This window comes from Elaeis guineensis, chromosome 5, assembly GCF_000442705.2.
Source record: "Elaeis guineensis isolate ETL-2024a chromosome 5, EG11, whole genome shotgun sequence".
Classification (NCBI taxonomy): Eukaryota; Viridiplantae; Streptophyta; class Magnoliopsida; order Arecales; family Arecaceae; genus Elaeis; species Elaeis guineensis.
Window position 1 is genome coordinate 22,198,073 of NC_025997.2, and position 72,089 is coordinate 22,270,161.

Below are 72,089 nucleotides of genomic sequence, written 5' to 3' on the forward strand. Positions count from 1 at the left end.
ATGATGTTTAATAATATCGTCAAAAGTTCTCCAAAACGTCGCTGAAGGTTTTTTCACGACGTTTAGCATAACGTTATCAAAGATCGTTGCGCTAGCCGCATCGCTAATGGTCAGTCGTGACATTCGTCCATAAAACGTCATAGAAAAGACATCAAAAGTGCGATGTTTATGCCTAAAATCGCGAAACGTAGTTTGATTGAGCGACATTTCACCAACATCGTGGAACAAAAATCTTTCACGATATTTCTCAAATGCCAAAACGTAGGTTGCTGAACGATATTTTACTAACATGTGTAACAAATATCTTTCATGACGTCTGACAAAACATCGCAGAACGTGACTGATTGTGCGCCAACATCTACCGGAATGAACGAGGATCTTTGACGATGTTTTCCAAATGTTGCAGAATGATTTTGCTAACGTTGCAAAAACAAGGATATTTTACGATGGCAAGTTTTACTTCATTGATAGTTCAATCATAATCTATATAAAATATTTATTTTATGGTATATATTATTAAATACCAAGTAAATCATTCATTTTCAGTCAACAAATCATTCAACAACTAAAGTATGAACTCACATGCAATTCATAATCAAGATGAATCCATACACAAAGTTTATAATCCAAAAATTAAATTGTCTAGGCATCCAAAGAGATGGTATTTCCCAACTAAAAGTATCAAGAGGCCATGTCTCTATCAAAAGTAAACAATTCACCTCCAACCAAAAGCAAACAACTCATTATCCAATTATTTAATAACAAATAAATGAGTTCATAAGTCGACAATCCAAAGCGCAAAAAGGCCCTCTATCATGCATGTTCTTTAAAACCACATCTTCACAAGTTCTTGAGTCATGGGATCCCTATCAAAAAAAATATATAATCAATTAATTGCCATTATATTACAGTAACATAACATATATATTGTTCTATTATACTTATAAAAAAGATTTAGGGACATATTAAAAATAACTTAAGTAATTTACGTCAAAAATCTGATAAAGAGATATTCTGTGATGCATATAAAGCTTTCAAAATTTTTTGTTTGACGCTCCATCCGTGCCTTAATGTCTACAATCTCATTCTTCATCTCTTGATTATGCTTTTACGACTGCTCCAATTCCTTTTTGAAGTCTCTTCTTCGGCATAAAAGAGAAACTCTTCTCTTCTGATAAGGTCCAACTCTCAAACCATAGATATAATCTGGTCTGTCTTCAAAATTTTATTGCATATCTGATCTGCTATCATAGGATGACCATCGGATATGGACTGCCTCTAGCACTTGCATTATTTCATTCTAATAAATTTGACGATGATTAATTCAAAATAAAAATTAAGCTCACTTAAAACAGTAATCATAATTTTATTTTTGTATAGTATCCTCATCCATTTTGCCTCGTACTTGGGAGTTGTCCATCTACCTAGAGTAACCATGACCTGGGGTGTAATGAGTACGATACCACAACATAATTCGATCACACTTTTCTCTATTCAATTCATTCTCACTCTGTTTAAAAGATGAGTTACTATTGCAAAAACTTAAATGTCAAATGATATTAGTCATAGTCAAAGTACAATATCTCACAATTTATGCCGTATAGGTACAAAAACTTTTGACCCAGTGTTTGCTTGGCACTTGACAAAATTTTTGAATTTTTTGTTATGTTCACATGTTAGCTGAAAGATAAAAAACTTTATGCCTGTCAACCAAAAGTAGATTCTTTTAAAGGAGATATTTACATGCAACATAATGCAAGTTATACTGACACGTGTCTTTTTCTTTGCTCCATAAGTACAAAGATCTATCCACTCTCGTGTCAAGTACTTAGCTTTAGTCTTTCCATGCTTATGGTAATGCATATATAGTCGATATCTTTGATCTTTTGACTTCATGAAAGAAGCTTCGTGACGCTAGCACAAACTTCTTCATCCGTCCTTAAACCCTTGACATCTAGTTTTTGTGCAACAAGTATTAAATACTAGTTAACAATATACATAGATACAAATGAACTATAATGATTTTTACTTACCTTTAGTTTGTCAAATGCATCTGCATCTCCACCTTTGTTAATTTGGTCCATTTAGGCTTGACAGGTAAGATATTTCAAGCTATCATACCAGCTCATTTGATAGCTTGGCGATTAATAGCATTAGTGGGTCGTCCTTCTTTCATTGAGATATTGATCTCCATTTTCTTATAAGGGCTTTGTTTATTTACTTAACCAACTCCTCTAGTACAATCTCTTTTCTTTCATCCACCATGCTTGTGGATCCTACAAGATAAGCAAGCAACAATAAGAATGTTAATTTAAAAATATTTAGGTGATATTGAGTACAATAGATTATATAATGATTCATACCTATAGAGCTAATATCAGGAGTCAAGTCCATGGTAGGATGTGTGTGCTCAGTGGGCTCTGGCTCGGTAGGTGGTGTATAGACTCACGATGATTGAGAGGAAGGTGGTGGAGCAGGAGGTGTGACTTCTGCAAGTGTGGATCTAGAGAAGCTGATAAAACATGGGCTGATGGTGACTGAGAGAGGTGGTGGAGTCACGATACCATAACTTTGAAGAAGCTACTGGTATCTAGATAGAGGGGGGTGCAACATCAGCCAGAGATGGAGCTGAAGGTGTGACTTTTGATGGTATCGGATCAAGAGAAGCTGGTGGAATATGAGCTGGTGGCGATTGAGAGGAAGGTGGTGTAGTCATGGTATCACAGTTCTGAAGAAGCTGTTGATATCTTGACCATAATTATGACGGCAAGATCATTCTCTGGATCGATGACTGTTGAGTGGAATGCGGTAGATCTGAATCGATGGCTACTGGTACTTTTTTTTTCTTAGATAATCCCGATGTCATGAGAATACCTGTAATATATAGTTAAATGAAATCAATGTCAAGATTTTAAACTAACTCAACTAAGGTCAACTTTAAGATATTCATGTAGGCAGTTTATCATTAAATTAAAGCTAGTTTATCATTGTATAATCTATATACATGTATAGGCAGTTTATCATTATACATGTGTATATGTAATTTTTTATGCATGTTTACACTATAGAGTCTCCAAAAAAAGATCATCGCAACCTCATAATTGTATCACAGAAAACAATAGTTAGAGAAAGAGAAAAAATGTCAATGCTAAAGTCAGAATTATACCAGCAAGATGCACCTACCAACTCCAAATCAGCCACACCAATGAAATAATAATTTGCTGCATGATATTGGACAGTTGGGAATCAAAATAAATCATTGTCACGGTCATTGTCATCATCATTCTATTGATCATCATCTTTGGTGCAATATTCTGCCAAGGTATCATCTTCAACTTCATTATCTCTTGTTGCTAACTCTTCTACTTCATCATGTAAATCTTGCATTGTATTCAACAAAGTATTTTCTACTACATCAGGTTCGACATCATCTCTATCTAATGACTCTATGTGACATTCTTCAATATCTGAAGGAGTCATTTCAAGACCCTCTTCATCATCAGAATCTTCTTCTGTTGTTGCACCAATAAGGATGTCATACACATGTTTATGCTGATATTCTTGCACAACACGCTAGTTTTATCCCAGTTTCATATCTTATAAATAATAAACTTGCTTCGCTTGGTTTGCAAGAATAAATGGATCATTCTTATACCATAATCTGGTTACATTTATGCTTTACACATTTCCATCGATCCTGACATTAGCATTTCTAGACTCAAAATCATGCCACTTGCACTTAAAAGAACAACACTTTTACCCTTGACATAATCCAATTGAATAATATGTGTTAATATCCTAAAGAAATCGATGATATCATCTCCATAGTTTTCTTTTACCATAATACCACTATTTTATGACTTTTTACGGAAATCACGAACTTCAGTGTGAAATCGCATGTCATTTGCAATACATCTCGAGTACTTTTGTACCAAAATATGAGGTCCATATATCAATGCATATAAAGACTCGATTCTATTTTTTTTACCTGATCTGTATAATATTACCATATACCATTATGTAAAATAATTTATATTAATTAAATATATAAAAATATAATACGTATGCACACAAATCGTAGAGTTTGTATTCTCACCCGATGCTTTATCCATAAAGAAAATTATTCTCTATGTCTGTTTTCAACATTTAACGAATTTTGCTCCATCAGCTCAACCTTATGCTCTCTAACAAAAAGGTATCGTTTAGTACCATGTTTCTATATCGAATATTTAATAATAAAATTTAGATAGTAAGAATTTACTCAAAATAAGGCTCCATCTCTTCATAATTGGTAAGCACATACCAATGAGCCATATTTTGCTCTTCTTTGGGTAGGAAAACAAACTGAGTTGCTCCAAAAATCCTAACTTGTTGGAAAAACACTGTTATGTCACCATCATTGGCTTTATCATTATTTCACTCATCCACATTAAAGTGGATCTCGACACCTTGAAGGTACATAGAATAAAATGTCAAGCATTCCTTGACTACATATGCCTCAGCAATAGATCCTTTTGGACGAGATTTATTTCGAACAAATCTTTTTAGAGAGTCAAGAAACTTATATTCAAAATTTAGAATAATTATATAACATAAATAATTATCTAAATTTAGAATTCAGAATCTAAAAGAAGTTATTATGATATCTCTCGATTGGATACATCTATCGATATGCCACTGGTCCACTTAGCAAGGCTTTATTTTTGCAAATGAATAGCCAAATGTACCATCATATCAAAAAAAATTGATGAAAAAATCATTTTAAGTTTGCATAGTATCAAGGATATGTTTGTACACATCTTCTCGATGTCATCCACAATCAAAGTTCGATGACATATTCGATGGAAGAAGTTGCCTAACTCCATCAATGCAGCTGTCACATCCTTCTTCAAGATTTCACACGTGCCTATAGGAAGAATACTTTATAGGAGAACATAACAATAATGGATTTTAGTCCCATAATCTTCTTTTCCTCAACATTGACACATCGATATATGTTAGATGCATATCCATCCAAAAACTTTATCCCTTTAAGAAACTCACAGAAACTCTTCTTTTCAGTGTTTGACATTGTGTAGTATGCAGGAGGAATTATGTAGGATCCGTCATTTTTCTTTACCAAGTACAATTTCTTTCGAATTTTCATGTCTTCCAAGCTGAGTCTAGCCTTGATAGTGTCCTTCATTTTACCTTCAAGATTTAACAAGGTACCAAGGATATTGTCACAAATATTCTTTTTAATATGCATGATATCAAGGTTATGCCTCAATCTTAACTTACACTAATATGGCAACTCAAAAAGAATATTCTTTTTTGTCTAATTCAACTCTTCTGTTGATCTCGATCTCTTTTTATTATTAGGATGCTTTCCATAGTCTATGTTCTTCAAATGAGATAGTTGTTGCATCACATCATCTCCATTTGATAAGACAGGTGAGGGTCGATATTCCACCTTGCCATCAAACCTCTTGCTCTTTCTCCATGCATGGTCATGAAGAAGAAAACACCAATGGCTCAGGTAACCAATCTTGCTTCTCAATTTATGAGAGGGATATGTTTATTACAAATAGGATATGCCATATACCCTTTAGTAACCCATCCAGAAATATTACCATAGGCTAAAAAATCATTATTAGTCCATAATAGAACCGCATGCATTCAAAAATTTTGACCGTATGAAGCATCGAAAACATCAATATTTTTATCCCATAACTCATTCAACTTATCTACTAATGGTTTTAAGTAGACATCAATATCTTTATCCGATGCTTTCGGATCCAAAATAAGCAGTGACAGCATAAAGAATGACTCATCTATGCACATCCAAAGGGGTAAATTATATGCCAAAAGACCAACAGACTACATACTATAGGTATTAGACATATTGTCAAATGGATTGAATCCATCCATTACTGGGCCAAGCCTCACATTATGGGGTTCTCTAGCAAACTCTGGATATTGTTCATTAAAGCTCTTCCTAGCTTCACCATCAGATGGATGAATCATGGTGTTACTCTCACTTCTAAGTCTATCTTTGTGCCATCTTATTTCTTTAGCTATTTTTCTCGACATAAATAATCGTTGCAGTTTAAACTTCAACAAAAAATACCGTAACACTTTATAAGGGATCTTCTTAGCCTTACCATCATTAATCATCCATCTCGATGTTTCACACTTTAGACAACGGTCACAATTTTTGTGCTCTTTCCAAAAGAGAGGATAGTCATATTTACATATATGTACTGGTACATAACCCAAGCCCAAGTTTCGGAGAAAACGATTTGCTGCTTAGTAAGACTTTGGTAAGGATTGACCATTAGGCAAGACATCTCTTAGCAATGACAATAGCATATCAAAAGATTTATTACTCCATTTATTGTATACTTCCAAATGGAGTAACTTTACAATAAATGATAATTTTAAAAAATTTATACATTCCGGATACAACTCTTCTGTAGCTTCTATCAATAAATCATTAAAGGTATCGGTACAATAATGGCTAGCACCTGTAGAAGCTCCCAAAATTTTCTCAATAGGACAATTATTAAAGAAACTACCGATATCACGTAGCAAGTCTCTTATCCCATCATCATCATTATCATCATCCTCATTTGAGTCATTGCCTAACTCGTCACTTTCTGTATCTACAAATAAAAATTTATTTCAATTATTGGAGAATTGAAATTCTGTCTGTTCGCCATGATATATCCATCAGGTGTATAATTGATCTATGCTAAATCTCAATAGATGATCGAAGACATTCTCTTGAGGCTCCATATAAATATTCAAGCAATGTAAACAAAGATACCGAATTTCACAATCTTTGCCCTTGTTTTGAGCCACAAAAGTCATCAACGATTTGATTCCCTCTATATATTTGCGTGAGAACTTAACACAATTCATCCAATGCTTATACATGTTATATACAAACATCTATCATTAAAATCTAAATAAACTTCAGCAAATGTACCATTTAAACCACGTCTTTACAAAAGAAATGGCAAGGAAAAAATGACAAAACAAGAAGAGCAACAAAGCAGGCATTAACACAGGATATGAAAAAACAAATTTTTGAGCCTAAAGGTCATACAACAGGTCATATAATATTATGATAATGATAATCCATTTTAATTTATCTCCGATATGTATATATAACAATTGCATGATGACACTATAATTAATGTGCAAATAGCAATTAGATATCTAATTTTAAGGTTTAATTGATACCCAAACAACCTATAGTCACGAAGATTCTACGTGTTGCATAGATCACAATGATAATTGTGGCACATCAATTCTTGCATAAACCTTAAAAAAAAACACTTGCTTGATCATTCGAGTAGTAGGTGGACCATTATTTTTTTTTTCTTTTGGTATTACTGATCAGATGATTGGATCGAAAAAACTAGCTGTGAGGAGATTTTCTTGAAGCCAACCAATCAGTAGGGATGTAACCTTCACTATACACATTATTTTTCTAAAAATTTTATTTAAAAAAAAATCTCTATATGCATGAACAGCTTTGAAGGACTGTCGAGATAAGGCAACCATGGCTATGAAAAAGGAGGAGATGGTTCTTTATTACTGGATTTGATCCATGTAATAACAGTTGCAAAAGTCCTGTTCTATAGCAATCTTATGAGATTGTAGAAGTACAGCTATCGTAATTAGTCCCTGCTAATCTCTGACAGGGATGCCAAATCATTCAAACACACCTGAGGGAAATTATCAAGGATCGGACGACCAATACCTGAGGAAAATGATCAGGGACGAGCAATACCGAAATAAGCAATACCTGAATAAGCAATGGGGATGGCGACGACGACGAGGACAACGAGCGAAGACAGGAAGACCAGCAATGGCGACGGCAATGAACGAAGATAGGAAGACCGACGACGGCGATGGTGATAGAGGAAGAAGATGAATGCTCTATCTTTTCTAAGAAAAGACGGAAGTGCCGATGGGGAGAAGACAAGACCTCGAAAAAACGGTGATGGCCGGTAGATAGAAAGTCCGAATAGTCCACAGAGGTCGGTGACGAATGGAGATGAATGGAGGTCGGTGACTTTGAACGGCGGTGGTGTGGGTGAGAGGAGACAAATGGAGGTCGGTGAGAGGAGGCAAACGACAGTCTGTGAGAGGCGGCGAACGGCAGTGGTGGCGAACGGCGGTTCGTGAGAGGAGGCGAACGGCCGCAACATGCGTCGTAAGGGTGAGAGGTGGTGGCGTTGGGAGAACGGCGGTGCTGTGGTGGCGAACGGCGGTGGTGGCGAAAGGCGGTCTGTAAGAGGAGGGGGCAGCGTGCGTCGCTAGGGTAAGAGGCGGTGGCATCGGGAGAATAGGGATCGCCGCGGGTTTATTTTGGGGCATGGGGAAGAGAGGTGCACGAGATTATTTTGGGGCAAGGGTAAATAACAGGCAAAAAAAAAAAAAAAACCTAGATGCACTTAAAAAAATAAGAGAAATTAACAAATTAAAGATGAGGAAAATTAAGTCAAAATGCGATGTTTTAATCTCAAACATCGTACAAAGATGTTATAATCTACGATGTTTATCCAAACATCGTACATGATCCATCTCATTAGCGATGTTTCATAACATTGCTAAATAATTTATATTTTCATGATGTTTCAATTTTTAAACATCATGAAAGACTCAAATTCTTGTAGTGATGTTTGGCAAGGTGTTAGTTGGCGATCTCGGTAGGAGACTCATATAGCCTTCGCAAAGAGTTGGCAAAATTTCTGCATGCTTCACCTCGGCTGAGAGAACATCCTAGCGAAGAGACTCATCAAGATTGTGAAGTTGTCCCACTCTAATTTTAGTTGCATCCTGATCATTATCTGGGCCAATCTGGTTACCTACTACTGGAGCCTTGTCATGGTCACCGCGTGCATCAAGAAATCGATGTTCGCTCCGATTTTGGTCACCTAGTGATATCATCAACAAATCTATCTGGAGAAGAACGGAGCGGATGGAAGAATGGGAATAGAGATTGATACGTTTCCTCTCTTCAAATTTTTTAAATAATTATTTTATAAATACTTATTATTTTTTAATAATTTTTATTAGATATGCTTGATGATTCAAGATATTAGGTAATTAGAAAATACAACATATGTAAGATGAGTATGATTAGAATGAAAATATTGAGATGGATGCGTTGGAATAATATAATAAGTCATTTATAGAAAGATGGGAGTAGCACCAGTTGAAGATAAGAACAACTCAAATAGTTTAGACATATACAAAATAGATCAAGAGATGCATCAATATAAAAGAATAGTTTGATGCATGTAGAAGGAAAGATGGATTGCGGTGGACTAAAAATTACATTGGATGAAGCAATAGTGAACGACTTGATATCGCTATATTTTTCAGAAAAAGTAGTCCTTATTGATAGAGTTGAATGGAGGAAAAGAATTATGTAGCAGATCCTAACTAATTTGGGATTAAAAATTAGTTAAGTTGAGTTGAATTGAGTATTATTATTTTAATTATTTTTACATAGTGCTGGAATATTGTTTACTTCTAACTTATTCTTCAAATTGATTGGAGAAGATTCTTCTTAAACTGGGGATAGGGTAATTTCATTCCTAAATTTATAATAGTCCCTTCAAATATTGGGAAACACAATCATGAACTCATCTGTTAAAATCAACGAAGGATGAAAGTAGTATGGATATTATCTGTCTGAATCTATTTTTGTATCTAAATCAATTCGGATATAGATAGAAATTTAAGGATTCTACTAAATATTCATATCCATATCCATATCCGTCAAAGAAAAATAGATATGGATATGGATATGGATAGACAATTATCCAATCCATATTCAAAAATCCGAATCGACATATAATTTCATATAATTTTATATAGTATTTACTAATTTTTTTTAAAAAATACAACTATATAAATATGTTATTGATTTGATTTATCATCTATTTAGTAATATCGTTGATTCTATAATTATGGAGTTTAGTTATCTAAGTTATATCTGTAATTATATCCATACTTTCAGTATCCGAATTGTATCCGTATCCGTTTAAAATAAATATGGATATGAATTTTTACATCTGAATAATATCCGTATCCGATTTATATTCGTCAGAAAAAATAAATATGGATATGGATATACTGATATCTGATCCATATCCGATTCATATTCGATTCGATTTTATCCCTAAAATCAATCTAACTCGAGATCCTTTTGCAAAATAAATTGATTTATCTGGTTCAATGTGCAAATAGGCTAAGAAAAGATTTTATACATAATATTTAGAAAACATGAAGTAGGAATTGCCCAGAAAAAAAAAATAAAGAAAAAGAAAAAGAAAAGCATCATTGTACTCTAATACACATCACAAGCATGCTTGAAATTTCATGCCTACCAAAAGATACTAACATTTTATATCTATCATTTATCACCAGCTGGTTTTTTATTTCTCTTTTTTTTTTTTTGTTTTTTTTAAAGCATGCATACCATCTTTATCAAGTGCATCACATACTGTACCAAAAAAAAAAAAGTCACATAGGCTTACGTCATTATTTATTTATTTCACTTTTTTATTATTTATCAAATATTTTTAAGCTGGGGGTCTACCAGTTGGCTGACCAACTCATTGAGTACAAACTATTTCAGACACATGCTTCATGTCCTTATCATGCGTCCTTCTGAAAGAGCCATCCCATTTAACAGAAGTAGTAGACGCACCTCCCAAACCAAAAACCAACCATGCATGGCTAGAAAAGAAAGGCCGGTTTCCAACTCCAAAGTCTGAACACCCACTGGAATTATTCCATGGCATGTGGTAGATGAGAGCACGCGCCAGACAAAGTGACTCAGAAAGTCAGAAACTCCAAAATCTTTCAGACCCGTCGCCAAAAGCTGCTTATAATTACTTGAGCTGAATGCGCGGGCCAATAAGAACTCCACATCATGAATTGGCAATCATAAAAGTTAGCCAAGTGGGCTTGCACCAGATCCCACCATATCCATCTGCACTCACAGTATTCTAACATTGCTTTGAGGAGTCAGATCCACATACCAACATATGGGTTGGGGACCAGGTTGACAAATAAACCACCATAGATTCACATGACCGATCTGCCAAAGAGAAAGAGACATCACACGAGCCACCACCGACGAAGGATGATGCATGTCTGACCCCAATGACAGGGAAAAAAAGCAAGGAGGGATGTCATTCTGTTCCGATTCCTTTAGGAGGAATGCTTGGAGAAGCATTTCATAGCTTTTGTCGGCATGCTGCGATCCAATGTTGTTGATGAAGAACTACCAATGCCAGTGCCTTATGAAGAATGACAACATGCATGGCTATTCAATGGGTGGTTTTGATCATTTAGCATGCCTATTAGCTTCATCAATAAGTTGTCAGCCATTAAGTACGAAAGAGAAACATGTAGACCAAAAAAGGATATGTTTCGTTTGCGACCCGAGTCAAAATTGAAATGAAAATCAGAATAGTCATATCTCCTGATGTGTTTGATTCGCGAACAAAAAATCAAAGTGGAATTTAAATACTAGAGAGTAGGGATTGAGTTTTGGAGAATTGGAAGATTTCCATTCCTCTTGAAATCAGAATAGGAATGGGACTCTCCTCCCTCAACTAAATAGCTAGAATGGGAGTCACTCATGTTCTATTCTTATTCTAAAGTCAACTTCCCCTAACCAAACAAGCCCTAAAGGTTTGGGTAGAACCAGTGAAGGAACAAATGTAGCTGTCAATTATGCCAATAAACAGTGAAGACTTCAACAAGAAAAACTCATATCCATGTCAGCTGTTCCAGAAACACAGCTTAAAATGAAGCTCACTCTATAACTTCCAATTTCAAGCATCATGTCATGAGCCATCCTTATGACCTAACCTTGATCCTTATCTTCTTGTAGGAGTTCGAGTTAATTTCCCCTTGAGTTCATGAGTTTGAATTCAAATTGCCTAGGGAACTGCAGAGATTGGAGGTATAGAATGAGGTCAATGCCATCCACATTCCTTCCAACACATGCCTGCAGGATTGCTGGAGAATTGAAAACAAAAGGAGTCTGATAATGAAGTTTGAAAAGGGTAAAAGCTTGCAGAAAGCATAGAGAAAATCTAGGTTACGTAGTAAAGTTCATGGAAAATTTGTAACCATGCATCATCTGGATAAATGCAGAGTTCGCTAATTAACTGGTAGATAGAGCCAATGTGGAAACTGGTATCTCTCAAGTGCTGCTATCAATCTTGAGGCTGACACCCCCATCAGTAATTACTGCAATAGCTGTTTCCACACTATATGCTTGTAGCCTAAAGGATCAGTTAAATGATTAGGTTTCTAATCTACCACTTTCAAGAGTCTCATTTCCATGTATATGAGAAATTAGCAATTAAGAATTAATTCACAGAGCTGAAAGAAGAGCAGCTTTCAGCTGGTAAAGGTAGTAAGAAAGCCTAAATTGTAGCCTAAAGGTCAATATGGAGACATGATTTTGCATGAAACGAGAACAAATATGTGACCGCGATTTGTTTAATGATTATGAATACTTTAGGGTCAATCATGGCCACTAGATTGAAAGACAAAATATAGGAATTGCTTTGAGAAACAAATTCGGGGGGAACATCTAAAAAATCTGAGAGTGCAACCAATGAGTGAACAGGAGATAAAGTTCGACAGAGCATATTAATATATTAGGAGGAAAGTAACGATGTAAAAATGGATCAATAACTATGTGCTTTTATTGTTCAAGATCACACTGGATATCATCTTATAGAGAAATAAGATATATTTGAATTTAAAAAAAACTGTCTAGCATGTATCCAACAATAATGCATTAGTATGTCCATGCTTCTTTATAAACGGCGTTAACTATACATGAATAACACTGTAGAACATTACAACTTTCTGTTCTAAAAGACAAAAGGTCAAGGTTATAGATTCACAGAGTTACATTTGAATCTAAACTAAAATTCTTTAATCGAGGGAAATGGATCCAATTTCAAGACCTAGATTCTGATACATCCTTGTCAACCAACATAAAGAAATCCCCAGGACCCCACCACCCACCATCATTTTTCTTCTTCTTCTTTCTTTTTCTTTTCCCTTTTTTTTTTTGTGAAAGGAGGAGATGCCATACAAGATTTGTCAAGATAATGAAAACCCCTGACCTTATAAGTCACTCAATAGAACTGAATAGAAATGTTTACTTAAAAGGTCCAGATATCCTTTGTGACTGAATAGATTTCTGTCTTTTCTGAGGTAATATCCTAAGAATTTTAGAATTACAGTAAGAACGGTGACTTTTTTTTTGGTAAGACAGTAAGTATGGTGATTGGGCAGATGCAAGGTATATACTTAATGAAAAACCTGACTGCGACTTGCTTTCCAGTAACTCAAAGAGATGCACCTTGCTTATGTGGTGATGAAGAGGGCTCTAGCTCCTTAGAACACCGGGTGTGCCAGGCTTTATTTTTGCAGATGATGCCATTAATCGACCAAGCTCACAACCATAATCAGCAGCAAATGGAAAACCTGATTAAAGATGTCAGATAAGGTTATAGAACATATATTTAAACTGAAAATTAATGAACTACCTCATAACGTGAAAATAAAATAGTCAAAGAAGCCATACAAAATTTCAGTGCTAAAATAAAAGATAATTGTCCAAAGATTATAGAGTTGATCTCATTAATTCAATTTAAATGGCTGGTTAACCATTCTGAATGTTATAAGTTTTTTTTTTACTAGATACCGGTAGACATTTTTAAATAGTTTTCCCTTATAAATGAAAACGAGAGGCAAGGTACAGAGCCTTATAATTGGACAATATGAACTTTCCCATAGTTTTCCCATCTTGTTTGATCATTACCACTCGGTTCGGTCTCTGCTCTCGATTGGTCCGACTGCTAAGCTCCCTTTGATTCACTCACCTCAATTTCTATCATTTTAAATTTTGAAGCATGTAATTTCACAAAGCCAATAATCAAAAAAAGATTCTCCCCAGACTGCCACTAGGCAAGATGCAGCATAAAAGTTGCGGAGAAGTCTTTCTCCCAAAAAAAAATAAATAAATAAAAGAAAATGGTAGCAAGGAATAGTGATAGCAACTGAGGCAAGCAATTTAGGTAGCAAGTTACGTGGCTGGCAAGTATTTGCAGTTCACATTTTCCAACAATTGCCTTTAATGACATGACTACATTGGAACAGATGTAGGAGTTGCATCACTTCAGGATATAATATCATAATAGTGGAGAAACGACAACAATGATACATGCAACTGCAATGTATATGTTAGAAGATCCAAGAATGACAAATGGGTTGAAGATTTACAGAAGAATCCAGAACAGTGCATCTTGACAACAGTTGTAGCCACCACTAAAATTGGCAGAGAACATGAAAGGATAAATCCATCCAAAGTAAAATATTTAGATCTGGTTATGATTCTAGAATTCTGAATCACTCAGCATTAACATGAACCTTATTGCTTGAAAATAAAAAATGCAAGTCAACTTCTTATCAACATTCGCAATATATCAATAACTTGAAAAATTTTGTCATTGCTACTTGCAGGCAGAACTGAAAGAACCAGACTGTAAGTCCACTTTTAAAGATAATGTGTTGGGCTAAACAAGATCATTGTACGGCTGTCACATAGACAAAAGCACAAATAATCATTTCTTAAATCACAGTAACATTTACCAGTAAAAGAACTTTTGTATGTCTATTGTAACAGATTGAGACATTTCAACTAGGTTTAAGTTGTTTTGGCACTTTCCAATGTTGGGCATTCGTAATTGCCACTAGCGATCAACATAAGATTCACAATATGTAATCTCAGAAAAATCAAAGACTAAGCTACCACCTGTACCAGCTTCATACCACTAGGTACATATCCTATATCCCATATACCAAGCCTTATGATAGTTCCACAGATAAACTGTCCTTGTACAGTCCTGAAGCTATCAATATTAATCTCACACCAACCCTTTATTGTTCCATACTGCCTTTTTATGTTCTCATTTGGACCACTCTAGTATTGGCCCGTTTCAACTACATACCACCCTGTTCTATAATATATACTGTATTGTTTGATCACTGGTAGAGATTTGTGCCTCACTTTTGATACAAATAATGAGATTTTATTGCAACAGGAACTTTATAAGCTTTCTTATCCATTCAGTTCAGGATACTTGATTGGTCAATAAAACATGAGAAGAATGTTGAAACATCAATATCAAATGCTATCATACTCCTTAACATGGATAACCTCATCATTTAGGTACCAAGTGAATCAGATAGTTTATTCATGGAACAATGCTTTTCAGCAAAATATTTAAATACGACCTAAGAAACCATAAAATAAATCATAAACATCAGCTGTCCATCTAGTGTCCTTTTCTCACCATAAATAACTGATCAGATATCTGTCACGCCCCCGACCCGAGATTATGAATCGAGGGTCATGGCAACCGCCGCATACTCATAGAAAACTCTTCTTATAAGCATGCAAGGCATCTTATCATGTTATCTTAAAACAACAGCAGAATAATTAGTCAATAATTTAAATCCAAAATATAACGACTTAAATTTTTTTCTTTAATGTCTCAATAAATTCAACAATGATTCATAGGCCTTACATCAAATTTAATAAGACTTTCAACCTAAAATAAAAGTATAGAGATTCTGCTTCTGATCACTCTTCCATTCATATCTTGTATCATCTTAATTCCTCAACATCTGTAAAAACAGTAAAATAGGAGGTAATGAGCTAAACAGCCCAGTAAGCAATGATCACTTCTCAACAAATTTCATCAGGCATATAAATAAATAATCATTTATAGAAAATAAGCATATATAGTTCATTAATTCGAAATCAATTTCAATTATGCAATATAATTCATGCCAAATTCATTTCTTTTTCGAAAATTCAAATTTCTTTCTAGATTTCAATTTCTTTTGTTCTTCAATTCTTTTCGTCAACTATGAGCTATGACCATATTTTTCTTGTGGCAGGGTCATAATACCGCGTATCTGCTTGCGGTAGGCTGCGAATCATTTGGCAGCCATGTCCTTTGGAACCGCTGGTCTCGCTGGCGGTTTGTCGCTGGTCTCTCTGGCGATATGTCGCTGGTCTCGCTGGTGACATAAATTCTCAAGACAATCAATTGCCAATGTATATGCCCCCATTGGCGGGGTCCTCTACATAGTCAGGTTGTCAATTCATAATGTTTCTTATATCATAATTCTTCATAAATCATATTTCATATTCTAATTTCGATAATAAAATATATAATCATGTAGTATCGAAATCAATCAATGTAATGCATCATGAAATCAATATGTTCAATCATGCTTTATCATAACATTTTAAATAAGATATTTTCATAACAAAATATCATTCATTCAATTCATGCATCGTTTCACAAATCATGTCAGAAAAATACATTATAATTTATCGATAAATCTAGAAAAAGTGAAACATTACTTACCTCGAATGCTTTCCAATAAATCTACATAATTCTATAAATTTTCTTCCAAAAATTCTATTCATAGATCATATCGCGATATCCCATGATCAAATATCCACAATCTTATACAGAATCAATTTCAATAATTAGAAAGAATACGAATACCATATTTCAACGGTTTAGATTGGGTCCGATCATCTAATTTCATCTAATCAAAATCTAATTAGGACCTAAACAATCCAAAGTTTGACTATCAGATCAAATCAGATTCGAAGTGATAGGACCGAGGTTTCTTCATCGATTTCATAAAATCAAGTAGAGAGAGAAAATCAGAGGAGAGAGAATTCATGAGGTACAATTCGAATTGATCAGGTGACACAATCCAACATTACAATTGGTCAAATATCTCGAGTGGTGAAATCAACATGATCAAATCAAGTCATGGCTAGATCGGAATCATGGATGATCAAATCTAAAGATTCATGGTCTGATTAAGGTGGGTGCCAGTACGCTGTCTGACAATCATGGATCAGGATTCTTCATTAGAATCAGATCAAGACTATTAAAAAAAATTTCTTCATTCACTAACTTTTTTAGAGAGAGAATCAGTCAAGAGAGAGAATATTTTAGAGAGAGAAAATTTTAGAGAGAGAAAATTCATCTTGAATTCTTCAAACAATATGATTCAACAAATCCGATCGATCAGATCAAATCATGCTAAAATTATCATGTGGATAATTCAATAAAATCACAAAAAATAGAATCTTAAAATATCTGATCTGATTAAAGTGGATGTCAGTGTACCGTTCGACGATCACAGATAAAAAATCTATCACTGGGATCATTTAAATTCATCATCATTCTTCTCAAAATTTTAAAAATCTTAGGAGAGAAAAATAATCTAGAGGAAGGATTCTAGAGAGAGAAAGTAGAGAGAGAAAGTCCAATTCAAGAGAGAGAAAATACTAGTTCAGGCTGAAGAGAGAGAAGGAAGAGAGAGAAACTCTCTTTCTCATATTTTATTATTTATATCATTATTTATTAATTAATTTAAAATTTTTTCTTTTCTTTTCTCTTCTTTTCTTTCTTTCTTTTTTTTTCTTTTTTTCACAGAAGAGAGAGGAGAGAAAATCCTATTTATTATTATTATATTATTATATTATTTTTTTTGCTTCTTTTTTCTTTTTTTTTTCTTTTTCCTTTTTCTTTTCTTTTTCTTTTTCTTTTCCTTCTTTTTCTTTTCTTTTTCTTTTTCTTTTCCTTCTTCTTCTTCTTTTTCTTTTCTTCTTCCCGTGGGCTTGTTTTTGACCGAAACAGGGGATCTTTGATCCCCTCATTGGTTGGCCGACCGGCGGCGCAGCCGACGCGGGGATGGTCGGCGGTCGAAGGAGAGGTGATCCAACGGCAAGAGGAGATCAAACCGGTGGTCGGCGGTGACCACCGGCGACGAAAAAATGGCAAAAAGGAAGGTTCTTCCGCAACAAAATCCGGCGACTTAGGTCGCCGGCGAGCGTGCACATCGGCACGGGAAGGAAGGGGGAGAAGAGAGGAAGGGGAGGAAGCTTACCTTCGACGCCGACGAGACTTTTTCGGCAAGAAATTGGACGGCACAGGGACGGTCTTCCGCGGTAGATTTTCCGACGATTGCCACCGTTTTGCCCCGGGATTCTCGATGAGAGGAGAGAGGAGGGTTCTCCTCCTTAAATAGAGCTGAAGGGAGCTCGTCTCCGACTCTGATTGGGAGCCGGCGAGAGGAGGAAGAAGACTCCCTTCGGGAGTCTTCTCCTCTACTTTCCTTTCTTTTTTTTTTTTTTTTGTTTGGGCTCTGGCTGGGATTCTGACATGGGTTGGGCCGTCACAATATCCATACACATCATAAATTTAGACTTAATATAACCTTAAGATCAAATGAAATACAAGTAAAAATAGTTTTTTCCCCTCTAAGCTTAATCACACAAATCCTATCTGCACCTCATTATCCTCTACAATTGAGTGTAAGCAGATATTTCTATAACCTAAATGCTTTAATATTCTTTGGATTTACGAGAATTGACAATCTGATCCATCACTTTTTCATACTATAGCTACAAACAAGAGTTTATTTATGGATTAAGTTGTTAAAATGCTGAATATTTGGTATGTTGAATATAGAAATATTGGTTACTCTTTCTGCCCATTCTTAATTTTTTTTAAAAAAAATTAGAAACTAAGTCATCGTCTTCAATTTCCTTGAGTTGAAGACCTTTTAACAAGCCAGATCCTCTTTTCATCATTAGTTGGAAATTTCTTCCTTTACTTGTTTCTTCCTTGAGGGGCGAGACTTTTGGGACATTGTCATGACATCTGGTTAAGTTTTTTCATTGATCTTTCTCTTTATTTACTCGAATATGATAAAATGAAGGGATGGAGGAAGTAATTTAAATTCCCCATTGCTTTAACAATCATGAATTAAATCCAATTAATTACCTTGATTTAGCCAGGCTTGATGTATTGTATTTTACTTATTCCTCTTACATATCATGCGTATGACTTCTAATTAGTCCTTGTTGCAGTGGCTGCATGATACCAAATGTCATTCAATTGTGAAATGCCCCATATCTTCTGATGCAGGAGAAGCAAATAGAAAATGTCTCAATACTTCGATAAGCAGTCAACTTACATGGAATATTAAGAGGAGAGTTTTCAATATATATTCAACACTTCCTAAATGCTCTCCTAGTGAAGCTATGTATAGATCACTTATTATACCCTGTAGAGCTAAGAAATCAACAGATCTTAAAGAATGCCTTCTCCAATCATAAGTTCCAAAGACAATTAACCATGAGCCTCAGAAAGTACATTTATAGTAAAATCAAGAAAAAGAGGATGCTGATGACTCCTCAGGTTGGTACGCAGAGAAATGGAATTATAATCGTCAAAAGACTACGATAGATGTTCAACATTGTTTGCTTTATTTGCCAAGAAGCTCGTCTAGAATTGAGGCCTTTGGTGATGCAAGTGTCTGCACTAGGCTCCCTTGTCTCCTTCACCCTCTGCTTTCTTCTCATTCCGATCTTTTTAAACTTTGTGACAAAATTCAACATATAGCAGGTCTTACTCTCTGTCGAAAGGACCATAATATGCTTGGGCCAAATGATAAGAAACTTGTTGGAGTACTTGAATGAATAACAGGATTGGAGTCACAATGTCCTTATCATGCAAGTGCAATATCCTTTGTTACTGACACTTTTACCCCTGACAGCTTCCCAATGTGGTTCAAAAACTTTTCAATGTGGTTGGCTCCCTTTCTCTCCAAAACAACTTGCCTTTGAATGACAGCAACATCTTAAACACAGATTTTTCTGACTTACTCATCTTAGCTTGGTGACTACAATATGGGTCACCGCATTGTTCTTGATCTCTACCTAACCTCAAAAGTCTTAATTTAGTTATTCAATGCCTGGTACATCAGAAAACAGGAAAAAGGTTGAAAACAAGCTTAGACTGCTCGACCATTTTAATGTCTGCTTGACAAACCTTTGTGGAAAATGAACATGCAGGAAGTTTACTTTTGCCTCACGACTCAACCATACGAAATCTAACCCTAAGAATCAATTAACCAAGTTTATCCATCTCAGAGCCTCAACTATTTAGTAACATTTTACAGAGGAAGCCATCAATACAGAAGTAACAGAACAAAGGTGGCAAACTATGCAACTTGTCGCCAGATTGATCCAGGACAATCCAAGAGAATTCATTGCAAAGCTTCAGCAAACTTTTGCATGCCAAGAGGATTTGTTGACATGCAAAACTCGAAATTTGTATCAGCTAGTAGAACATGTTGAACAGGAACCATGTGCCACACCAGGCCATCTTATCATGAGATTTCAAATTTCATGACCATCTGTCATGAACTTTAAAATTGAATATTGATATTCTTCTATCCTTGTGTTGGTAAAGATGATCTTAGCCTGCAAAAATCGAATGAAAGATCATGGTGTCCTTGATTCGACTGTATGCTTTCTTTTTTGGAAATATATGGAGACTAATGATATTAAACCATTAGTCACCCAATTTATTTAATAAAAAATCAAATGTACAGAGAAATAGAAAAAATACAAAGTGGCAAGAAAACCACTTCCATGTAAAAGAAAAGAAACCTGCTTGAAGGATAAACACTAAAACTAAACTGTATGCTTTCAGAAATGAAAAACATATCAAATAAGTATGTCCAAGCGTCATCTAAAGCATGAGATAAATTTAATATCCAACTTTTTTCAATTCAATGTACATCAAACATCACAAATGGACGTAAAACCCCTCTCATGATTAGACTCAACCCAAAAAAATAAAGTTAAACCTTTTGCGTCGACCGGGCCAGGTCGGGTTGAACCCGGGCCGCCAACGCAACACGAAGGGCCGACATTCTGGGCCGTGAGCAGCCCGACCAGACAATTGTAGGGCACAGCTCGGTTGCCAGTTTCGCTGCCGCGGGGGCGGAGGAGAGACGTGGGAGGGAAGGAGGAGGAGAAGAGGAAGAAGAAGACTATAATGGAGATGGATAGCCTAAGCCGCGGATGGTGTCGAGTGATGGCGTCGTCTTCGTTGGCAACTGGAAGCTCGCGCGTCCGTCCTCCCGTGTAGCGGGGAAAGAACGGAGAGATCCGATGGGCCGTCCGTCGTGAGAGAGAGTTGCGTTTGGTGTGGGGCCGGAGGAAAAGAGCAAAGGGATTTTTTTTTTCTTTTAAAAATCGGAAAGAGGATATGAATGTTTGCACGCTAGACCCTGGCATAGTGGCATTCTTCTTGTTTCTGTGTAAATTTCTTGGTGGTCATTTCTCAAAGTTTATAAATTAGTTCCTATTGTTGCATTGGATAGCATTAATGCTTCATTTGCCTATAATCTAGATTGTAAAATGATTTATTACCCCAATCTATCTTTAAGGCCAAGGGGGATGAGCTTTTTGCATGCATACATACATACATACATACATACATACATACATACATACATACATACATACGTACGTACGTACGTACGTACATATATTTGCAAGGTCAATCAATCTAAACAACATCTATGCTCATCCATATTATTAAAGTTATATTTGATTTTTGGTATTAGATTAGTTACGGTCATGCTTCAGCTCATGGCAAGCCAAAGTAATACCACATCCCAATTCGAGACTGATCCAGCGTATACATCATGTTTTTTACATGACTGACTCACTTAGAAGCCATCCACATTCTATCAACTATGTTAAATCATGATTTATATGTATAATTAAATACTAATTAATCATTAATAATGTAATTAAATACTAATTAATCATTAATAATGCAATATCAATTCATCAACACATAAAACACGAGCCAGTATATATATAAATAAAATACGATCATGCAGGCAAAGTTATAAATAATTTTTTTTTATGATAATGTATATCATTGTGTTACAGAATCTTTTTCGTATTGCAGGTGAACTTAACACAGGTATTGTCCCACATCGGAACCTACAATCAGGATACCATATACTTTGATCAACCTTCTTTTGCAGATAACTTCTCCATATAGAATTAATCAAACATCAAAGAAAAGTTATATAGGGGGTATTAGCAACTTAGAACTTATATTGAAGTCCACTAGGTTCCATTACTAAATCCTGTACCTCTACAGTAGTCGCTTTTTTCTCACACAAGAGAGCATCGATCAATCATTGCTGGATGAGCACGTCCTTCATCCTCATTTGCCACAAGGAGAAATCGTTCTTTCTGTCAAATCTGTTGATCTTCATCTTGATTGTACTTGTCTTCTCCATCTTCTAGCTCGATTACCACCGCCGCAACCTATGCTCTGATACCACCTTGCTTTGATACCAATTATTGTACAGGATCCGGTATCACACGATGCAGCAGAAATAAAGAAACAAAATAAGAAACACAATACAAATATGTGGATCAGCCTCAAGCCTACCTCCACGAGATGTGCAAGTTTCACTATGAGAGAATAAAATAAAACCAATACAAGAGGAACTCACCACTCAACATTTGTACAAAAATCTCTCAACAAGAAGTCCCAAAATGCTCACAAAAGTTCTTTAAAAGCTCCCTCGAAGTCTTTCTGCACCTTCAGGACATTACCAGCTCTCCAATGTAATAAACGGCTCGTCAATCGGAGCTATATAGACTTCAGAAATTCTAAAATACTGTTTTCATATGATACAGAATCCGAATAAAATTCTAGAACCATCTATGACCGTTCGATCGTGATCGACACGTAGCAAAACCGTCTGATCACACAATACAGCCTCTAATTATGCCTGATCATTTTCGTAGTCATCCTCAGCCGTCTGATCATGAACGGCTCACTCCAGAGCCGTCAGATCGTGCAAAAATGGCCCATGGACTGCACGTGGACCGCGTGATTGGTCCACGCGGCCTCATGGACCGCCCAGCACCCTGTTGTCCATTGTTGACCATGCAGGGCGCTGGGCCTGGATTCCGCACGCATTGGGCTAGCCCGCACGAGTGCTCGTGCTGGGCCCGCTTGGCCGTTGGGCCGCACGTGCCTGCACGCACGTTCGTGCAATTTGCTCCAAACTTTTTTCACGTGTATCTTCACTATCTGGACTCCATTTAGGCTGTTCTTGGGCTCGTTGGACTCCGTTCGTCGTCTTGAACTTTATTGTGGGCTCAGTGTGAACCGAATCTCGAAATATATTTTTTAATATTATTATATGATGCATGCTCTTTAATCTATCTCCTTTCTTTTTTTGAGCAAAATTAATGATGGGCAAGCCTTTTGGGGTAGTAATTGGCGGTTATATGATGCTCGTAGGGAAGAACAGAAGCGTGGGAGTGCTTGATAGCCATCTGCTACTGGAGCATTAGGGCTGAAGGGAAAAAGAGTGTTTAGGCTTGAGGTCAGATCCTTCTCAGAAGTGGGGAAAGCGGTGATTTTTTTGTTTAAAGGCTCGACGGCGGTGGGCGGCAGCAGCGAACGTATAAGACTAGCTCGGAAACTAGAACTTTCAAAATATGGTAGCGTCCCCAATGAAAACACTGAACTCAGAGGTGTTTACACGTCCGCGAGAAAGGCCCTCTTGAGAAAAAGTCTTGTGTGGTAGGGAGAATAATTAAGGGACCAACTTCCCACTTCGGTTGATGGGACGGCCCCATGAAGTCTCTGAAGGAATGGCCTTTAAAAAAGGGACGGGGCCTAGTTACCATACAAGGAGGAAGGGACGTGGCCTCTCCCTACCGCTTGCATATGCTGATGTAAACTTCCATTGCTATGATCCTTGATGTACGTATCCTACATAGTTTAATATATTAATAGGGAAGCATCTAATTGCCTTCGTTTTATCAAACAAAAAAAAAAAGATGGGCAAGTGCACCAGCTTCTTTTCATATCAAGCATGAAAAAAGGGTTAAAGAACTATGGGAAGGCTTTCTAAATAGATCTGTAGGTGGAAAGAGAACCCCAAGTCAAGCATCTCAAAGACTTGCCCGGAAGCCACAACATGACATATTATAGGGAAAAAAATAGGTTCCCCAACAGGATCCTACAGCCCTAGCTCCACATCTAGTCTTGCCTGCCATCAATATTGTCCTTCTCATGCATGCGATGTACATCTTTAAGAAACCATATTTCTAGACATAGGCCGAGAGCTCAGGTTATAAGCCCTTTTGATGTAGCTGGCCGTGGAAAGGGTGAGCGAATATTGTGGATTTGACAATTGCATGTGTTGGTAAAAGGCGATGGGGGAGAATTTACCTTTGGCGGACAGCCATGTAAAGGAGTGGAGAAGAGAGATTTGAGGACAACTACCTCTCAAGAACCGAAGAACGATTCCTAGTCAACAATGATTATTCCTACAATTTCGACCAAACGATGAAATGTAAGATAACTGCCTCAATTTAAAGAGCTCGTCTCGAAGCATGGTGTGGGCACGGCAAGGAGGCACAGAGAGAGAGAGAGAGGCAGAGAGGCAAAGATGGCATCAAGATTCATCTTTGTCTTCACAATTCTCTCGTCTCTTGCTCTTGTCTCCTGTCGACACTCCAGGCTACCAAACCCCAACACGATGATTAATCGAGCATGCAGGAGAACAAACGACTTCCCATTCTGTGTCTCCACTGTCAAGTCCATTCAAGGTACAACTGCTGCAAATGCCAGAGCCCTCGCGCAGATACTCGCCAAGCACGCGCTCTCTCAGGTCGACGAAGGCACTGCTTACATCGAGAAGGTATTCTACGACCAACAAGATTTGGTGGTTAGGGAGTACCTTGCATTGTGCCTCGATGATTACGCGAAGGCTGGGAAAAAGCTCAAGCAGATCGAAGACACCTTATCAAGCAGTAGGAATTACAAGGTGGTGGTCAAGCTCATGAGGGAGATTGCTAGCCATGCCACTGACTGCCAAGAAGCCTTCGAGAGGAAAAACTTTCAAAGTGAAGTTAACTATAGGCCTCCCAGGCCATGTCCTCTTTCGCGGCAGAATCAAATTATTCAACTAATGGCTGAGGCTGGCGCAGGTTTATTAGGACGGCACAGACGGACGAGGTCCCCGTCAGCGGTCTGGGGCACAAGATCACGCCTGTCTAGGTGATCTTTATTTCGATATGATGGGGTCTGCATGAGTTACACCTTTGTTTCATCAGTGTACAATGATGAATTTGTTTCCTCGATGTACGGCGTTGAATTGCTGAATAAAATCCTTGATCCATTTCTTTTTTCTTTTAACCCAGTTTCCCCAGTCGTCCACAGTTTGGGAGGAATAATTCGTTTCCATCGAGCTTCTTTTAAGCTGAGTGCTTTATATCCTTCTCACTGTTTTTTTTTGGTGAGAATATCCTTCTCATTGTCGGTGGGTCTCACATGTCTTTTAAAATAAAAAAGAGAGGAGGCACAAAAAAAAGAAGAAGAAGAAGAAGAAGGAAACATGGCTGCTAGGTTAACATTTTTTTTTTTAAAGAATTTGTTTGGCGCTAAATGGTTTAGCGGCCAAAGAGTGAAAAAAAAAAAAAAAAAAAAAAAAAAAAAAAATATATATATATATATATATATATATAAAGGTACCCTTTCAACTTTCACCCATTTATATTTGGACTCCAAAAAAAAAATTCAAATAAATCTTAAAAATTTTAAAAAATTGCAAAAAAGCTAAACTGTCTGTTTGTCAGGCAATGTTATAATTGAGGATTACTGAGAGATTAAATTTTATAAAATACGATAAATACTCTTTTCAAAAGTTTGGTGCGATCAGAGCTTGACACATGGTCCAATTGAGACTCTTGAGAAAGGAAACAAAGAAAAAATTGGGCAAAAATAGAAAAAATCAACAAAAACAAAGGGTGGGTGGCTAGTCATAATTGAAAGAAAAACACAAGATCACAATATTTATGAATTGATTAAGTCTAAAAATTTGAACTTTAGTTTAAAGATTCTTCAACTATTTTATACGAATTGGTAGTCTCTGCCTCCAATTCAAAAAATTATTTTAATCCCTTAACGAGTATTAAAATTCACACAGAATGCATATAGGTCCGAGGATGGCTCGATCAACCTATATGCACCTATGGGTAGGTTCTCAATCAATTATTTCTCCAAATAATTTTTAGTAGTTAATTTAGCCTCAGATTTTATTTCAGTAGGTGATGGGTCTCCACTAAAAGTTTCGGTTAGGTCAAACTATTAACATGAACCTACTCAGTGATTCTAACTAATGAATGATCAGATCCGAAGATGGCTCAATCAATCCAACCATCATTAGATAGTACAACAAAGTCATCATATGATGAATGATAATTCTATCATTCAGAGAGAACACCAGACGGATGGCATCTGTAATGTCAATCAGAAATAATGGACCCATTACCGTTCACCTTAATGGGAGGCTATGATCCAGTTATTTTCATAACTAGCTCATTTTATGGATCTAATAATTTAAAAAATTTAATTAATTTAGAGAAGAGAAGAAGAGATCAATCAGTAGACTACAATCCTCTCATTGACTTCAAATCATTTAATCAGATTAGGATCATGCTGATCGAATTGGTATCTAGATCAGTCACACTGATCAACCTTAATGGCATGGGTCAACTCGAATCACTTAGCGATTTAATCAAGACATAATCCACCAAATTGATCAGGTAAGTGAGATCGGTGGGAGGATCTGCTAAGCTTGTCTTAGACACTATCAAAATGGCCAGGTAAACCACTCTCAATTAAAAATCATCGATCGAATTGCCGAACTTACCTTAGACACCACTACAACAAAATAGATTATTAACAACAAAAATTTTTTATCACTAATAATCTATTTTCATCGCTAATAGTTATTAGTGATGAAATTTTCGTCGCTAATATTTCATCGTCAATAATCACGTCGTTGATAATATTTTACGATGAAAAAAAAATTTCATCGTAAATAATCATTTATTTGCGATGAAAAATTTTCGTCGTTAAAAAAATTTATTTTCTTAAAGACTATTTACGATGAAAAATTTTAGTCGTAAAAAAAATATTTGTGATAAAATTTAATATCGCTAATAAATAATAGATTAATAGTGATAAAAATATTTTTATCGTTATTAATTTAATTAAATATTTTCTTTTAAAATTAAAATTTTTTAGCGACGAAAATATTTTTGTCACTAATAAGGACATTTGTAATGAAAATTTTTCATCACTATTAATTTAATTAAAAATATTTATAAAAATTAAATTAAAAATATTAGCAATGAAAAATTTTCATCGCAAATGTCCTTATTAGTGACGAAAATTATTTCATTGTTATTAATTTAATATAAAATTTTAATATTTTTAAATTTATTAAAAATTTTATTTATGATCAATTTTTCATCGTAGTAAAATATTTTTGACGATCAATATTTCATCGAAAATAATTCCATCGCTAATAATTTATAAATATTTTTTTTAAAAAATAATTTATGAATATATATTTTTAATTTATATTTATAATATTTTTTATAAATTAAAAATAAAAAATTTACACAATAAACTCACAAATAAATTTTATTATTTTATTATATTAAATTAAAATTATAAGATATTTAAAATAAAAATAAAAAACTACATAAAGAGGCCGTCAAGTGTCGACATCTGCAGAAGGAGAACAGGCTGGAGAAGGGAAGCGCTCGAAAGAGCTCGGACCGATCTGCTGCTACCTCATCAGCTGTATCGTCCACTTCATCTGCTCCATCATCTGGATTTGGAGCTGCTGATGCTCGTCGATGCGTACAACCAACTCATGAGCTCGCTGTCAATCCTCAGTAGCCTACCTCTGCACCTCCGTCAGAGTATGCAATAAATAATAACGAAAACTATAAATAGTTGAGCATGCAATAAATATAAAATAAATTTATGTAATAAATATAAAATAAACTATAAGCACTTGAGCATGCAAAATAATATTAACGTAAAATAATAATACGAAACCTAATCCCGAGGACTCGATGATTTTTTATTTTTTTAAAATATTTTTACTTAAATTTTATTTTATAATTTTTTATTTTTTAAAAAATATTTTTTACCTAAAAATATTTTTTTAAAATAATTTTTTCTCTAAATGAGCTTCAGACTTGACCTCTCATGGCCCCTACTCCCACGATGCCGGTACCGTCACACATCTCGTATCGTCCGAACTCGACCCCCGTGAACCTGGCTCCCATGACACCAGCGTCGGTACCGTCACACATCCCACACTGCCCGAACTTGACCTCCCACGGCCCCCGCTCCCACGATGCTAGCACTGTCGCAGACCCTGCACCGTTCGGATCAAATCCCGACCTGGATCCCAATCCGAATCGAGGTCTCGATCCGGATCCCAACTTCGATCTAATTCGGATCATGATTCAGATTTTATTTTTATTAATCAAATAATAAAATATTTGATTAATATTTTATTTTTTTATTTTTTTTATTTTTCTCATTTTTCTCATTTTTTTATTTTTCTTTTATTTTTTCTTTTATTTTTTTCTTTTTTCCCCTCCTTTCTCTCTTCCTTTCCTCCCTCCCCATCATGCAAACCCCTCCCCACCGCCGCCCCCTCCCCGACCCTCTCTCCCCCGACCGCCGGCCGAACCCTCCTCGGCCCCGTCTCCGTTGCCGCCAACCACCCCCTCCCCAGCCCCATCCCCCCCGGCCCCATCCCGCCCCCCGGCCCCATCCCGCGTGCCTACACCCCAGACCCCCTCCCCGACGGCCGACAACCTCCCCACCGGCCGACCCCCTCCCTGGCCCGATCTTCGTCACCACTGGCCGCCCCCTTTTCGGCCCCATCTCCCCGGCCCCCGTTTGGATCCCACCCCCTCCCCGCCAGTCGTCCCACCCCTCCTAAGCCCCATGGCGCCATCGGCGGCCCACGACACCCCCCTCGACGGATGGCTCCGCCCCTTGGTGGCCTGGCCGCCCCCTTTCCGGCCCTATCCCCCCCTCCGGCCCCATCCCGCCCTGCCCCCGTTTGGATCCCACCCCCTCCCCGCCGGCCGTCCCACCCCCTCCCTGGCCCCATGGCGCCACCGATGGCCCACAGCACCCCCCCAGCGGACGGCTCCGCCCCCTGGTGGCTTGATCAACAAAAAACAAAAAGGTTGAAAACCTTACCTCTGGCGGATGGCGGACGGCAGGCATCGTGGTCGGCGAACGCAGTCAGATGGCGGACGATGGTGGTGGAGAGGGGCTCCTCGGCAGGAAGAGATGGAGGGGAGAGCACGGAGAGAGGAGAGCTCAAGGAGAGGGAGAGAGATCAGGGAAAGAAGAGGGGGAAATAAGGATTTCATGCGGTTTCATGCGAAGAGACATCGATTTGACATAGATTGAAAGCATGAGTATTAGTGATGTAATTTTTCATTGCTAATAACGTTATTAGCGACGGAAGCTAATTTTCGTTGCTAATAATTCAAAAAAAAATTTCTCTGATAAAAATTTTTTACCATAAATAAAATTATTTACGATGAAAAAAAATTTTCGTCATCAATAACATTATTAGCGATGGAAAAATAATTTTTGTCACTAATAGTTTCTATCAAAAAAAATTCCTCTATTTTCCCACTAAAAAAGTTTCCTTCCCACCAAAAAATTTCTTCGATAAAAAAATTTTGCCACAAAAAAAATATTTGCGGTGAAAAAAAATTTCATCACCAATAATATTATTAGCAATGGAAAAACCATTTTTATCGCTAATAATTTTTGTCAAAAAAAAAATTCCCCCATTCTCCCGCTAAAAAAATTTATTTCCCACCAAAAAAATTTCTCTGATAAAAAAATTTTGCCATAAAAAAATTATTTACGATAAAAATTTCATCTTTAATAATTCATCGTTAATAATATTATTAGTGATGGAAAAGCAATTTTTGTTGCTAATAATTCCTGTCAAAAAAAAAAATTCCCCTTATTTTTCTACTAAAAAAGATTCCCTTCCCACCAAAAAACTTTCTTTAGTAAAAGAATTATTTACGATGAAAACTAAATTTTAGTCGTTAATAATCTTATTATTCATCGAAAATAATTTTTGCAAAAAAAATTCTCTAATAACAATTTCATAAAAATTTAATTTTAGATTTTTCTCACTAAGAAAATTTTCTATCCAAAAAATTTAACAACAAAAAATGACATTAAAAAAATATTCATAATGAAAAATAAAATATTAATAAAAATATTTATATAAATAATTAATTTATAATTTTTTTCAAAAAATTATGTACATAAAAAAATTATGAATGTAAAAAAATTATGTAATCATGTACTATCGGATGAGAATTATTTTTCTACTGATACATTGCAGGTGTTAACTAACAATCAAACAATCATCGCATACTAATTAAGATCGTGAATGCACTCTTGAAAAATAATACTGAAAGATCCAGCCAAGGCCTTCTGCATACAGTTTAGAAGTATATGACACAATTTAATCTATCAAACAATTGATAAAGTTTTATTTTTTATACAATTGGAAGTTGATATTTTTTCTGAATTAAATTTCTTGCATTTAATTTTCTAAGGTGGTTTGCTCCTAGATCTTATAGACGGTTGATTTGATTGTGGGTGAAAAATTTTATTGCATCATCCAACAAAGTCTAGATACTGAGAGAATGATTTTTTTTAGTGTCAGAAGTTATTTTTTAAAATTTATAATTTTTTAATTATTAGCGACGAAACTATTTCATCGTAAATAATGAAGTATTTACGATGTTTTCTAGCATTTTATTGCAAAAAATTTGTAATTTTAATATTTTTTTATTTTTTTAAAAATATTAATGATGAAAATTTAATTTTTATCACAAATAATCAGTAATTTTTAAATTTTTTATTTTTTTAAATATTAGTGATAAAATTTTTTTATCATAAATAATTGAGATCCAGTATCATATTTTAACATATAGAGATCAATTACCATGTGAATAACCTTTTTATAGATCATATTTTAATGTATAAAGATCTAGTATCATCTTCTTTCTATGTTTTTCGACAGATACAAGGCCTTTATACTTAGTGATCTTTGGTCAGTCCATAGAACTAACAACCTATGCAAAATTGAACAATGAGACAGATTCAGAGAAACTTAGAAACGAAAAGTATTATTGCAAATAATGATTAACTTTTGATTTTTGTCATCATAAATAATAGACTATTTATGATGAAAAATATATTTTCATTGCACACACTAAGTTATTTATGAAGTAATATTTTAATCATAAATTATCTATAATTTTTATATTTTTTAAATTTTTTTATTTTTTTTAAATATTAGCGATAAAAATTTTTCATCGTAAATAGTAGAGTATTGGTGATGAAAACTAGCTTTTCATCACCAATGCTCAAGTATTTACGATATAATATTTTCATTACTAATAATCTGTCGTTTTTAAAATTTTTTATTTTTTTCATGTATTAGCAATGAAAAATTTTTATCGTAAATAATGAAGTATTTACGATGAAAATTTAGTTTTCATCACCAATACTCCATTATTTACAATATAATATTTTTATCATAAATAATCTATAATTTTTAAATCTTTTATTTTCTTTCAAATATTAGTGACGATAAATTTTTATTGTAAATAATTGATATTTATGATAAAAATTTAGTTTTCATCATAAATACTCTATTATTTATGACATAATATTTTCATCATAAATAATTTATAATTTTTAAATTTTTTAAATTTTTTATTTTCTTTCAAATATTAGTGATAAAATTTTTTTATCGTAAATAATGAAGTATTGACGAAGGAAAATCACTTTTCATCGCTAATACTCTAGTATTTGCGATATAATATTTTTATCATAAATAATCTATAATTTTTAAATTTTTTATTTTTTTACATATTAATGATGAAAAATTTTTATCATAAATAATAGATATTTACTATAAAAATTTAATTTTCATCATCAATACTTCATTATTTATGATGTAATATTTTTATCATAAATAATCTTTAATTTTTAAATTTTTTAAATTTTTTATTTTTTTTAAATATTAGTGATAAAAATTTTTCATCATAAATAACTGATATTTATAATAAAAAATAAGTTTTCATTGCAAATACTTATATTATTGATGATGAAACTATTTTCATCATAAATATTTAAAAATTTAAAATTAAAATAAATATTTTATTATTTATGATGATTAATTTTGTCGTAAATAATTGATATTTATGATAAATTTTTTTTTTCATCACAAATATAAAGCTATTTATGATGAAATCTAATTTTTATCATAAATATTTCATTATTAATGATGAATTTAATTTTTCATTGTAAATAGTCATATTGGCAATGAAAATATTTCCGTCGTCAATAAATTCATTGCAAAAACTCTCTTTTCTTGTAGTACATCAATTGGTTAATTGGTTTTGATTTGACCAACCTAATGATTCGAGTTCAACCACTGAGCCATAATCCAGGTCTATTTGGTCTAATCAAAGATATAGACTTGATCATCTACAAGTATAGTATTGATTCTAGAGAAATCCTGATTTAATCTAATTCAATATTTGGTTAGATTTAATCAATTTTTTTATATAGTCCATTAACTCTTTGATTCTAACTTTAGATCTAACCCAATTAAGAGGACTTGATTTGAGCTAACCCATGTCCCCATATTTTATGTGAATGACATTAGATCTTTAATTCATAATTTTAGATCTAATCAATTTTTTACTTAATTCTCAATTAAATTTAGCATGAACATGGATTTAGGTTTAGGTTTGAAATAATTTCAACCTTTTTATTTTGTAAATAATTTATAATAAATTTTATGCAAAGATTTTTTATTCTGAAATTGGATCGACTCAATCAATATTGAGCCAGCCACACCAAGGGACTGGGTCAACTCAGTTCAAAACTGGATCGGCTCTGTAATTGTGTGAGCACGATCCAAGAAGTTTTAGATCTAAAAAATCTTGCATAATTCTAAAATAAAATTAATCATAAATACTTTTAAATCATATCTAAAATTTTTTATGATTCGAGATTTTATTTTTTTATGATTAAAATAATTTTAATCATATAGATTAGTTGTTTTATTTTTCATATAATTTTGTATCACATACAACAAACCTAGAGTTTTAAGATCTAAGATTTTACAGAAAAATAAGTTCTTCTTTTCGTGTTCTTCTTCATGGGATTTAATTACATGACACCCCTACATGCCATAAGAGTACCTCATCAAATAGAAAGAGAGGATCTTTAAATCTTTCTTACTCCTATGACCAGACGGTCTGGTGATCAACCCAATCTAAGTACTTGCTAATCGGATCATCTAATCTAATCACATATCACATATGCTTAAATTTAGATCTAATCTAAATTATATCAGATTTGATCATAATTTTAGATCATATCTAAATCAGATCATAAACATCATTGCAATACATAAAATCAAATTTTATCACCGATCAACACAAACTAGGGCAACCTTTTCACTGTAAGGGATAAACCCTACTGCAGGACAATCTTGTATCAGTTTGTGCGATCTATCATTAATTAAATTTAAATCTAAAATATCATATATAAAATCTAAATAAAATTAAAATTTAGATTTAATATGCATATATAACATGTCATAACGAACTTAGGCTCTGATACCACTGTTGGTAAACGTAGGTGATTTCATGCATGTATTTCAAAATTTTTTCGAATAAATTATAGTAAAAAGTAAATAGATTAATCATATTAATTTAATATACATATGATCAGATCATTAAATCAACCTACTCTAGGATCTATGACATGATATGTTGCATATAAAATCTGAAATAATCACATGATAAAATCTGCATGCATGGATGTAAGCAGTAGATCACATCTACTTCTAATTTGAGTTCAGAACTCGAAACCTGAGCGTAGGTCGACGATTGTCGCTACTGAAAGATATATTGAAGATGATCCTTGCTAGTTGCTCATAGCCACACATGCATCTGGTCTCTACAGAAGTTCACTCGAGGCTCCGATCTGATCGATCTTCTCGGGAGTGCTAACTTATACGAAGACCTTCTTCTTGGCTGATCTGAATCTTTTCTTCAAATTTTTAGAACCCTTTTAGAGATTGAAGATGGACTTCTGGAGGAAATGAGGATCTGAAAAAAAAATATGAAGAAGAAACTATTTTTTCTCTTATTTTTTCTTTTTTTTCAAACCTTAAGGAAGAAACCCTAGAATTCAGCTTTTGCGCTAACCCAAAGAGAAAGGACTCTCCTCTTTTTTTTTTCATGCCAAAAACTATGCCCCAAAGCCCCTCAACATGGAGAACTCCTTCTCTAATCTCTTACACATACAAAAGTAAGAAATAGATCCCTTTTTATTGGTGTGTAATAGGGTTGGGTGAAGAGTCCAGGACTCTTCAAGATATGTTACACCTTCTCCCAATTCCATGCCAAAACATGCTCAAAAAAATATGGGATGCCCCTTTTGATATTTTTTCACAGTAAATTAGTTCTCCAACTGATGTTCCACAAAAAATCTCCTCAAAATGTTGCATACATAAGGAGAAAAAAATAAGTTGGCATGGAGAGGTTGTAGATAATGTCTAATTTCAAATCAGATTTGAATATACCATTTAAAACCAGATCCTATCTAAATTTGGATGTGAGATAAAGAAGGGAAAGGACTCTTTGGCATAAAAAAATCTCACATAAAAACTATTTATACGTGGAGAAAGATGGCATCAAAAATTATGGTGCAAGGGGAGGAATTGTCCAATGCAATATGGACTCTTGGTTTCCTTATTTGAATCCAAACTAAATCACATCTGGTTTAGCTCAAATAAAATAAAAAAAATATAATCTAATTAGGTTCATAAATTTTTAATTAAATCTTAATCAAATTAAAAATTGATTGAACTAAAGTCCTGATCAAATCAGAAATAATTCTTCCTTAGCGATTAGGTCATCTCATAACCTAATCGGGTCAAATCTAATTGAATTGAATTTAATTAGATTTTATTTAATCCTCTTTGCTCAATCAAGTTGAGCTAATTAGTAATCTAATTACTAATTAATCTTTTATTAATTTATTAACACTTGATGAATAAATTTATTACAATTTTTGTATAAGGTTAATCATTAATCGAATTGACGATTAAGCCTTTGAATGATTCTCAATCATTGATCAGCTACATGATCAGTGAGAAACTTCTTTTAAGTATGATCCCATAGGTTCGAACTTAAGTCAGTAGCACAGGAATAAATTTTTGAACCAATCAATATAACCATCTAGCAATGGTGACCCAACGTCTAGATAGATCGAATGATGGTGAAGCAATATTCAAGAACCTATTGGTGTATGGTTACCGTATAATTCATCCCTTTAATCCTAATGCTCGAGGATGACCTAGAATTTAACTATCAATTCTGGATAAGTCATCTACATTATATTTTAATCTTTCAAATCCATCACATGGATTATCCAGGTCCAGATTTTGCTAAATTGAAATACATTGATACATTAACTTCTACTAATTTGGAGGGATCAATCCCATCTTAACTCACATACTGACTTGACAAGTATTTGAGTACATTCAAAAATATTTTATTATTGAATTAGAAACTCAGTTAGTCTAATATCAAAGTACAGTGAGTTGCTTGCAAGTCACCGTGGTGATCTCAGGTCGAAGAGACATTTATACTCATACCCTTTGCAAGCTACCCTTGACAGTAGAGTGCTCCATAGTTGGTCACGTTCAGTGACAATGTACTCCTACATCTCATCTGTATGCCATACCAGTGTCTCCACATTATTTGGTTACGAAGACAACCAATGCATATAGCACACAATGATCTACACTTGATATCGCTATCATCCTAGTAATAGTGTATCGTTCGATCATGAACCAATTTAAGGACTACGCGATAAATTCTTCTTTATCGATCAAAGTAGTCCTAAGGACTTCATCACAACAAGAAATTCATTAGAAGATGTAACCTTGTGATAAAAAAGATCAAATAACTTTTATTATTGATCAATTTATATATATTTATAATTAATACAATCATCAAATAATTGACTTTAAGACATATTTTCCAACATAGGCATGAGAATGATGTGGGTGTGAGAAAAAAAAAAGGGGCACCTTCTTTCTTTCTAACAACCAAGAGTTGGTTGTTAAGGGATCTCTTCCTCTCACTTTCTTTATCCAAGAGTTAGACATGCCTTGTCTCTCTCCCTCTTCTCCATAGATGTCCAAGAGTTGGACAAAAAGAAAAGAGATTTGATCTCTTGATTACTTCTCCTCCATAATCAGTTCAAGAATTGGATGGAAAGAAAAGAAAAGAGATTGGATCTCTTGTTCTTCTTCTTCAGATCTTCTTCTTTCTCCTGAGAAGAGAAAAGAAAAAAAAATCAAATTAGATCTGACTTCTTCATCCTCCTATAGATCTCTTTGATTTTCTTGAGAAGAGAATCAAAAGAGATAAAATATTCGATAATCCAAGAAGCGATTTCTGCAAAAGAGCTAGCATTTCTGTGAGATCGAGATCTCCTAATCTAATCAGTCTCATGTGGATACTTGTAGAGATCGAATACTTATATGTTTCAAAAAGACATTGAAGACATCCACAGATTATCGGATCGCAGTTTCAATAGACTATGAAGATATCCATGGATCATCAGATTGTGGTGAAGATCTAACCGCACAAAGATAAAAATCAGATTTTTATTTTTGCTTGAATTTTAATCTTGTACATATGATGATGCCTGACTTTATTTGAGGTATGATTTTTATACATTCTTGATTAGATTAGATCTAATTAGAGATTTGTTTTAGCATCATTCTGATATAAGATTTTTCTGACATAACATTGATATGTTATATTGCATGGTTGTCCTAAAATGATGTTGAAAAATTTTGAAATTTTCTTCCACTGTGTATTGAAAAAATTTAAAATCTTTGCATGCATACTGGATCGCCATTAGATGACATTTTCTAATAGGAATAGGATGTGCACCTATATGAAATCTATCACCTTTGGTAGATAAAAAAAATGATTTTATATGATTTATGAAACTGAGTTTAGGAGATCTTGGCCAACATAGTATGAATAGTGAAAAAGAGTTTCCATCATTTGTACATCAGAAACTCAAGTCAGATAAATTTAACATATGATAGATGATGGGGTTTGATGAAAAATTTCATAACTTCTATCTTGTTGGAACTCATGATAGAAAGACTGTATCACATGGTAACTACACCTAGAGGTTTATCTGTTTCGTTCTGCTAGAATGTCACTACACGTTGCTAGACATCACTGAGGATTGTGAGACTCATGAGAATCATTTTGATAGTCAATAATTCTTATTAGATGAATTAAAATTATTCTAATCTATTGAAAGAAGTTTTAATGATATTAATGATGGAGATCACACTATATCTCACTATCAGAAAGAATAAAATCGATGGAGTCACACACATAAGAGTTATGTCTGATCAGATGGTAAGATTTAAGTTGATATGTCAAAGGTTGACAAGTCAAAGTTTTGACAATATAAAAAAATTGACACAATCAAACCCCAAAGCATTAGAACTTCTGAGAAACTTTGATTGGTCAAAAGTTGATCCGTTAAAGTTTGATCTATCAAAGAGTTTGACTTATAGGAGGACTCCTCTCCTTGTAGTTGGTGCCACTATTCCTATGCCACAATATTTTTCACCTTCAGAAGGGAACCAATAGGTGATTGTGCGCACAAAATATTTCTCACGCCTCTCTCTTGAGATTTAATGCCTAACACTACAAGAAAATTGATTATTAGTGATGGCTAATCATCGTTGCTAATAGTCAATTTGTCGTCGCTAATGCAAGCCATCGCTAAAAATCTGATGGAAATATCCTAGTCATTAATTTTCGTTATTAGCGATGGTGATTTTGCCATCGCTAATAATAATAATAATTATCGATGGCATTAGTGATGGTATAGTTTTTATTTTTTTAATTATAATTTAAAAAAAAATTATTAGTGATGGTTTGCCATCATTAATAATTTTTTATTTTTTAATTATAAATTTTAAAAAACTATTAGCAACAGCGATGCCATCGCTAATACTGTAGCTAATAATTTTTATTTTTTAAAAAAAATATAATTAAATATTTTAAAATATATTTTAAAATTATTTTTTAAAACTTATTATAAATAAAATAATAATTATTCAACATAATTATAAATAAAAAATTAATTATATTATGTTAAAAATCTAAATTAATTAACATAATTTTTTGTAAAAAACTAAATGAGCATAGCTGTTAATAGTGGATGTCTGTTAAGTCATTGAAATATAGAACAGATCAAAACAAACTATTTTTTATATTTATATTAAAGTGAAATGACTGAAAGATCACAAGGATAGCCAAATAGAAGGGGTGCAAATGAGCAAGAGTTAAAGAAAGAAGTGAAGCATATAGGATTTTCAAATATTTTAAGACAATCAGTGGCACTTTTATACTTTGATTTCATAGTGCATTTCATTATTTTGTTCACTGAACTGTAGTGAGCTGATTTGCTCCATAAATTATGCTAGACAAAAACTTAGACCATTATCAAAGTATAAAAATTATCCAAGTATTAGAATGAATAATCGAAAGCCATCCATTAAATAAGGGCACTACTTGCTTAAAGTTTATAAAAAAGCATGCATATGGTGGCAATGGCTGAGAACACTCTTTGATGTCTTTTCTTATTTCAAATGATCAAAACTATCATTCTTTATCAAGAAAAGCTCTAAAATAAATCTAATCTTGCAAAGACAAATACAGCATATTCTTAACTAGCTATATTTTTTTATTTTTTTTTTCATTTCAGTTATCTGAGATCAAGGTAAGGAAATGTCAAATAATATTGCAAGCTCATTGTCAAAAAGTAAACCCTGTAAAAGTAAATTTTCTTTGGAGATGCAAAAATTCTCCTTCAAAAATTTGAATATACAAGAATTTCTATCCTTGCATTCATAAATGGTTTAAAGCAATCCAAGATTGTTTCTTATTCTAGTCATCATGCATGATAAGCAGTCCAAGATGCAACTGATATTAATTAATATTAGCGAATCAATCAAACTAGATATGCAAAAACTATTATTAAGGTATTTAGGTTGAGGAAGTAGAAGACATCAATACATAACAAGTGAAAATTTGCTATTTAACAATATCAAGCTATGATCAAGTAGGATGAATCAAAATCTTGATACTAATTTATTCATAAAAGGATACAAGTTCTGCTGCAGTATCAGACCAATAAATATAATTCATATTCTTAAATGCCATGAAAGTAAAGCCAGTGTCATATAATAATGTACCTGATTTACTTTACGATGAGGCCCTTGAATGCATATACTCAACTTGGTTAATCTACAAGCATGAGAACTATTTTCAGAATCATGGATAAGCAAATATTAATCTAAGCTCTTGGATATAAAACAAGATCTGATCACATAAAGAAGACAGTGTGCATGTAAAACTAGCTAATGGATAAAAAAATAAAATATTAAAGCATACACATGTGAATAATGAAAGTTTAAAAATAAAATACTACATCAAGTTTTTAGAATCATTATATATGAATGGGCAATTTGGAATTACCCAATAATTTTTTTGACTGCAATCCAACAATGTTATCACTATAATTCTCCACTTTGTATATTAACACCCGGACAATAATAAACCACTAAACAAAATATCAAGAAATCACCAAAAATAAAGATCCAAAAGATTAAACCGTCACATATTGATAATCAATTTCCTGATCAGAGGAAGATGGGCTGGAGGCTTGGGGAGGCGGCCAGGGCTCGAGGAGGTGGGAGGCAGTCGAGGGGCTCGGGATCCGATGGATGGGGCTCGAGGAGGTGGCCTGGGGCTTGGGGCTCAGGGAGGAGAACAGGTGAAGGTCGGGGCCTCGGGTCTTGGGGAGGCAGCTGGCAGCTCAAAAAAGTCGAATCTGACGGTGAGGAAAGAGGGGATCGGAGGCAACCAAGGGAAGGTGGGCCAAGGGCTCGAGGAGGTAGGAGGCGATCGAGGGGCTAGGGATTCGACGGACGGGGGCTTGGGGCAACTGTGGGGTCATGCCAGAGATGTTGGGGCTGGGGTGGGGGTCGGTGGGGCAGGGCCACGGGCTGGGGGCCATGAGGCAAGGGCCGCAAGGCCGATGGGGTCGGTTCAGGGTTAGGTCAGGGCAAGGGCCGTGGGGTCGATCGAGGCAGAGGCCATAGGACTGGCTTGAGGTTTGGTCGGTGTGGGGATGGGGCCGACGGTGTCAGAGCGATCATGGGACATCAGAGAGATGGGAGGAAAGGGGGTTTTTGGGGGTGAGGGCACCGACGAGAGGAGAATGAGGGAAGAAAAAGGGAGAGAATGAGCAAAAAAGCAAAATTTTTTTTCCCCACAGTTATTTATATGGTGGACTATTAGGGACGATAAACATGCCATCGATAAAGATATTATTGACGATATATTTACCATCACTAAATAAAAAAATAATATCCTACAAGCCAATCGCATATGGGATGCGATATGGGGTTTATTATAATTTATCTTCCAGACTCATGTAATTAATATTTATGTTATTAATAAAATAGATATTTTTGATTCATTATATGCTGTATTTTATTAATTTTAAGATTATAATGAACCCCATAGGTCCGAGCAATGATTTTAGAGCCATGATGAGATCACACCAGTGAGACCTAAATCCTTGATAGCCCTAACCTAAAATATTTTTAGTCGTTAATATATTGAATCGGAGATCAATGATACCGGTAAGACTGGCATATCCTATGTATGCTCAAAAATGAGGATGGTTGATCTCACAACCACTTGTGTGGTGACACTAATACAAGAATATAGGTGCTCGTTAGAGAATGAGTTTACTGAATTGACCTATGAGAGAATATCAGATGGAGTTTTATTTACATATCAATTGATGATTCTCTAGTGGAAGTTGTGTAAATGATCTTTAGACCTGAGATCACCATGATACCTTGTATACTTGGATCCATATTTGTTGAAAAAGGTACAGGGTTTCATGCATGAATTTTAAAATATTTTTGAAATATAACGTAGTGAAATATATAAATTAAATAATTTAATCTATAAATATATGTAATCAAATTACTAAACCCTACAATTAAGATCTATAACATATCATATTGCATTTATAAATCAAAAAATAAAAGCTTTGGTATTGATCAAATCAATACCCTAGATCTAAAATAGTTTTAGATCTAAAACCTAGATCATATCTAGATAAGAGAAGAGATCAGATCTCTTACCTTCATGCAGGTCGAGAACTTTATGGTTGATTTTTTTTGTTGTCTTTGGAGCCACACACGTGTTCGACCTCTACAGGTGATCCACACGAGGCTGCAACAAAATCAGAGGTTCGTCGAACGAAGATCCACTAGAAGTGCTAGCTTCTTACGGATCTCTCCGGATGGTTAATCTAAAAAATATTCTTTAGATCTTTTGGATATTCTATGAGATGAAGAATATGAGGAGGAACAAGGGAGAAGTCAAACCTTTTAACCTCCCTAAAATCAAAAATAATATATAAAAGAAAAAGGATCGTAAGAGAAGACAGATCTTCTCTTTCAGTACATCAACAATTGATGTCCTGAGAACATCTCTATGCTAGGACATGAGAAGACCTTCTTCTCTAGATATTTCTCTAACTTTCAGATCTTATGATGTCTGATTTTTCTCATAGAAAAATCTCATGATTTATGGAGAAGAAGGGTTCTAAAAAAAACCTTAAGAGAAGACCTTCTTTTCTTCTTCTTTTCTCATCAGAACATGATTAGATCACATCCAAAATTAGATCACCATGCTCCAACTCATTGGAGCATGAATCCACCACACTATCCCTCTCTCTTAAATTTTTATCATATAAAAATATAAAATAAAGAGGAAATAAATTGAAAAGAAAAGTAATAAGAGAAAAATATCTTCTCTCTTACCTTTTGTTTCTACAAGACATCAACTTTTGATCTCTTGATAGAAGACTCTTCTCCAAAGAATTTGATGCGTCAAACTATCCATTCCATCCTCTTTCTCTCTCAGATTTTATTACATAAAAACATAAAAAATAAAGAGAGAATAATATGAAAGAAAACAATGAGAGAAGACAATCTTTTCTCTTACCTTTCTCTCTACAAGATATCAATCTTTGATCTTTTGATTGAAGACTCTCCTCCAAAGATTTTGGTGCCTCAAACCACCCATGCCTTTCTCTTTCTCCTCTGCTTTTTATATCTAAAAATCATGAATTTTTGACTCTTTTTTTGATAGCATATGGGGTAGCAACTTTTTATATGGTAGACTAGGTCATAAAACCTAGTCTAACAAAGAGTCCATGGGGCGTCCAACTCTTGGACGCCCCCCCCCAATAAATTTCATGGAGAGCATGAAATAACTCACAAAAGGGGCTACAAAAAGAAGGGATAAGCTTGAGAAAAGTTGGCGCAAGAGAGGAGAGAAGAGTCCTTGTGAAGAGGGACTCTTTAAAAAAAAAAAGGATAAACCCAAACCACTTTCCATAATTAGCCAAATCTCTTTCCATATTGAATCAAATCAAATCTGATTCAAATCTCTAGAATAAGTGGTGTGAGATAACATTCGTTGGATGTGGATATCATAGAAAAATATCTGAAAATTAACTAGTGGGCATGGGCTTGAGATTTCTTAGGTGGTGTAAGAGAAGAGATGGAGTCCTAGTCTAACTAGGATTCTTATGTAGATTAGGTCAAACACTTTGAACCCAATCTAAATTAATTATAATCTAATTAATGATGATTCTAATTTAACTAAAAATCCAATTAAATTATATTAAATCATATTTAATTTAGATTTAAATTCTAACTCAATTAGGAATTAGGTGCATACAAGTTCTAGTCGAACAAGGACTTGTTCTCCCTTGCAACTGACTTATCTAATAAATTAATTAGACTTAATCTAATTAAATATAAACTAATTTTAATTGAATCAAATTTAATTAAACTTAATCTCAGCCCAATTGCTCAATCAGATTGAGCCTATTAGCAATCCAATTACTAATTGATCCTCCTGCAACACTTGCATTAGGTCAAATATCAATCACATTGATCGTTTAATCTTAGAACGATTCTCAATCATCGATTAACCATCTGATTAGGTTACAACCTCTTATATATATAACCCTATAGATTCGAACCTAAGCCGATAGCAAAAAAACTAATTTCTATACCAATCGAAATAACCATCTAGCAATGGTTCCCGACGTCCAGATAGGTCGAATGTATGCAAATAAACATTCTAAGAACCTTGATCCATGGTTATCGTATAATTTATCCTTTTGATCAATAATGCCCAAGACGACTTCGAGTATACTGTCAACACTCATATAAGTCATCTCTATTGTGTCTCAAAATTTTATAAATCTCGTGACTTCTCACGAGGATTACCTAGGCCTAAGTTTTGCTAAATTAAAACATAGCGAGACATTCTCTTTCTGAAGTTAATCAGGAGTGGTCAATCCTATCTTGACTCACACACCGACTTCACAAGTACTTGACTGTACCTAAAAATTTTTTGAACCTATATTAAAAATACAGGCAGTCTGGCACCAAAGCACAGTGAGTTGCTTGTAAGTCACCGTAGTGATCTCAGGTCAGAGGGACACTTATACCCATTGGCCTTAGCTAACTATTCTTAACAGTAGAGTATTACATTCATCACGTTCAATGTAGATATACTCCTACATCTCACCTAGATGCCATACCAGTGTCTCCACACCACTTGATTACGAGAACAACCAACGTATATGGCATACAGCGACCTACACTTGATAAGTTATCATCCTTGTTAATAACTTATCATTTGGTCGTGAACAATTTAAGAACCATCCGATAAATCCTTCTTTATCGATTGATTGTGGTTCTAAGGACTTCATCATAATTTAGGAGTTCATTTAAGGAAGATGGAATTTTTATGATGAACCTGTCAAATAATTATTGTTATTAGATAATTCATATACTAATTCCAATCATCTACCACTTAGATGCTTGGCTTTAGGATACATTTCCCAACCATATTTTGGTCCACTTCCTAACTTGGTTCTTTGATCCTTGTATGGGGTGTTCTGGTTATGGTAAAGAGTGCGTGGAGGTTATGAGTGATCAATAAGAGATCAGTCACTCCTAATAAGGAGAGCGAACATCCTATGTGATCTCATAGGATGATGATTCGAAAGTCTTCGACCAAAGCAGAATGATAATAAATTTTTTTTTAATGTATCGTCAACTAAATTATTACATTCAGATCAAGATACATAAAGATAAGTGATTGGATTTGATATATTTTCATGTCCACAACTCATCTGAGATGTTGTTTGACTGAAAAATTGAATTACATGGTAACTTGTCACTGAAGAATATTTTAATAATTTTTTTATCAAAATTTTAAATCTTTCAAGTAGTCATGATATATTGCTAGATATCAATCTTAACTTATAAATTTATCAAAATTAAAAGAATTTAATTCTGAAATCAATTTGGAAGAGTCCAAGTTGATTGAGACTCTTCGGGTGATTTAATCTCATCGGATTAGAGTTACATCGAAGGTCTTGATCCACTGCTGGCTAGATTTGAAACCCAATGGGTCACATACTTTAAAATTTAACCTTGGTCCGATCTAATTAGAGTTTAATATAAATTTTATAGGTTAATTTGATATGCTAGCACATTGTATTAACCCAAGTTCCTAAATTGGTTTAGATTAAAGTGTTTGAGCTAACCTAGACCCGTTGCCTTTGATCCAATGGGATTGGGTCAATTTAAATTGGATCCCTATCCAACTTGAAATAATTTTAAGTGGAGAAGGAATCCTCTGTGCCCACCAGAAGTCACACAAAAAAATACATGCCGCCCCATCTCAAATTAGCGTGTGAAATGGAGAGTCCTTCTTAAAGAAGGCTCTTAATTAAACGCGTTGCCTTAAAAGATAAACCAAATATCTTATGATTTAATGCCAAAATTGATTGGGTTTTTTATGAAACATAGAAGAGGGAGAGTCCTTCTACTACAAATATCTGAAATGCCAAAAATTTATACAGTGAATTTATTTACCACGTGAGAAGATGGAGCACAAAGGTTGGTGCCCCTTCATCCCATGTGACGTCCCTTGGTCCCCTATTTATATGGGATGCCCCACTTAGTTTCTTACTATGATTTTGAGTTGAAACTAGAGAGGAGGGATGTGGTAATCATAGAATAAATTCTAGAAAAAATTTGAGAAAAAGGCAAGAGAAATTTGGGTGGCAAAATTTGCAAGAAGGGTGGTGAGATTTTTAGCAAGTGTTGCTAGTATGCCCTAGGGTTTGATTTTTTCATATGTTGAAGTCAAAAATCAAATCTTAAATTGTATGACATCTGAAGAGTGTCTTTTTGATGTCGTTCTGATGGCTACATCGAAAGTAACTGGGCTTTGATGCGATCGTAATGCAAGTTCGAAGCCGATAGTGTTCTTGAGAAGATAAGGCTGTGACAGTGCACCAGTTGGGAAGGATCTTGGCCAACTTTCATGTGGATCACCATTGGAGGACTTCTACCTTAGGATCTTATGGAGAACACCAATATGTTATTTTTTTATTTTGATAAAAATATAAAATTCTATCCCTTTTGAATGCTTGTTTTTGTTTTATCGATATCGACAAGGTGATTCTAGGGTTTGGATTTCATCATGATAGTTTTATTTAATAAAGCTATTGATTTGTATGATTTTAAAATTTTAAAAATTATTTTTCACTGTGTGGCCAAAATCCAACAGTGGTATCAGAGCCATCCTTGTCTGATTCGATTAAACAAGTACAAAATTATAGCATAGAATCGATCTTGTGCATATCTTGCCAAAATTTTGCATTGATTTTTTAGCATCAATCTTTTAAACTCAAAAATTATTTTTGACTTTATATATACCATGATGTTAAATTTTAGTTATTAAATTATAAATTTATGATGATTTGAAGATTTATATTATCATGGAAGTATGATGCTTAAATTGATGCATTGTTAAGGGTGTTATGCATGCCTAGTATGATTAGGGTTTGCTATATTTCTTCGATATGCTTGTCATTTGTTATGACTCCAATTGTACCCTTGTTTGATTTTTGGCATGATAATATAATTGCTATTATGAATAGTAGAGGCATGTCTAATTGCATAATTTGTAATATACATTTTATGTAGTCGTCGTTAGGATATGCTGAGACCAGTTCAAAGTCCCTCTTAAAAATTATATTAAGTTGTAATGTCGGGATTTACTTTCAATTTAAAAGTTAAATTCTTTAGATCAGTTGGTGTCGAGAAAAGTATGAAAGGTGATTTTATAATTAGGTCCGTATGCTGGTCTGACCAACTCTGTTAGTGTCTAAAAAAAGCTACGAAGAGCCTCCCACCTACTTACCTGGCCAATTTGGTCTTGTTAAATTTTTGAGTTAGATTGATTAGTGATGTAGACATTACAAGGGCCTTCCTTCAAACTTCATCGATAAAGTATATCAAAATCTTAGTGAGCTTGTTGTGCTATCCACAAGACTTACTATAGAAATTGACATGATGTTAATCAAGTGTATGTTGATGCTTATGGCATATTTGAACAGTGTTGCTTTGTTGTACTATCCACAAGGACATCATTATTTGGGTATGACCATATAGGATTGAAGGATCAATTTAACTAGAACACTATAGTTTGTTGTGCTATCCACAAGTCTATATATGATTTAGAGGCCGGAGAGAAATATGTTGAGACTTGTAGAGGTACAATTGGTAAAGAGTTATCTACTCTTGAACTCATGAATACTTGTTGTGCTATTCACAAAGTGTTTGTGAGGAATAAGAATCTCAACCCCACTAAGAGATATTAGTATATTTTTTGATTTTCATATTTGAGGGGTATGAAGTTCGATAAAATAGTGGAAGACATAATTAGATAAAAGTTCTTGTCTAATTGTGAATGTCATCATGAGTTGTTCGCTTATATTATGTTCTTATTTCTGTAGATTAACTACACACATGGCATCCTCACTTTCACTTAGAGGTATCCTAGATGCAAACAAATTGACCAGACTTAACTATGTCGATTGGTTAAGGAACCGAAGAATTTTTCTCACTCAGGAGAAAGTCTCCTTCATTCTGGATACACCTGCTCCAGATTCTCTTGGAGAAGATGCTTTCAAGGAGGATAGGACTGCATATAAGATATGAAAAGATGACAGTGTGACTGTCAAATGCATCATGCTTGCCTCCATGAGCAATGAGCTTCAGAGGCAGTATGAGGACATGGATGTTCCCTCTATACTCTTTAATCTTAAGGAGTTATATAGAGAACAAAATCAAACTACTCGATATGAGATATCAAAGTAGTTGTTTCGTGCCCGCATGACTGAAGGCACCTCCGTGCAAACCCATATCCTAAAGATGATTGATTTGATCACTCATCTGGGACAGCTGGACTCTGTCATGGATGGTGAATTGAATCAGGATTTGATCCTGTAGTCTCTCTCTAACTTCTTTTCTCAGTTTGTTATTAACTATCACATGAACAAACTGAACATCAGCCTGCCTGAACTGCTGAATATGTTGAAAACAGCAGAGAGCCATTTCAAGGGTGAAAAGACTCAGGTCCTTCATGTTGATAAGATCAGCAAGAAGAAGGCAAAGAAGGATTCTAAGAAAAAGATGAACCCTAAGGCTGGCATCTCTAAGAAGAAGGCGAAAAAGATCTCCACCAAAGGTACTTGCTATCACTGTGGCAAGGAGGGCCACTGGAAGAAAAATTGTAAGGAGTACCTTGTAACCATGAAATCGATAAATATGGCTAAAGATTTGTATATGATACAAATCAATTTATCTTAAGTACTTCAATATCAGATTTTTGGATATTTGATATCACCTGTGGTTCACACCTTTGCAAATCATTGTAGGGTTTACAGGAAGTAAGAAATCTGAATAAAGGTGACTTCGAGCTATTCGACGCTAGTGGAGAGTCCATTCATGTCGAAGCCATAAGAACCAAGATTTTAAAGTTGTCTTCGGATAAAATTTTAAAACTGAAGATCTATTATTATATTCTTGATATTGTTAGAAATATTATTTTTATATCATTGTTATTGGAATAAAATTTTGAAATAATTGCAAAGAATAATGGTTGTTCTATTTATTTTTTAATAAATATTATGAAAGTATTTTTATTGATAATAGTCTTATATTTCTTTCACTTAGTGATAATATGCTTTATGTTGAAAATATAAAGAAAAAAAAAGAGAGGATGTGAATGTCACATATCTCTAGCACTGCCGATTTGGCCATATAAATGAGTCAAAGATTAACAAGTTATATAAAGATAATTTTTTTGATCCTTATGATTATGATTCATATGAAACTTGAGAATCTTGTCTCATGAGAAAAATAATCAAGACTCCATTTACTGGACATAGAGAAAGGGTGAGTGACATTTTGGACCTTGTACATACTGACGTATGTGGTTTAATGTTGACTCAAGTTAGAGATGGATACTCTTATTTCATCATATTTACTGATGATAGGTCTAGATTTGGATATATATATTTAATAAAATATAAATCCAAAACCTTTGATAAATTTAAAGAGTATCAAAGAATGGTTGAGAAATAAATTGATAAAAGTATTAAAACTCTTCGATCAGATCGAGGAGAAGAATACTTGTCTAGTGAGTTTCTCGATTATTTAAAATAAAATAGAATACTCTCTCAATGGACACCTCCTTATACTCCATAATTAAATAAAATTATGAAAAGGAAGAATCACATCTTATTAGATATGGTGCGGTCCATGATGTGTTTCACGGATCTTTTGATATCTTTCTAGGGATACGCCTTCGAAGCTGCAGCGTATATCTTAAATAAAGTACCTTCAGAATCTGTTTCTAGCATTCTATATAAAATATGGAAAGGTAAAAGATCAAATCTTAAGCATCTTAAGATTTGGGATTGCCCAGCTTAAGTGAAAAAAGTTGATGGACATAAGCTGGATGCTAGATCAGAAAAATACAGATTTGTAGGTTATCCCAAAGAGAGTATAGGATACTATTTCTATAACCCTACTCAACAAAAGATATTTGTTGGTAGGCATGTCATATTCTTGGAGAAAGAGTTTATCCAAGAAAGAGGTAGTGGGAGGTCTGTCGAACTTAAGAAAGTTCAAAACCTACAATCCATCCAAGATTCACAAAATAGTTCTCAACCAGATGTGTCCATTATTGAGGCACAGCCACTACACACACCTCCTCTCCAAAGGTCAAATAGAGTGCGTAATATACCACTCAGATATGGGTTTGTTATTAAGAATGATAATACATCCCATATCATTGAGAATGATGATCCCACGATCTATTCAGAAGCTCTTATGAGTAGTGACTCTGACAAATGGCTCAATGTCATGAAATCCAAAATAGACTCCATATATACCAACCAAGTTTGGACTTTGGTTGATGCACCTAAGGGTGTGATCCCAATAGGCTGCAAATGGATCTTCAAAAAGAAGATTGGAGTAGATGGTCAGGTAGAGACCTATAAGACCAGGTTGGTGGCAAAAGATTTCAGATAAAAATAAGGTATTGATTATGAAAAAATCTTTTCACCGGTAGCCTTGCTCAAGTCTATTCGGATAAAACTTGTTATTGCAGCATACCATGACTATGAGATCTGATAGATGGACGTCAAGACTGCCTTTCTCAATGAAAATCTTGAGGAAGAAGTCTGTATGACTTAGCTAGAGGGATTTATCTCAAGTGAGAGAGTAAATCAAGTATGCAAGATGAATAGATTCATTTATGGATTAAAGTAAGCATCGAGGAGTTGGAACATTCATTTTGATGAGACAGTCAAATTGTTTGGCTTCATCAAAAATGTGAATAAATCTTGTGGTATAAGAAGACTAATGGGAGTGCTATTGTCTTCTTGATCCTATATGTAGATGACATCCTGCTCATTGGGAATAATATCCCGATGTTGCAATCAGTCAAGACTTGGCTATCACAAAAATTTTCCGTGAAAGACTTGGGTGAAGCGTCCTATATACTTGGTATAAAGATCTATAGGGATAGATCAAAAAGGATGCTAAGCTTGTCCCAGTCTAGGTATATTGACCTGGTGTTGATGAGGTTCAACATGGAGAAAAATAAAAGAGGTTACTTACCTATAGGTCATGGCATACAACTCTCTAAGAAGATGTCTCATAAAACACCTGAAGAAAAAAATAGAATGAGTTCTATTCCTTATGCTTCGGCTATAGGATCAATTATGTATGCTATGTTATATACCATGTCTGATGTGGTTTATACCTTAGGCATTGTAAGCAGATTTCAGGCTAATCTCAAGGAAGATCATTGAAAAGTTATGAAAAACATACTCAAGTACTTGAGAAGGACTAGAGATATTTTTCTGATATGTGGTGGATCTGATTTAAACTGAAAAGTTATATCGATTCTAGTTTTCAATCTGATCTGGATGATAGTAAATCTATATCTGGGTATGTGTTCACCTTGTATGGTGGTGCAGTAAATTGAAAAAGTTTCAAACAGCAAACTATTACTGACTCGATCATTGAGACTGAGTATATTGCTGCAAGTGAGGCTGCTAAGGAGGCCGTTTGGATGAAAAAATTTATCATAGAATTGGGTGTGGTTCCAGAGATTGAAAAATCAGTGCCCCTTTATTGTGATAATATTGGGACAGTTACTCAAGCCAAAGAACCAAGGTCTCACCATAAATCCAAGCACATCCTAAGACGGTTCCACCTCGTTCGAGAGATAGTCGAAAGATATAATGTGATCATGGAGCAAGTTGACATCAAGAATAATATAGTGGATCTGTTCACTAAGACCTTATCAATACAGTAGTTTGACCGCCATTTTGATAGCATAGGTATCAAGTGTAGGGACTATTGGCTTTAAGTGCAAGTGGGAGATTGAAAGAATAATTTTCTTCAAGTCAATCGCATATGGGAGATGATAGGATGTTTATTGTAATTTATCTTCCAGACTCATGTAATTAATATTTATGTTATTAATAAAATAGATAGTTTTGATTCATTATATGCTGCATCTTATTAAGTTTAAGATTATAATGAACCCCATAGGTCCGGACAATAGTTTTAGAATCGTGATGAGATCACGTCAGTGAGATCTAAATCCTTGATAGTCTTAATTTAAAATATTTCTAGTCATTGGTACATTAAGTTGGAGATCAATGATATCGGTAAGACTGGCATGTCCTATGTATGCTCAGAAATGAGGATGGTTGATCTCACAATCACTTGTGTGGTGATCCTAATACAAGGATATGGGTGCTCATTAGAGAATGAGTTCATTGAATTGACCTATGAAAGAATATTAGATGGAGTCTTATTTACATATCAACTGATGATTCTCTAATGGGAGTTGTGTAAGTGATCCTTAGATCTGAGATCACCATAGTACCTTATATACTTGGATCCATATTTTGGTCTACTTCCTAACTTGATTCTTTGATCCTTGTATGGAGTGTTCTGAATATGGTGAAAAATATATGAAGGTTGTGAGTGATTAATAAGGGATCAGTCACTCCTAATAAGGGGAGCGAACATCCTATGTGTCTCATAGGACGATGATTCAAAAATCTTTGGCCAAAGCAGGATGATAATTAGAAAAAAGGTTTCTAATGTATCATCAACTGAATCATCACCTTCAGATCGAGATACAAAAAGATAAGTGATTGAATTTGACATATTTTCATACTCACAACTTATCTGAAATATTGTTTGATTGAAGGATTGAATTATACGATAACTTACCACTGAAGGATATTTTGATAATTTTTATCAAAATTTTAATTTTTTTTGATAGTCATGACATATTACTAGATATTAATTTTGATTTGTGAATTCATCAAAATTAAAAAAAATTTAATTTTAGAATCAATTTGGAAGAGTCCAAATTGATTGGGACTCTTCGGGTGATCTAATCTCATCGGATTAGGGTTACGTCGAAAGTCTTGATCCACTACTGGGTAGATTTGAAACCCAATGGGTCACACACTTTGAGATTTGATCTTAATCTAATCTAATTAGAGTTTAATATAAATTTTATGGGTTAATTTGATATGCTAGCATATTGTATTAATCCAAGTTCCTAACTTGGTTTAGATCAAAGTATTTGAGCTAACCTAGACCAGTTGCTTTTGATCCAATAGGATTGGGTCAATTTAAATTGGATCTTTATCCAACTTGAAATAGTTTTAAGTAAAGAAAGACTCTTCTACACCTATCAGAAGTCATACAAGAAATAAATGCCACCCCATCTCAAATTAGCATGTGAAATGGAGAGTCCTTCTTAGAGAAGGCTCTTAATTAAACATGTTGCCTTAAAAGATAAACCAGATATCCTATTATTTAACTCCAAAATTGATTGGATTTTTTATGACACATAGAAGAGGGAGAGTCCTTCTACTATAAGTATTTAAAATGCCAAAAATTCATACAGTGAATTTATTCACCGCATGAGAAGATGGAGTACCAAAAGTTGGTGCTCTTTTATCCCGTGTGACGTCCCTTGGTCCCCTATTTATATGGGATGCCCCACTTGGTTTCTTACTATGATTTTAGGTTGAAACCAGAGAGGAGAGATGTGGTAATCATATAAAAAATTTTGAAAAAAATTTAAGAAAAAAGCAAGGGAAATTTGAGTGGCAAAAGTTTCAAGAAGGGTGATGAGATTTTTAGCAAGTGTTACTAGTGTACCCTATGATTTGATTTTTCTATGTATTGGAGCCAAAAATCAAATTCTAGGTTGTATAACATTTGAAGAGTGTCTTCTTGGTGTCATTTTGATAGTAAGATCGAAAGCAACTAGGCTTTGACATGATCGTAACGCAAGTTCGAAGCCAGTAGTGTTCTTGAGAAGATAAGGCTGCGGTAGTGCACTGATTGAGAAAGACCTTGGCCAACTTTTGTATGGATCACCATTGGAGGACTTCTATCTTGGGGTCTTGTGGAGAACACCAATGTGCTATTTTTTTATTTTGATAAAAATATAAAATTCTATCCCTTTTGCATGCTTGTTTTTGTTTTATCGATATCGACAAGGTGATTCTAGGATTTGGATTTTGACTCGATAGTTTTATTTGATAAAGTTATTGAGTTGTATGATTTTAAAATTTTAAAATTACTTTTTGCTGCATGATCAGAACCCAACACTAAAATCCATCACTGATAATCCGACTCTATCTCCAAAAAACTATCTCAATATGGTATAATTTTAAATTTTAAAATCTATCTTCATCATTCATTATCTAAAGAATTATCATTAGAGTATCATCATAAAATACCACCTCGATCCGATTGGCTTAGCTATGTCGATCAATAAAATTTAATTTTCATGGTCACAAATGACCGTATGATAATCTGATAGATAGAGACCATCGATGGATTCAAAAATTTATAATGATGATGTCGATGATATTTATAGTATATAATTTTACTTGAATCAAACATCATTATCATGATAAATTTAGTATGAAATAATTTTGACTGTTAAATAAAAAATGAGTAATCAAAAGGCCAATTGATGTCTGATTAAGATAATTTTTTAGATAAATGATCTTTACTATTATTTTAATCATTTTGCATGGTGGTGATTGTAAAATTCAAACCGTATGTATATGAACCATTCATATTAAATAGATCTTATAAAAGTACAAGTATAATTACTTAAGAACTTTAAGAATGAGTATCAAGAGATATATAATTTTGGATCGTTCATATATGCATAGTTTGAATTTTATAATCACCACCATACAAACAATCAAAGTAGTAGTAAAGATCATTTATCTAAAAAATTATATTATAATCGAATGTCATTTGACCTTTTGATCACTTGATTTTTATTTAACGGTTCAAATCATCCCGTGCTAAATTGACCATGATAATGATGTTCGATTGAAGTAAAATTTTGATAGTATGCTATAAATATCATCAAGATTATCATTATAAATTTTTAGACCCATCGGTAGTCTCTATCTATCAGATCATTATATGATCATTCGTGGTCATCAAAATCAAATTTTAATGATCGACATACTTAGGGCCACTAGATCGAGGTAATCTTTTATGATGATACTCTAACAATAATTATTTAGATAATGAACGATGAAGATAGACTTTAAATTTTAAAATTATATCATATTCAAAAAAAAATTTTTTTTTTTTTGCGATGGATGTTCCATCGCTAATAGTTCCATCGCTAATAATTATTAGCAATGGCATTTACCATCTACAATAATTTTCGCACCATCGCTAATAATTATAATAAATAAAAAAAATTATTTTTTACGATGGACAAGCTATTGTTAATAGTACCGTCGCTAATGGTTGTTAGTGACAACACTTGCTGTCGCCAATATTTTTTCTACCATCGCTAATAATTTTAATAAATAAAAAAATTTTGATGGCTAATAATGTTAAAAAATATTTTTTATTAGTAATCAAAAAATATCATCATTAATAATTAATAATCCATCGCTAATAATCTTTAAAAAAATAAAAAAAATTTATTAGCGATAGCAAAATTATCATTGCTAATTGCCACTGATAAAAATACTGATTAGCGATGGCTGATTTGCCATCACTAATACTCATTTTTCTTGCAGTGCAAGAAGAGTTTGCACGCCCCCTTATCTCATTTAAATGTGGCACACCCATATCTCAAAGAAAAATAATGCCATGAGAGAGTCCTTCTCTCTCAAGACTTCTTTCACCACACCTCTCCACGACATGAAAGAGTTCATGCTAAGAAGAGTCCTTCTCCATCAAGGAGTTGGACATCTAAAGGAGTTTTCTTGCATCCAAAGAGTTTGAATGCTTGGGACTTCTTGAGATCAAATTTCACACCTTAAATTTGTAGTGCGTCTAAGCCTTTACCTTCCACACCGAACCATACCTCACGCCTCTCTCTTTTGCATGTCAGAAAGGATGGACATCCCAACCTCTCTTGTCTTGAAAGGTCCAAGAGTTGGATGCTGTAGGAACCAGATCTAGGGTTTCAGGGTTAGATCTTGAAATTTTTTCAAGATCAGGCAATGAAAGACTAAAATAAATCAAAATTTATCTTATAAAACTAGAGAATCCCTAGATCTAAGATCCTATTACATGATTATTACATGACATTAAATCAAAAATTAAAATATAAAGAGCAAGAACTACATGTTGATCATATCAACATGTTTCTATGCTACATCTAATATATGTAAAATATAATAGATCAAATCTATTACCTTGCAAGTTAGATGTTCTAACTTTATTGAACCGGACTTGAGGATGATGTTGCTAGCCGCACACATATCCGGCCTCTAGGAGTCATCCACACGAGCTCACGAATTATGATCAGAAGTCTTGATCCAGAAAATCAGCACAGTATGCTAGTACTGTGCTGATCCTTCTTCGATGGTCGATCAGATGCCTCCTTCTTCTTGATTTAGACTCTTTCAAAGATGAGAAGTAGGAGAAGAAGTTTTAGATGTGAGACACTCTCAGAAAACTCACAGATGGAGGAAGGAAAGAGGTGAAATCAGCAACCATAGAAGAAGACCCTCTTCTTCTCTTTGCTCTAACCCAGACACTCAGTTTTGTGTCTATTATATCTCCACGCTCCAACACTCTGTCTCTCTAATTTTCACATGACCCAAAGGACTCTCAATGCTCTATAATTCACAAAAAGTTTAAGAAGAAATTCATATTAAATAATGAGATATGAAGAATCATTGTCTAGGTCAAATATCTAGTCAAGAAAAATCCAAACATGGCAAGACAAGGGGTGCCCAACTCATGGGCACCCCCTCTTTCTTTTTCTACCATGGACTATCAGAAAAGGGTGTACAATATGTTCCATAAAAGCCACAAAAATCTTAAAAAAATCTGAGTAAAATCAGTGCCATAAGGAAAGAGTTTTGGTTTTCTAAAATTCTATCTCATAGAATTTGAAATCCAAACTAATTCCTACTTTGACTTGGTCCACAACCACATTCCATATAGGAGAGAAAGAGTGAAAAGTTTTGGGCATGCATGAAGGCCTAGGAGAGAAGATTTTATCACATAAAATAAGAGAGAGTGGGCCTTGGGGGCTAAGGTAGAGCAAGGTGGAATCCTAGTCTTACTAGGATTCAATCTATGACTTGTTCAAATTTGGTTTCTCAAATCAAATCAAACTAAAATCAAATCAATATAATTAAAATAGATCTTAATCTAATTAAAAACTTAATTTAATCAAATTAAATTAAATTTAAATTTGATTTAATTTTTTAATCGAATTAAAAATTAGGTTGATCCAAGTCTTAATTGAACTAGGACTAGTTTTTCTTGCACTTGGCTTATCCAATAAACCAATTGAACTTGATCCAATCGAGTCCAAACTAAATCTAATTAAATTATATTCAATTAAACTTAATCTCAGCCCATTGGCTTAATTAAATTTAGCCAATTAGCAATCGAATTGCTAATCGATCCTCCTGCAACACTTGCACTAGGTTAAATATCAATCGTATTGATCATTTAATCCTAGAACGATTCTTAATCATTGATCAACCATCCGATCGGATCGTGAACTCTAATATGTGTGACCTCATAGGTCCAAACCTAAGCTGATAGTACAAGAATAATTTTTATACCAATCAAAGTGACCATCTAGTAATGGTACCTGACGGTCGGATAAGTCGAATGTGTAGAACAACATCCTTAGAACCCATGCGGATATAGTTTCCATATAATTCATCTCCTTGACCAAAATGCTCATAAGACACCTCAGAGTTCAACTATCAACTCTGATCAAATTATCCACATTGTATTTTAAAATATCAAATCCATCTGATGGATTATCCTGGCCAAAGTTTTGCTAAATTGAAATACAGCGACTAATTCTTCTCCAACTCTTGGAGTGGTCAATCCCATCTTGATCACACTTTGACTTTGCAAGTATTTGACTATACCCAGAAGCCATCTATCACTGAATTAAAAATTCAGTTAGTCCAGTACCAAAGCATAGTGAGTTGCTTGTAAGTCACTGAGGCGATCTCAAGTCTAAGGGACACTTATACCTATATCCCATCAGAGATATTCTCGACAGTAGAATGCTCTAGAGTTGATCACGTTCAATGATGATGTATCATTACATCTCACCTGTATGCCATACCAATGTCTCCACACTCCTTGGTTAAGAAGATAACCAACCCATATAGCCTACGGCGATCTATGCTCGATAGAAGCTGTCGTCCTTATTAACAGCCTATCCTTTGGTTGTAAATAGTTTTAAGGATTAATCGATAAATCCTCTCTTTATCGAATCCGAACCTAAATAGTTCCAAAAATATATTTTATTTATTAATAAATTAATTATAATACAAGGTTGCTCAACCATCAACAGGCTGACGATTGGTTTTTGAGATATATTTTCCAACAACTCCTACTTATCCTAAAGCCACTCGACACAGTATCTAATACCTATCTTCGATATGTGATTGTTGAACTCCTTTATCGCCAGGGCTTTAGTGAAGGGGTCAGCCAGATTTTTCTTTCCATCGATCTTCTGAAGGTCGACGTCACCTCGATCCACGATCTCCCAGATCAGGTGGAAGCGACGCAAAATATGCTTCATCCGTTGGTGTGTTTTGGATTCCTTCGCCTGAGCAATGGCACCAGTGCTGTCGTAATAGAGCAGGACCAGACCATCGAGAGATGGAGCTACTCTGAGCTCGATGATGAATTTTCTCAGCCACACAGCTTCCTTCACGGCATCGATGCTGCGATGTACTCCACTTCACAAACAGAGTCTGCCACAGTATGCTTCTTGGAACTCTTCCAGCAGATAGCTCCACCATTCAGAGTAAAGATATAATCCGACACACTTCTGCTGTCATCATGGTCAGATTGAAAGCTGGAGTCTGTGAACCGCATAAGTTTCAGATCTAACTCGCCATAAACCAACCATTGGTCCTTAGTATTTCTCAAATACTTAAGGATGGCTTTAACCACTTTCCAATGGTTTTCTCCAGGATTAGATTGGTATCTACTCACCACTCCTAATGAGTATGCCATATCTGGCCTTGTACATGTCATGGCGTACATGATAGATCCCATGATCGAAGCATATGGGACTTTACTCATACGCTCTCTCTCTTCAGGAGTTGTCGGACAATCCTTCTTAGAGAGAAAAATTTTATGGCCTATCGATAGATAGCCCTTCTTGAAATTCTCTATGCTGAACCTCTTCAGCACAGTGTCTATGTACGTGTACTGGATAATCCAAGTATCTTTTAGATCTATCGCTATAGATCTTCATCCCTAGGATGAAGGATGCTTCACCCAAGTCCTTCATGGAGAACTGTGATGACAACCAAACTTTTATTTTCAATAGTGCAGAGATGTTATTTTCGATTAAGAGAATGTCATTCATGTACAAGTCAAGGATACCATAACTGGACCATTTGCCCATTTATAGATGTAAGGCTCTTCTCCATTCTTAACGAAGCCATACGTTTTGATCATCTTATCAAAATGCATGTTCCAACTCCGAGAAGTTTGCTTCAATCCATAAATGGATCTCTGAAGCTTGCATACTTTGGACTCATCTGTGGATGTAAACTCCTCAGGTTGTATCATATACACCTCTTCGGTTAGCTCTCCATTCAGGAAAGCTGTCTCTACATCCATCTGCCAGATCTCATAATCCAGATGGGCAGCTAATGTAAGCATTATCCGAATGGATTTGAGCATTGCCACAGGAGAAAATATTTCGTTATAGTCAATACCATAATGTTGACGATACCCCTTGGCAACCAGACGGGCTTTATAGATCTCCACCTTTTCGTCTGCACCCTCTTCCTTTTGAAGACTCATTTACACCCAATGGGTTTAATCCCTTTAGGTGGGTCAACCAATGTCCATACATCGTCAACCTTCATGGACTCCATTTGGATTTCGTAGCTTCAAGCCATTTCTCAAAATCAGATCTCTGCATTGCATCCATATAGGTGATCGGATCCTTATCATTCTAATCGAGTTCGATGGGATCACCGTCTCGGACTAAGAAATCATAGTATCTATCCGATTGATGCGGTACTCTACCGGAGTGCCTTAATGGTGCAGGTACATTGGGCTCCAGATCTAATCTAATCAAATTCGACTCAGGTTCAGCTATTGGTGTCGGTCCTTTACCTGTTGAACTTCATCAAGTTCAACCTTAGAGGCAATGGTTCCTTCACCAAGAAACTCCTTTCTAAAAAAGTTACCTTAAGGCTGATGAACACCTTTTGTTCATCAGCATGGTAGAAAAAATATCCTTTGGTCTCTTTGGGGTACCCGATGATTGTGCATTTGTTAGACATAGGTCTAAGTTTATCTGTAACTAACCGTTTGACATAGGCCGAGCACCCCCAGACCCTAAGGTGTGAAAGTGCTGGCTTACGTCCTGTTCATATCTCATATGGAGTCTTAATTACAGACTTACTTGGAACCCTATTTTACAGATAACAGGCTGATTCGAGTGCATATCCCCAGAAGGATATCGGCAAGCTGGCAAAATCCATCATGGATTGGACCATGTCTAACAGAGTCCGATTTCTCCTTTCAGACACACCATTATGCTGTGGTGTTCCTACAGGAGTTCATTAGGAGAGAATCCCATTCTCTCCTAGATATGTAAGAAACTCACCAGAAAGATATTCTCCTCCTCGGTCAGATCGAAGAGTTTTAATACTCTTCCCAGTTTATTTTTCTACCTCACTTCGGAATCATTTGAACATTTCAAATGAATCCGACTTATGTTTCATCAGATAGACATATCCATATCTGAATAGATCATCCGTGAAAGTGATGAAGTAGAAATATCCACCTCTAGCACTTGTGCTCATGGGCCTGCATACATCAGTATGTACTAGGCCCAAGAGCTCAGTAGCTCTCTTACCTTTTTCAGTAAAAGGTGACTTGGTCATTTTATCAAGAAGATAGGATTCACAGGTTGGAAGTGATTCACAATCACTGACTACGAGGATTTCCTCTTGAGTTAACTGTTTATCCTGTTCTTGTTTATATGACCTAGCCTACAGTGCCATAAGTAGATATCTGATACACTATCTAATCTAGGGTGCTTGCCAGTAGAATAGACTACGTTAACAGGTTGTGATAACATATACACATCATTGTTCAAATATCCACAAAAAATAGTAACACCATTCATAATGATATTATAAACTTGTTTCTTTATTGTAATTTCATAATCATTTTTGGTCAGAAGGCCTACAGAAATAATATTGAAAAAGAACTGGAACAGAAATGACAATCATTAAGAACAACGGTATAGGACTCAAATACAAATTTTAAGATTCCTAATGCTAGAACTGGAACTGGTCTTCCATCTCCAACATTCAGGAACCTCTTACTTTGCTCGAATCTTTTACTGACCTGCAACCCCTGTAACGAATTGCAAATATGGTAAGGGCTACCGGTATCCAATACCCAGTCAGTTATATCATAAATAGAGAAATTATAAGGAGTTATCATATAAATACCTTGCCCAGTAACAGCTTGCTTCTTTCTCTGCCTGTTCGGATCCAGGAAGGCAATGTACTGAGGACAGTTCCTCTTCCAGTGCCCTCGCTTCTTGCAAAAGAAGCATTCAGCTTGACTCTTATCGGGCTTGATCTTTCTGGTCTGACCCTGCACTGATGTTCCAGCCTGAACTTGCACCTTCTTCACTTTCTTCTTCTTGTTCTTCTTCTCTTTCTCAAAGGGTCGAGAACCAGAAGACGAATCTCACACTAAGTTCACTGACTCCTTGTGGAGTTGGTGATCCTTTTCAAAGTTCTGAAGCAACCCCAGTAACCCGTGGTAGTTTACTTCAGGCTTTGTCATTCTATAATGAGTGAGGAATGGGAGATAAGACTTGAGCAGTGAGTTCAGTATTGCATCTTTCCCAAGCTGCTCATGCAAGAAAAAATCGAGCTTGCTCAAATGCTCCATTAGCTCGATAATGTATAATACATGATCAGTGATAGAGGTACCATCCCATATTTTGACATTGAAGATGGCACAACTGATCTTATGCCTCTCCCATCATCGGGTGTGCCAAAGGCATCCTCCAACACTTGAAGCATGTCCTTTGGCTGAGCCGTCTCAAATCTGCGACTGAACTCATTGCTCATGGCAGCCAGCATGATGCAGCGCACCGTGGTTCAGTCACTGAGCCACTTCTAATCAGTATCTCTGACTGTTTCACGTGTATTTACAGCTGGCTCCTCAGGTGTAGAATCCGTTATCACATATAGGATCCGTTCATGCTCAAGACTATCTACAACTTTCGATACCAGCTACCGAAGTTGGATCCCACCAAAATTTTATTGTCCAATAATGATCGGAGCGATAGAGAAGTGGCCATATTTGCACAAAAAAAATTCATAACCTAATTAGTAATTGATTATTAAACCTAAAGATTTGGACTTTAATCAAAAGATTTGCCCACTATTTTATTTGAATTGGTAGCCTCTACCTCTAATTCGAGGAATTACCCTAATTCCTTAGTGGGTACTAGAATCACTTAGACTGCACACAAGTCCAACTTTGGTTGGCCAACCCATGTAATCTAAGGGTAGGTTCATAATCAATTATTTCTCTAAATAATTTTTAGTAATTTTAATTTTGCCCAGTCCCTAATCAGTAGGCTTTGGCCTCCACTGAAAAGGTCTGGTTAGGTCCAACCATTAAATGACCATACTTGGCCCATCTAGCCAATGAATGATTAGGCCAAACTTTGATTGGCTAACCTAACCACCATTTAGAAAGATGCAGTCAAAAAATCATATTATGAATGATAATTCCATCAGCTGATAAGCACCAATTTTGGGCCTCCAATAATTATCCAACTGATGGACCCATTATCATCCACTTAATGGAGGCTATGTCTAGTTATCACCATAACTATTTCATTTTAAGGACCTAATAATTTAGAAGATTTAATTGATTTAGAGGAGGACAGATAAACCAGCTTATCATGATCCTCCCACTGGCTTCACAAAGTCAGCTTAAGGGAGACCATTTAAAAGGGCTAGTCTAGGAGCACCTAAATCATCACACTGATTTACCTAGCTGACATGGGTCAGCTCGAATAGTCAAGTATCTGATCAAAATATAATTTCATCAAGAGTCAGGTAAGTTGATTGGTGGGAGGGTCTGCCAAAACTTGCCTTAGACACCATCAGAAATGGCCAGATAAGCAGGCTGTCAATTAAAAACCACCGGTATGATTTACCTTAGACACCAATTGGTTAAATTAGTTTCGATTAGATCAATCTAACAGTTCCTGCAAGATTGCTTAGCCAAGAATCAAGTCCATTTGGTTCTCGTTAAAGACATGGACTTGACCAACTACAACTATTGTAATTGATCTACAGAATCCTTGATCTAATCTAAGACAATAATTGATTAGATATAGTCAATTCTCTAATTAAGTCCATTTTTAATCTAACCTTAGGTCTAACCCAAATAATGAACCTAATTTCACTAACCCATTAACCCAATGTGTTATGGTTTGTGTCTTAGGTTCTTCAATTCACAATCCTAGAACTAATCAAACAACTTCTTAATTCTCAATTAAGTTTTGGGCTAAGGATTGGGTTCGACTTTTCAAAAATAATTTTCATGTTTGTAAAATATTTTTACAATATGGTTCTACCAATCAAGTTGCATGTTTGATTCATAATCAAAATGTAAGTAAAATAAGCATGAAACTACTTTAGATCTAATCTAAACAGGTTCATGTAATTGAAATAATTTAATTTTAAACTGCGCAAATTTTCAGACAAATATATGATAGTTCTTTACATAAAAATTATTAACAAAGAGATTTTATTTTAGATTTAAATATCTTTTAAATCTAATAAATTATAAATTTAATCTAGATCATATCTAATAAATTTAGATTAAAGATAGATCTACACAACTAGGATAACTTTGTACTGTAAGGGGTAAATCATACCACAGGACAACCTACAGTTCGTGATTGATCTAAAAATTTTAATTTTAAATTTAACAATCAGATTATAAATTAGATCTAATCTAAGAAATAATCTAAGCATGTATTAATAATCATGTAATAAATAACTGAGCTCTGATACCAATTGTAGGAACCAGATCTAGGGTTTCAGGATTAGATCTTGAAATTTTTCAAAATCAGGCAGCGAAAGACTAAAATAAATCAAAATTTATCTTATAAAATATAGAATCTCTAGATCTAAGATCTTATTAATGATTATTATATGAATTAAATCAAAAATTAAAATATAAAGAGCAAGAACTACATGTTGATCATATCAACATGTTTCTATGCTACATCTAATTATGTAAAATATAATAGATCAGATCTATTACTTGCAAGTTAGACGTTCTAACTTTGCTGATCAGCTTGAGATGATGTTATGAGCCACACATAATCGACTCTAGGAGTCATCCACACGAGCCCACGAATCACGATCAGAAGTCCTGATCTAGAAAATCAGCACAGTATGCTAGTACTGTGCTGATCCTTCTTCGATGATCGATCAAATACCTCCTTCTTCTTGATTTGAGTCTTTCAAAGATGAGAAGTAGAGAAAGAGTTTTAGATGTGAGACACTCTCAGAAAACTCACAGATGGAGGAACGAAAGAGGTGAAATCAGCAACCCTAGAAGAAGACCCTCTTCTTCTTCTCTTTGCTCTAACCCAGACACTCAGTTTTGTGTCTATTATATCTCCATGCCCTAACACTATTTCTTCTAATTTTCACACCCCAAAGGACTCTCAATGCTCTATAATCCATAAAAATTTAAGAAGAAATTTATCTTAAAAAATGAGATATGAAGAATCCTTGTCTAGGTCAAATACTAGTCAAGAAAAATCCAAACAGGGCAAGAAAGGGTGCCAACTCTGGGCACCCCTCTTTCTTTTTCTGCCATGGACCACCAGCAAAGAGTGCACAATATGTTCCATAAAAGCCACAAAAATTTCAAAAAAAATTGGATAAAATCAGTGCCATAAGGAAAGAGTTTTGGTTTCCTAAAATTCTATCTCATAGAATTTGAAATCCAAACTAATTCTACTTTGACTTGGTCCACAACCACATTCCATGTAAGAGAGAAAGAGTGAAAAGTTTTGAGCATGCGTGAAGGCCTGGGAGAGAAGGTTTTATCACACAAAATAAGAGAGAGTGGGCGTGGGGGGCAAGGTGGCGCAAGATGGAATCCTAGTCTTACTAGGATTCAATCTATGACTTGTTCAAATTTGATTTCTCAAACCAAATCAAACCAAAACCAAATCAACCAAATTAAAATAGTCTTAACTCAATTAAAAATTAATTTAATCAGATTAAATTAAATTTAAATCTGATTTAATTTTTAATCGAATTAAAAATTAGGTTGACCCAAGTCCTAATTGAACTAGGACTAGTTTTTCCTTGCACTTGGCTTATCAAATAAACTAATTGGACTTGATCCAATCAAGCCCAAACAAATATAATTAAATCATATTCAATTAGACTTAATCTCAGCCCATTGGCTTAATCAAATTAAGCTAATTAGCAATTGAATTGCTAATCGATCCTCCTGCAACACTTGCACTAGATTAAATGTCAATCGTATTGATCGTTTAACCTAGAACGATTCTTAATCGTTGATCAACCATCTATCGGATTGTGAAATCTAATGTGTGTGACCTCATAGGTCCGAACCTAAGCCATAGTATAGAAATAAATTTTTTACCAATCAAAGTGACATCTAGCAATGGTACCCGACGGTCGGATAGGTCAATTGTAGAACAACATCCTTAGAACCCATGCGGATATAGTTTCATATAATTCATCCCTTGACCAAAATGCTCATAGGACATCTCAGAGTTCAACTGTCAACTCTGATCAGGTTGTCCACATTGTATTTCAAAATATCAAATCCATCTGATGGATTATCCTGGCCAAGATTTTGCTAAATTGAAATACAGTGACTCATTCTTCTCCAACTCTTGGAGTGATCAATCCCATCTTGATCACACTCTGACTTTGCAAGTACTTGACGTGCCCAGAAGCCTTCCGTCACTGAATTAAAAATTCAGTTAGTCCAGTACCAAAGCACAGTGAGTTGCTTGCAAGTCACTGAGGCGATCTCAGTCTAAGGGACACTTATACCTATATCCCATCAGAGACATTCTCGATAGCAGAATGCTCTGGAGTTGTCACGTTCAATGATGATGTACCCTTACATCTCACCTGTATGCCATACCAGTGTCTCCACATTCCTTGGTTAAGAGGACAACCAACCCATATGGCCTCTAGCGACCTATGCTCGATAGAAGCTGTCATCCTTATTAACAGCCTATCATTTGGTCGTGAATAGTTTTAAGGACTAATCGATAAATCTTCTCTTTATCAAACCTAAATAGTCCTATGGACTTCATCACAACAACAAAGTTCATTAGAAGATAAAAACTTATGATGAAAATATCAAAAATATATTTTATTTATTAACAAATCAATTACAATATAAGGTTGCTCAACCGTCAACAGGCTGACGATTGACTTTTGGGATATATTTTTCAATAACTCCTACTTGTCCTAATGTCACTTGGCACAGTATCTAATACCCATCTTTGACTTATGATTGTCGAACTCCTTTATCGTCAGGACTTTAATGAAGGGTCGGTCAGGTTCTCCTTTCCGTCGATCTTCTGAAGATCGACGTCACCTCGATCTACAATCTTCCAGATCAGGTGGAAGCGATGCAAAATGTACTTCGTCCACTGGTGTGCTTTGGGTTCCTTCACCTAAGCAATGGCACCAGTGCTATCACAATAGAGCAGGATCGGACCATCGAGGGAGGGTGCTACTCTGAGCTCGGTGATGAATTTTCTCAGCCACACAGCTTCCTTCACGACATCCGATGCTGCGATGTACTCTGCTTCACAATAGAGTCTGCACAGTATGCTGCTTGAAACTCTTCCAGCAGATGGCTCCATATTCAGAGTAAAGATATAACCGACACACTTCTGCTGTCATCATGGTCAGATTAAAGCTGGAGTCTGTGAACCCCACAAGTTTCAGATCTGACTCGCCATAAACCAACCATTAGTCCTTAGTATTTTTCAAATACTTAAGGATGGCTTTAACCACTTTTCATAGTTTTCTCCAGGATCAGATTGGTATCTACTCTTACTCTAGTGAGTATGCCACATCTGCCTTGTACATATCATGACGTACATGATAGATCCCACGATCGAAGAATATGGACTCTACTCATATGCTCTCTCTCTTCAGGAGTTGTCAGACAATCCTTCTTAGAGAGAGAAATTCCATGGCCTATCGTAGATAGCCCTTCTTGAAATTCTCCATGCTGAACCTCTTCAGCACAGTGTCTATGTACGTGGACTGGGATAACTCAACATCCTTTTAGATCTATCGCTATAGATCTTCATTCCTAGGATTAGGATGCTTCACCCAAGTCCTTCATAAAGAACTGCGATGACAACCAAACTTTTATTCCCTGTAGTGTGGGGATGTCATTTCGATTAAGAGAATGTCATCTACGTACAAGACAAAGAATATCACAATTGAATCATTTGTCCATTTATAGATGCAGAGCTCTTCTCCATTCTTAACGAAGCCATACATTTTGATCACCTTATCAAAATGCATGTTCCAACTCTGAGAAGCTTACTTCAATCCATAAATGGATCTCTGAAGCTTGCACACCTTGGACTCATCTGTGATGTAAACCCCTCAGGTTGTATCATATACACCTCTTTGATCAGCTCTCCATTTAGGAAAGCTGTCTTTACATCCATTTGCAGATCTCATAATTCAGATGGATAGCTATTGCAAGCATTATCTGAATGGATTTGAGCATTGCCACAGAGAGAAGTCTCGTTATAGTCAATACCATAATGTTGATGATACCCCTTGGCAACCAGACGGGCTTTATAGGTCTCCACCTTTTCGTCTGTGCCTCTCTTCCTTTTGAAGACCTATTTACACCCAATGGGTTTAACCCCTTCAGGTGGGTCAACCAATGTCCATACATCGTTGACCTTCATGGACTCTATTTCGAATTTCATGGCTTTAAGCCATTTCTCGAAATTAGGTCTCTGCATTGTATCCATATAGGTGATCGGATCCTCATTGTTCTCATCGAGTTCGATGGGATCACCATCCCAGACCAAGAAATCATAGTATCTGTCCGGCTGACATGGTACTCTATCGGATCGTCTTAATGGTGCAGGTACATTGGGCTCCGAATCTGATCTAATCAAATCTGACTCAGGTTTAGCTATTGGTGTTGGTCCTTCTACCTGTTGAACTTCATCAAGTTTAACCTTAGAGGCAACGGTTCCTTCACCAAGAAACTTCTTTTTTAAAAAAGTTGCCTTAAGGTTGACGAACACCTTTTGTTCATCAGCATGGTAGAGAAAATATCCTTTGATCTCTTTGGGGTACCCTATGAATGTGCATTTGTCAGATCTCTAGGTTTAAATTTATCTATAACTAATCATTTGACATAAGTCGGGCACCCTCAGATCCTAAGGTGTGAAAGTACTGGCTTACGTCCTGTCCATATCTCATATGGAGTCTTAATTACAGACTTACTTGAAACCCTATTTAACAGATAACAGGCCGATTCGAGTGCATATCCCCAGAAGGATATCGGCAAGCTGGCAAAATCCATCACGGATCGGACCATATCTAATAGAGTCTGATTTCTCCTTTCAGACACACCATTATACTGTGGTGTTTCTGGAGGAGTCCATCGGGAGAGAATTCCATTCTCTCCTAGATATGCGAGAAACTCACCAGAAAGGTATTCTCCTCTTCGGTCAGATCGAAGAGTTTTAATACTCTTCCCAGTTTATTTTTCTACTTCACTTCGAAATCGTTTGAACATTTCAAATGAATCGACTTATGTTTCATCAGATAGACATGTCCATATCTGGATAGATCATCCGTGAAAGTGATGAAGTAGAAATATCCACCTCTAGCACTTGTACTCATGGGCCCGCATACATTAGTATGTACTAGGCCCAAGAGCTCAGTAGCTCTCTCACCTTTTCTAGTAAAAGGTGACTTGATCATTTTACCAAGAAGACAGACTTACAGGTTGGAAGTGATTCACAATCACTGACTTTGAGATTTCCTCTTGAGTCAACCTGTTATCCTGTTCTTGTTTATATGACCTAGCCTACAGTGCCATAAGTAGATATCTGATACACTATCTAATCTAGGGTGCTTGCCAGTAGAATAGACTATGTTAACAGGTTATGATAACATATATACACCATTGTTCAAATGTCCATAAAAAACAATAACACCATTCATAATGATATTACAAACTTGTTTCTTTATTGAAATTTTATAATCATTTTTGTCTAGAAGGCCTACAGAAATAATATTTAAAAAGAAACTGGGACAGAAATGACAATCATTAAGAACAACAGTATGGGACTCAAATACAAGTTTTCAAGATTCCTAATGCTAGAACTGGAACTGGTCTTCCATCTCCACCTTCAGGAACCTCTTGCCTTGCTTGAATCTCCTACTGACCTGCAACCCCTGCAACGAATTACAAATATGGTAAGGGCTATCAGTATCCAATACCCAGTCAGTTATATCATAAATAGAGAAATTATAGAGTTATCATATAAATACTTTGTCCAGCAATAGCTTGCTTCTTTCTCTACCTGTTTAGATCCAAGAAGGCAATGTACTGAGGATAGTTCCTCTTCCAGTGCCCCCGCTTCTTGCAAAAGAAGTATTCAGCTTGACTCTTATCGGGCTTGATCTTTCTGGTCTGACCTGCACTGATGTTTCAGTCTGAACTTGCACCTTCTTCACTTTCTTCTTCTTGTTCTTCTTCTCTTTCTCAAAGGGTCGAGAACCAGAAGACGAACCTCCCACTAAGTTACCGACTCCTTGTGGAGTTGGTGATCTTTCTCAAAGTTCTGAAGCAACCCCAGTAATCCGTGATAGTTTACTTCAGGCTTTGTCATTCTATAATGAGTGAGGAATGGGAGATAAGACTTGGACAGCGAGTTCAGTATTGCATCTTTTCCAAGCTGCTCATAGCAAAGAAAAACTGAGCTTGCTCAAATGCTCCCATCAGCTCGATCAATGTACAATATATGATCAGTGACAGAGGTACATCCCATATTTTGCATTGAAGATGGCACAACTAGTCTTGTGCCTCTCCACATCATCGAGTGTGCATAAGGCATCCTCCAACACTTAAAGCATGTTCTTTGGCTGAGCCATCTCAAATCTTGATTGAACTCGTTGCTCATGGCAACCAGTATGATGCAGCGCATCGTGGTTCGATCACTGAGCCACTTCTTATAAGTATCTCTGATTGTTTCACGTGCATTGACAGTTGCTTCTCAAGTGTAGGATCCGTTATCATATATAGGATCCGTTCATGCACCAGAACTATCTTCAACTTTCGGTACCAGCTACCGAAGTTGGTCCCACCAAAATTCATTATCCAACAATGATCGGAGCGATAGGAAGTGGCCCATATCTGCACAAAGAAAAATCATAACCTAATTAGTAATTGATTCATTAACCTAAAGATTTGGACTTTAATCAAAAAGTTTCTCTCACTATTTTATTTGAATTGATAGCCTCTACCTCCAATTCGAGGAATTATCCTAATTCCTTAGTGGGTACTAGAATCCACTTAGACTGCACACAAGTCCAACTTTGGTTGGCCAACCCATATACATCTAAGGATAGGTTCATAACCAATTGTTTCTCTAAATAATTTTTAATAATTTTAATTTTGCCCCAGTCCCTAATCAGTAGGCTTTGGGCCTCCACCAAAAAGGTTTGGTTAGGTCCAACCACTAACATGACCATACTTGGCCCATCTAGCTAATGAATGATTAGGTCCAACTTTGGTTGCTAACCTAACCATCATTTAGAAAGATGCAGTCAAGAAATCATATTATGAATGATAATTCCATCAGCCGATAAGCACCAGGCCTTTGGGCCTCCAATGATTATCCAACTGATGGACCCATTATCATCCACTTAATGGGAGGCTATGATCTAGTTATCACCATAACTATTTTATTTTAAGGACTAATAATTTTAGAGATTTAATTGATTTAGAGGAGGAGGTCAGATGAACCAGCTTATCATGATCCTCCCACTGGCTTCACCAAGTCAGCTTAAGGGAGACCATTAAAAGGGCTGGTCTAGGAGCACCTAAATCAGTCACACTGATTTACCTAGCTGACATGGGTCAGCTCGAATAGTCAAGTGATCCGATCAAAATATAATTTCACCAAGAGGCCAGGTAAGTTCGATCGTGGGAGGGTCTGCCAAAGCTTGCCTTAGACACCATCAGAAATGGCCAGGTAAGCGGGCTGCCAATTAAAAACCACCGTCTGGTTTACCTTAGACACCAACTGGTTTAATTAGTTTCGATTAGATCAACCTAACAGTTCGTGCTAGACCGCTTAGCCAAGAATCAAGTCCATTTGGTTCTCGTTAAAGATATGGACTTGACCAACTACAACTATTGTAATTGATCTAGAGAATCTTGACCTAATCTAAGACAACAATTGATTAGATTTAGTCAATTCTCTAATTAAGTCCATCTTTAATCTAACCTTAGGTCTAACCCAATTAATGGACCTAATTTCACTAACCCATTAACCCAATGTGTTATGGTTTGTGTCTTAGGTTCTTCAATTCACAATCCTAGAACCTAATCAAACAACTTCTTAATTCTCAATTAAGTTTTGGGCTGAGGGTTGGGGTTGCTTTTCAAAAATAATTTTATTTTGTAAAATATTTTTACAACATGGTTCTACCAACCAAGTTGCATGTTTGATTCATAATCAAAATAAGTGAAATAAGCATGAAACTACTTTAGATCTAATCTAAACAGGTTCATGTAATTGAAACAATTTCAACTTTAAACTGTAAATTTTTCAGACAAATATATGATGGTTCTTTGCAGAAAATTATTAACAAAGAGATTTTATTTTAGATTTAAATATTTTAAATCTAATAAATATAAATTTAATCTAGATCATATCTAACAAATTTATGATTAAAGATAGATCTACACGAACTAGGACAACCTTTGCACTGTAAGGGTAAACCTTACAGCAGGACAACCTACAGTTCGTGATTGATCTAAAAATTTTAATTTTAGATTTAACAATCAGATTATAAATTAGATCTAATCTAAAAAATAATCTAAGCATGTATAAATAATCATGTAATAAAAACCTAGGCTCTGATACCAATTGAAGGAACCAGATCTAGGGTTTCAGGGTTAGATCTTGAAACTTTTTCAAGATCATCAGATCAGCAGGAAGACTAAAATAAATCAAAATTTATCTTATAAAATTAAGAATCTAGATCTAAGATCTATTACATGATATTAAATCAAAAATTAAAATATAAAGAGCAAGAACTACATGTTGATCATATCAACATGTTTCTATACTACATCTAATGTATGTAAAATATAATAGATCAGATCTATTACCTTGCAAGTTAGATTCTAATTTTGCTGATCCAGCTTGAGGATGATGTAAGCTCACATATTCGACCTCTAGGAGTCATCCACACGAGCCCACGAATCACGATCAGAAGTCCTATCCAGAAAATCAGCACAGTATGCTAGTACTGTGCTGATCCTTCTTCGATGGTCGATCAGATGCCTCCTTCTTCTTGATTTAGACTCTTCAAAGATGAAAAGTAGGAGAAAAGTTTTAGATGTGAGACACTCTCAGAAAACTCACAGATGGAGGAAGAAAGAGGTGAACTCAGCAACCCTAGAAGAAGACCCTCTCTTCTTCTCTCTTTGCTCTAACCCAGATACTAGTTTTGTGTCTATTATATCTCCACCCCAAACACTCTTTCTCTCTAATTTTTTACACACCCAAAGGTCTCTCAATCTCTATAATCACAAAAAATTCAAGAAAAAAATTCATCTTAAATAAGATATGAAGAATCCTTGTCTAGGTCAAATACCTAGTCAAAGAAAAATCCAAACAGGCAAGACAAGGGGTGCCCAACTCTTGGTGCCCC